The sequence below is a fragment of the Balaenoptera musculus genome, chromosome 16 (assembly GCF_009873245.2).
Source record: "Balaenoptera musculus isolate JJ_BM4_2016_0621 chromosome 16, mBalMus1.pri.v3, whole genome shotgun sequence".
NCBI classification, from domain to species: Eukaryota; Metazoa; Chordata; class Mammalia; order Artiodactyla; family Balaenopteridae; genus Balaenoptera; species Balaenoptera musculus.
In genome coordinates, this window is record NC_045800.1 from 47,778,176 (window position 1) to 47,839,123 (window position 60,948).

Genomic DNA, 60,948 nt, shown 5'->3' on the forward strand with positions numbered 1-60,948 from the left:
ACATAAAATTCAGGAATATGCTTTATTCCTTTAACACAATGGTTGTGGCAATCCAGCCCCATCAGTGCACACAGATCTGCCGTGTTGCGTTTCATGTGACAGATGTACAGCAATATATCCAGTCATTCCTTTTTCCGGTTGTTTCCAATTTTTCAAGATGACCAAGGAATGCAGAAAATCTTCATGGGCATGTTTCCATGTACATGTGCGAGTTTTTATATATTTATGAAATTGAGAAATGGAGTAGCTGGATTCTACAGTATACAGTTAAATTTTAAGACACTGCCAGGTTGCCCCCCAAAGTTACTGTGCCAACTTCCCCTCCCATCACAGGTCTTTGGGAACACTCTATGTCTTTCATCAACCATGGATTTATCTTTTTCTAGAGATAACTCCTGCTAACAGTTTGGTGCCTATTAGCTATTTTCTTCTTGAAATCCTCATCTCACTTGCCTTCTGTACCTCCAGGTTCTCTCCTACCGTTGCAGCCCTCAGAGGGACCACTGCCCATGTCCTGTGGTCTGCCTGGTTCTGACTTCCCTTGCTTCTTCCACAGTCTCACCTTCTGTGGTTCCAGCATTCGCTCCATGCAGGTTCATTTTAACTAGTATTTATCAGTCCTTCAGATATGCCAGGCACAGTTCCAGACTCTGGGACACAGCAGAGAACAGAACAAACAAGAATCCCTGAGCCCCTGAAGCATTCATCCCGGTAGGAGAGAAGGATAACAAGAGAAATAGGTGAAATATATGTTGCGTTGGGTACTAATGAGTGCTAGGAAGAAATAAAAGAGGAGGGAAGGGAGATAAGGAAGAGGGAGGCTGAGGGAAGTGTCGACATTGTCAATGGAGATGCTCAAGGAAGACCTGTCTGTGAAGGTGACTTTTGAGAAAGACCTGAAGGCTGAGAGAGTAAAGAGAAAAGACCAGGGATTTCCCTGGTGGCGCAGTGGTTAAGAATCTGCCTGCCAATGCAGGGGACACGGGGTTGAGCCCTGGTCCGAGAGGGTAAGTAGCAACAGGGGGAAATGAGGTCAGGGAAGTCATCAGGAGCCTGGCAGGTCACTGAAGGAGCAACCAGAATGCTCTCGGAGGCAAGGGCCATGCTCTGACTCAGGTTTAATGGCAACACCTGGCTTTGAGAACATACTGCAGGGGACAAGGTGGTCACAGGGAGCTCAGTGAGGAGGCCAGGGCGGTGATCCAGGCAAGAGATGACTGACGGTGGCTTGGACAAAGAGGCCGAGGGTGGTGGCAGGGAGGTTAAGGCGTGGTTGAATTCTGTCGGGATACTTTGAAGATAGAGCCAACAGAATGTGCTGCTAGACTAGATGGGGAGTGTGAGGGAAAGAGAGGAGAGAAAGATGCCTGCAAGGTTTTTGGTTTGAGTAGGTGAAAGAATGGCGCTGCTATGAACCGAGATGGAAAAAATGCAGGAGGCACTGGTGAGTATTAGGAGGCTGGTTTAGATATTTTGGACATATTGGTCCGAGATGCCTATTAAGCATCCCAATGACACTGAGAGGTCCTGACTGCAGATATATGATTTGCAAATCTTTTCTCCCATTCTATAGATTGTCGTTTCACTTTCTTAGTAGTGTCCTTCGATGCACAAAAGTTTTTAACTGTAATGAATTTCAATTGTTCTGTTTTTTGTTTTGTTGCCTATGCTTTTGGTGTTCAAGACATACTTGCCAAATCTAAGGTCATTCAGATTTGCCCCTATGTTTCCTTCTAAGAGTTTTTTAGTTTCTAAACTTAGACCTCTGATCAATTTTGAGTTAATTTTTATATATGGTATAAGGGTCTAACTTCATTCAAAATATATTCATGTAGATATCCACTTTCCCCAGTAGAAATTGTTAAAGAGAATGTTCTTTACGCATTGAATAGTCCTGACTCTCACGACAAAAGTCAATTGACTATAAAGGTGATGGTTTACTTCTAGACTCTCGATTCTATTCCATTGGTCTATATACTTATCCTTATGACAGTACCACACTATTTTGATTACTGTAACTTTGAGTAAGTTATGAAATCAGTAAGTGTGATACCTCCAACTTTGTTCTTTCTCAAGATGGTTTGGGCTAGTCTCAGTCCCTTGAAATTACCTATGAATTTTAGGATGAGTTTTTCCATTTCTGCAAAAACACCACCATTGAGATTTTGATAGGAATTGCATTGAATCTGTATACTGCTTTGGGAAGTATTGTCATCTTAACAGTATTAAGTCTTTCAATCCATGCACATGGTATATTTTTCCATTTACCTAGGTTTTCTTTGATTTCTTTTAGCAATTTTTGTAGTTTTCAGTGTATAAGATTTGCACCTCCTTGGTTAGATCTGTTCATATGTGTTTTGTTCTTTTAGATGCTATTGTAAATGGAATTGTTAATTTCCTTTTGAGACGGTTCATTGCTAGTTACAGAATTACAATTGATTTTTGTGTGTTGATATTTTTAAATTAATTAATTACTTTTTGGCTGCATTGGGTCTTCGTTGCTGCACGTGGGCTTTAGTTGCAGCGAGCAGGGGCTATTCTTTGTTGTGGTGGCTTCTCTTGTTGTGGAGCACGGGCTCTAGGCACGCATGCTCAGTAGTTGTCGTGCACGGGCTTAGTTGCTCCGTGGCATGTGGGATCTTCCCGGACCAGGGCTCGAACCTGTGTCCCCTGCATTGGCAGGCGGATTCTTAACCACTGCGCCACCAGGGAATTCCTGTGTGTTGATTCTGTATAGTTAAACTGTGCTGATTTTTTTTATTAGTTCAAACAGTGTTTTTGTGAACTCTAGGGTTTTCTAGCCAGACACTGACTGGATCTGGAGCACAGCCCCCTGAACCTCGCCTCCCATCTCCATCCTCTTAGGGAGTACTGTTACTTTTACTTTAACCCACCACCCCTTTAAGGCTGTGCTGGTCCAAGCTACTATCATCTCTCCCCTGGGCCACCACAACAGTCCCTTGTCTCCCTGCTTCCATTCTTGGCCCCCTCTAATCAGTTCTACTCACAGCAGCCACAGTTTCATTCCCCTGCCTAATACTACACAGCCCTGCAGGATCTGGCCCCTGTCCACCTCTCTAGCCTCATCTTCGCATCAGTTCAACAAATACATAGGTCATTTGTTCATGCTTCCAGCCTTTGCAGATATTAGTCCCCCAATCCGGAATGCTCTTTCTTTCTTTACTTGGTTAGCTTCTCCTCATTCTTTAAAGCTCAACTCAGATGTAATTCAGGCAAGTAAACCTTTCCAGATCTCTGTCCTCTCCCCTCCAATTATGGCCAGTGGCAGGTCCCACTATGATTACGCTCCTGTGTCAGACCCTTGGCACAGCTGTCAGTTAGCAGTCAACAATGACACAGTCACTTTAAGGACACGTATCATGTTCACCAGTGTGTCCCCAGTACCTGGAAGAGTGTCCAACACATATTACTTGCTCAGTGAAGGTTTGTTGCGTGAATGGATGATCAAGGGACAGACTCTCTGCCATTTTTCAGCCACGTACCTTGGAAAAGTCACTTAATATTCCTGCTTCTCAGTTTCCCAATGTGTAAAGCAGGGTACGTAATATTTTCTATCCAGATAATTTGCATTTACTACCCAGCACCCAGTGGGCTCACAGTGTATGTTTCTTCCCGCTCTAATACTGAGGCAGCAGAAGCCAGAGGAAGATGCTAAAACATCCTGCAGCTGTGGGGCTTAGGGCCGACTTTCCAGAGGAAGTAGCACTCGGTCTAGGTCTGAGGAATGAAGGAAGTCTAGGCAGAGGGCACGGCCTGCACAGATGCTCAGAGGCTGGGGTGCACCTGGGCGCACTCAGCTGGGTGGCCCTTTGGCGCTTAGCTGCCTACCTAGCAGGCCCTCCAGGCGGTAGGTGCGGTGCTCCACTGACAGGCCGACTGAGCTGTACGGCCCCTAGGGCATGATGACCGACGCGTTCCTGGGCATGGCCGGGCCTCCTGCCAGGGCAATACGGGGCAATACACACTGCTAGGCAACTGCTTTTCAGGCCCTTGGGAATGGGCGCGGTCGTGCGTGGGTGGGAGGGGCCACGGAGGGTGGGCGTGGAGCTCGAAGATCCCCTGCACCCCAAGTCCTCTGCCAAGTGCCTGGCGTAGGGACTGGGGGTGAGGAGTCTCCCTTCTTGAATGCCTGCACCAACTACTGTGTGCCCGCTGCTGGTGTGCAAAAAGGCCACTTGCTCTCGTAACTGGCGCAGCCCGGTAAACACGGAATTTCAACTTGGTATGGCAAGTGTTAATGATAAATAACAACAATAGCCAGCGTTTACAGCTAGTTACAGAAAGTATGTGTCAGGCGACAAGCTAAGCACCTTCCATGTTATCTCGTTTAATCATTTTACCGTTTCTATGATATAGGTTGTAATTTGTATTTACAAAACTGAGTGTCAGAGGTGCCAAGTAACCTTCCCAGGCAAGTCAGGCGTGTGGCATGGATTGGAAACCTTTGTAAGGTATGCATAGATGTCTTTTTATTTATCTTGCCTGGGGTTTGTTGGGACTCTTAAAACGTTGAATTTAAATCCTTCACCTGTTTTCGGAAAATTTTGAGCCATTTATCTCTTCACATATTGCTTCTGTCCCATTTTCTCACTTTTCAGGGACTCCAGTTAAATGTATGTTAGACTTTCTCAATGTATTCTCACTGTATTCCTGCTGTATTCTTCGCAGTCTCTTCTCTCCTGTGTTTTTCTCTCTTTCTTTCTTCCATGCTTCTTTTGGGATTGTATGTATGTGTGTATTCATGGATTGATTGATTGATTGATTGATTCATTCATTCATTTTTACCTGTAATCCATTTTACTCATTTTTCTGCAGTTGTGTCTTAAATACTATCAAAGCCATTAATCTGGTTATTTCAGTTATTTATTTTTCAATTCAAGAATTTTAGTTTGGTCCCTTTTCAAATTTGCTGTGCCACTTTTTATAGAGTTCACTTTCTTGCCAAGTTTTTCAGTTTGGCTTTATCTTCTTGATCATAGTAAAAATACTTGTTTTATAGTCTGTGTTTGGGAATTCCACTCTCTGGAGACCCCATGTGTCTGTTTCTGTTGTTATTTCTGCTAGTTTCTGTCATTTTGTCTTGTCTCCTAGAGTGCTTGGTTTACTTTAATTGTGTACTGGACATTGTACTAGAAAAATTATCTGTAGAAATAATTTGAGGCCAAGAAAGATGTTATTTTCCTCTATAGATGACTTTATTTTTCACTTCTTGCCAGGTCCTGGTGGCACCAGCAACCCAGAATCATCTTAATACAATTTCAGGGCTTGAGATTTTCTGAGCCATCCAGATGGCCTGAAACTGGGCTGCAGTCCATGTGGAGGTTGGTTTATTTATATTTTTTCCTCATTTCTGTGGTGCAGTCTTTTTGGATCCTAGCCCAATGAGGATTGTACCAAGGTTCCCCCCCCTTGGTGGTGTTAGACTCCAATTTTTGTAAGCGTAACTCTGCAAACTCCAAATTGCATCTCATCTTCTAGGTTGCCTATTCAATATCACTAGATAGTTCCAGAGAAAAAGTATCTCCAGTGCTATGCTTACTCTCATCCTCTTCCTGATCTTAATCCAGTTAGCTCTTTTCTGATTTTCAAGAAGATATAAAAAAACATATGTGACAGATTTTTAAAGATGTCTTATGTAGGAAGCATAGTCTGAATTAAACTCTACTGTTATCAGAAACAGAAGTTCACCCATTGAGAATTTCGCCGGAGTTGCATTGAATCTAGAAATCGATTTGGGGAAAACTGAATCTTTCTGACGCCTTCCTATTTATTATATTGAAATACCTCTCCTTTATTTAGATCTTCTTCAATGTCTTTAAGTATAGTTTATTATTATCTGTGCATGGCTCTGCATGTCTTTTGTTAAATTTATTGCAAGTTTCTATTGTAAGTCATGTATTTTGCATTGTGATTTTATTGCTGTATAAAATGAAGTTGACTTTTATATATTGATTTTATATAAGCTACCTTGACTGTTTCTTATGATTTCTATTAACGGTAGATTCTTTTGAGTTTTCTATGTAGACAATCACATTGTCTACAAACAATGATAATTTTATTTACTTGAGTAAGCCTTTTTTCCTTCTTATTGGACAGGCTAGAACCTCTAGTGAAATGATGAATAGAAGTGATAATACTGCCTATCGTCTCCTTACCCTGATTTTATTTTAGTTTTATATTTTAAATATTTATGTATTTATTTTTGGCTGCGTCGGGTCTTAGCTGCGGCACGCAGGCTTCTCTCTAGTTGTGGCGTGCGGGCTCTAGAGTGCATGGGCTTAGTTGCCCTGCGCATGTGGGATCTTAGTTCCCCGACGAGGGATTGAACCCGGGTCCCCTGCATTGGAAGGCGGATTCTTAACCACTGGACCGCCAGGGAAGTCCTGTTACCCTGATTTTAAAGGATAGAAAACATTTCCAATATTACCCTATTTAGGATGATGTATATTGTATGTTTTTGTAGATCTTTGTCAAGCTAAGTTCTTTTCTAATTCCATTTTACTATGAGTTTTTAAAAATTATGAATGACTGTTGAATTTTTTGAATGTATTTTAGTGATTTTAATGATTAGAATGATCCTATTATTTTTATTCTTTAGGTTGTTGATGAGTAAATGACATTTAGATATCTTCTAATAATAAAATACTTTGCATTCTTAGATAAACCTGAATTGATCATGGGTGTATTATTTCTTTTATATTCTGTTAGAATTTGTTTGCTAGTATTTCATTTAGGAGTTTTGGATATATATGCATGAGTTAAATGGGCCTGTAGTTTTTCTTTATCATATGTCCTAGTCTGGTTTGGATATTAAAGTTTCACTGGCTTCAGAGAATAAATAAGGGAGTATAGAAGAAGAGGGAATATCCCTTTATTTATTTTGTATACAACTGAAATGAGCACTTCTTAGAATGTTTGGTAGAACATGTCTATAAAATTTAATGTTCTTGACACCCCCCTTTTTTCCCCTGAGTGGGAAGACTTTAAATTATCATTTTGGTTTAAGATTTATAAGACTATCCAGAAATTTTATTTCTTCTTACATCAGTTTTAATCAATTATATTTTTCTAAGAATTTTTCTGCTTTTAATCTGTTTTTAAATTTATTGCCGTAAAGTGGTTGATGTGTTTTTGTTATCCTTTTATCATCTACTTTATTGTAGTTATGTCAGCTTTTTATTCATAATATAATTTATTTCTGACCTTCTCTTTTTATTTTATTGGTTTTACCAGAGACTTGTCTATTTTGTTAGTCTTTTCAAAGAAGCAACTTTTCCTTTGTTTAGCTTCTCTATTGTTTTTTGCTTTCTCTTTCACTGAGAGCTGTTTTTATCTTTATTACTTTCTTTGAGTTTACTCTTCCTTCTGCTTTCTTTGAGTCTATTGTTTGGTCCTTTTTTCTTACTTTTAAAGTTACACTTAGCTCATCAACCTTGAGTCTTTCCTCTTTTCTGATGTAAGTATAAATTTCCCTCAAAGCATCACTTTTGCTGTATCCTGGAGGTTTTTTTTTTTTTAAATTAATTAATTAATTAATTAATTAATTTATGGCTGTGTTGGGTCTTCGTTTCTGTGCAAGGGCTTTCTCTAGTTGCGGCAAGTGGGGGCCACTCTTCATTGTGGTGTGCGGGCCTCTCATTATCGCAGCCTCTCTTGTTGCAGAGCACAGGCTCCAGATGCGCAGGCTCAGTAGTTGTGGCACATGGGCTTAGTTGCTCCACGGCATGTGGGATCTTCCCAGCCCAGGGCTCGAACCCGTGTCTCCTGCTTTGGCAGGCAGATTCTCAACCACTGCGCCACCAGGGAAGCCCCTATCCCGGAGGTTTTGATATGAAGTATCTTTATTATCATCATGCTCAAAGTATTTTAAAATTTCCATTATTATCTCTTTTTTGACCATGAGTTTTAGAATGGTGTGTTTTCTGGATTTTGTAATATTCTTAACCATTTTCTCTTTGAATAGTGCTTTCCCCCCACTGTATCTAATCTCTCCTTTGTGAACTTCTATATGTATCTCTCCTGTATTTTTATTTTTTTATAATGTTAAACACATCTATTTCATGGTTTCTCTTTGAGTCATCTCTTTTCTCCAGCCTTTGTGATATTATTCACCTGTTTCTTTTATCTGCTGCTTTCCCTCCTGTGAGCCATTTCTTGTGCTGTTTGTATTTTTTGACTGTGAGCTCATCTTTAATGGAGTGTTTTCCCCCTGCGGGTTTGGTGTGTCCAGGGTTGTGGAGAGTGGTTTTGTACTTGATTCTGCTGAGGCCCTTCGGATCTTACTAACCCAGGCAATTTAAATACATTATTGGCTTGGAATTCCTGCTTTACAGATAAGGTGTATACATTCAGATTCTACATCCACATGTGGCATAAGCTTATAATTAAATTTCTCATGGATGTCTTTTTTCCACCATCTGCAGCCCTGAGTGAATGGCATGGTTCCTTAATGCTCCCCTGGGCTGATGGGAAGAGTGTTTCTAGTCCTTTTTAGAAAAGTGTTGGGACACCCCTCTGAGGTTCTGGTTTTGTGAGGGGTGTTTAGCTGTATCTCCCACCTTGGCTGGGCTGAGGTTATGTCCTGTCAACTTGCAGGGGTGGAAAAGCCCACTATCAACCACTGGAGTCTGTGTCTGGTCTGACATACCTTTAGCTCCCACTCACTGCTCTGTTTTGAACAGCCTTTTTTTCTGGAATGTGGGGATTTATTTTCTTTCTTTTGAAGTTGACTATATGTTTAAAATTTCCTTCCTCTTTGTGTGTATGTTTTTATAGGTAGAAGGGGCCCTTCTGTATCAGCTCAGCCTGCCATTTTTCAGCTCCTTAAATATAAGAAATAGAGACCAAGGACAGAATCCTGGGTCCAACGATATAAAAGGAACAGAAATAGGAAGTGAAATCCCACAAGGAGATGGAAGAAGCAGTAAGAAAAGAACAAGGAGAGAGCTGGTCCTTAGGAAACGAGGGAGAACAGGGCTTTGAGAAAGGTGAGGCCAGCTTTTCCCCCAGATGCCATACTGTTCATCCTGCAGACTCAAGAGGCCTCTTTGGAAAGAAAACTCAGAGAAACGTAAAAGCAGGGAGACTGCCTGAATTTATAAAGGGAAACCAAAGTACTGGTTCTCTCTCTACCCTTAAGAAGAACTGCTTAGGAGTAATTTGGAAACTTGTTGCTCTTGTGAACCTAGGAAGGACTCCTCCTTACATTTTTACCTGAATGTACCAATGGCTACCTCTCAGGACCTTCAGAGACAACAAGGAGGGGGTGGCATTATTTTGCATGTTGGGGGTTGGCTTGCCTGTTGGTACTCTTCTCTGTCACCTATATCTTGTTATTTTGGGGCCACGTGTGATAAATGTGATCAATAAGAACAAACCCACATTACTTTCCTCCTGTTCCTTCCTATCCCCTCCATTGCTCCTGGAATATTCTTAGCCATTGTCTTTTTGGATAATGCTTTTCTGCATCCCAGTCACACAAATTCATACACTTTAAGGTTCCATTTGGGCTTCTATTTGAAGGAATCTCAGTTCTGGTTCTGTGGATCCTTGGGGCTGTGGAGGGGATGTTGCAGCTGGGAATATACCTGTGCAGGGTGCAGGGCTGTGCAGGGTGTAGGAACCTGTGTGCACATGTACTTGTGAGCCTGCAGTAAGGATGTTAAGTTTTTACATCACTTCTAAGTTTTCGAACAGTGACCATCTTCTGTCATCTTGCTACAACCCTGGAAATGGGTAGTGCTGATATCAACATCCCCCTTTTACAGGTGAGGGAACTGAGGGCTAGAGAGGTGAAAGTGACATCCCCAAAGTCACTCTGTCTCTAACAGCAAGCTAGAGATAGAGCTGACCTCCAGTTTAGGCACCCCACCTCTGAGCCTGATGCTTTTCCCTCCACTTCATTCTGCTTATGCATGTTCATGCAGGCTTAAGTGGAAACACCCATCTCTACACCCAGGTTTCTGCCAACCTGATCACAAACATCCCGTGAAGCCTCTCTGCCCCTCACCCCCACCCCGTGGTGGCATGCCACACACTAGGAGAGACTAAGTTCCTTCCTCTCTTTTCTCTCCCAACCCCTGTCTTTTAGACATCTGCCACTGCTGCTGTCAGACCTCAGAGGCGAATGAATTGTTGACCCAGCTCACAGAATTTACTACAGAATTTTTATAGCATTTCTGGGTAGAAACAATAGCCAACACCATCTTTCTTGGCATTACTTTTTATTGAATACAGACTTACAGTCTTTAAATAACTTGAATATAGTGCTTGCAATATACAGTTCTTTAGTCATACATATATTTCTTTAGAGCACAAAACTGTAACCTAAAATTGAAAGGCTATAAATACACATGTACATATTGCCATAAATCTAGAACTATTTTATAAAAATAGAACTCAAATATCAACTTTATATATTTTGGAAACTTAGCAATATTGTAAGGTGGCCACATACATTTTTATTATGCATCACTGTCCCCCAAATGTCTGTCTCCAAGTTTCATTTTCCATCCCTTTGGGGACACTTGGAACAGTCTCCTTTACCAGGGTCCCCGCAGAGATGCCCATGGCCATGGCTCAGCATTCCCTTTACATAAAGGCTCAGTGCACCCACCTGTTCTTGGAGGGGGAAGACCAGCTTCCAGCCCCTTCCTCAGAGGGAGGAGGTGTTCCCTCCAGCCAAACGTCTGCCATCCACACATGGTTGATACCTGAATATACAGTCAGGTTCATTTCCCTACGCTCAGAGAATGGCAGATATGAGTTCGGTTCTGTCAAATCAGTGTAGAAAGTTTGAAACAAACATCACCTGAACAATGCCTGCTGGGGTAACATCATCCTGACAGCGGGCACCGGTGCCCACTTGCTTGTGGAAAGTTCTTTACACACGTGATATACAATCCTGACAACCTCACAAGGCCGGGACACTCTTGTCCCCATTTGATGATGGAGGCAATTGAGTCTCTGGGCTTTTAAGTTTCTTGGCCAAGGTCAGTGGGGCTGCCTGATCCCCAAACCAGAGTTCTCTGCCTGCCCAGAAATCCATGGAGAGAAACCAGAAGAGAACTCGGATCTTCACTGTGGTCATTTGATGAGAACAGATAAGTGGCTTTGGGTCAACTTAACAGCAGGTGGACAGCAGTTCCCCAAACATTCCCAGAACTCTTGGGCTGCACCTTTGCAGGGGGAGCAGGAAGGTGGACGTGTGAGGGAAGGAGCATGGACCTATAGACCAATAATTTGGAAGGGCAGTGCCGGAATCTCCCAGATCATCCAATAGAAATCCTCAATCTAAAACCAGGGGTTGAAGGAATTCACTACATTGGGCTGTTTGTGTTACAAAGAGCCCAGTGAAGGTTAAAAGGCCCATCCCATCTCAGCCCTGCCCGCTTCCATACAGGGCAAAGTGCAGAGAGTTGGCGCAGTGGTCTGAAGAAGGGACACGCGCAGGGTCCCTGGGCCAGTGCGGAGGGCTCAGAGTGATACAGAGCAGGATGGGCAGGGGCAGGGAGGCTCTTCCAGAAAACCCCGCAGGGAGCATGGCAGAACTCAGCGTGACGGGAGCCCAGCTCTGCGCCTCCCCTGGACAGAGGCAGACTGCCTCAGCTATTTGCAGTTTTGATCTTTCTGGTTGCTTTCCCATAAAAATATGCCCCAGCAGAAAGTGCCTCTCACATCTCCTCCACGATCACAGCCTCCCCAGACAATCTCACCTCGGCTCTGTGGACTGTCTGCCCCTGTGTCAGGGCTGGCTCTTCATGTGGCCATTCCCTCCTCCCAACCCCGCTCTCTGCCAGCTGTGCCCTCAGCCCCCAGGCCAGTGGAGAGCCCTGCTCTGGGCTCCTCCGCACGAGTTTTAGGCAGAATCCCTAGATAACATCCTCCACATAAAGGAGCCCAGCTGTCCAAGGGTGTCCTGCTTAGGCCGCTGAGATCATATTCTGAAATTAACGTCACAGTGGTTTTCTTAAAAGCCTCTCTTCAGAATGAACAAAACAAAACAAATAAACAACAGCAGCAGAAAACCCCCGAAGCATCCCTCTCTCCTCTAAAAGACAGATCACCTATCAGGGCATGTTTCTTGTGAAGGCGGGTGGGAACGCAACCAGAAAAAATGCAAGTGGCAGGACCCCTGGGGAAGTGGTCCCCGCCACGTCCCCGGGGGAAGCAGGGAGCAGCTGCTACTCCAGGGCAATGGTAGACCATTTTTTTTCCCTTTTAGACTAGCCCGACCAGATTTTCTGAACTCAATGGAAGGCTGCTTCCGGGAGGCAAAAGGAGAAATGTGTCTGCAGGCCCAGATCATTATATTTTAAATTAACTTGTGCTCTGTGTGTGTGTGTGTGTGTGTGTGTGTGTGTGTGTGTGTGTGTGTGTATGTCGGGGGCTGGGTTAGTGCTTACAGAACTGTGTGTCTCGGGGCAGGTCACTCTGAATGCCATGATCAGACTGCTTTGAATCTGAAAACAGAGCCCCCTACTCCTCCCAAAAAGACACAAGGTAATGACCTGGAGTTAGCCTCTTCCTTTGTGGTTCATTTGGGTACATTGCACATAATAAGGTGACTCTTTCGTTGGGCAGAAACATCACCTGGACACGCTAGGTCCTGCTGGGAAGCAAACCAATATTAAGCTTCCATGGCCATGGAGGGAAGGCAGTGGTGCCTTCCCCATCTCGCCCAGGCCACCTCCGGGCCAGGCTGGTTTTATTTCCCAGTGCACAGGCCTGAGGGCACCTTGATCAATAATGACAATTCCCATGCATCATGAGGGACGCTTTCCTCCTAACACTCCAGCTTTGTGTGATGCCTCAGTGTGGTCTGTGTGTTGGGTCCAGAGTTACAGGGGAGCTACAGAAAGCTGGGGTAAGGGTTGGGACAGGGGTTCAGCAGGGTCTGGCAGCTGCAGAATGCTGGGTTTGGGGAGGTGAAACCTAGTGGCAGCAGTCAAGGTTGGTGCCCCTGGCTGGGCCTTGTTACTTTTTCCTTTTTCACCAGTGGCTTGCCCGTGGCACACGATGGCCGACTGCAGAGGCCTCTCATTTCAATGAGGCTTTCTTCCACAGCTTTTGCAAACTTGGTTGAAGAGGTCTCTTTGCAGCCATGGAAGCTGGAGATGCAGAAAAGGATGCTCTCTGGCTGGGGGTTGTAGCAGGCGCCATAGCCATTGGGTACCACAGGACCATAGCAGCAAAACATCTCCATGGCGGTGGGCACCTGGAGGAGAGGACAGGTCAGAAGCTGCTTGTTCTGAAAGTCTGCTACAAAGCATGGCGTTCCAACGACCCAGGGGCCTCGATGGGATATTTGCTTCTCTTTGACTATTTTCCACCTGGGTGTTTGACTGAATTAACCACATCAACTGATTGCTTCATCATGGATGGCCACAGCCAGAGCCGTCAAAACAAACCCATCTAACTGCATGAAATCAGAAGAGGAAGGGCCATAAGGCCCTCCCTGGTGTGAAATCTGCTCTACTTGTGAAGTCAGAAGCTCCCAGAGTGACCCGGTGCTGGGTCTCAGCCGAGTCTCTCCTTCACCTGGGGGCTGTTTGAATCACCGAGGCAATCAGAGCAATTTACTAAATGGTACCCTGGTGGCACCCAACAGTTAGATGGCTTCCCAGAGGGAGTAATTTATGAACTGCAGGAAATCTGGCTCGTCTTCTCTGTCGATTTTTCCCACATCCTTAATTACTGTCAGTATTGCCTGGCTGGTCTGATTTTCTCCCCACAGCCTGGCCACGCACAATTACCCAGCACTGGGCGTTTCAAAGATTGCCATCAACTGGAGTTTTAGTTATGTACCTGATATGTTTTGAATTCAGAGGGCAGAGATTTTTGTAATTTGGATCACAAACCAAGAAAGTGTTTCTGAAGGCATTCAAGCCAGAAATGTTCATTCCAGTTGGAAAAAAGAGTCACCACACCCTAAATTAATTTTATTAGCTGGCTTTAGAGGGAAAATAGAGCACATTCTTGAGCAGGTGCAGGGTGGGGTTTGCTTTAAACCCACAGGCTCTGTGTGCTCGGGCCTTCAGAAATGACACTGGCCATTTTAATGGGGCAGAACAAACCATTAGTCTTGCTAATAGAGTCACCTCATTGTCAGATAAATTTGCCGTGTAACAGCCGAAGGCCATAAAGCCGTTCCGAAGCACTTTTTGCCCATGGATGGTTTCCTGAAGAATTTATGTTGTTGTGTTCTGCCCTCGTTTATTCACGTCTGCAAGCTCACTGCCATAATGCCAAAATGAAATTACTGAGTGGGCTTTTATCCTCAAACACAACTTTATCAGCCCTTTTTATTGCCCACGTCCAGCTTTTCGCAGATGAGGTGGAGTTTTAGTAAATTGACATTCGCGGGGGGCGGGGGTGGGGGGAATAGGTAATTTCTCCCCTAAATGGCTGCCTTTCTCTAATGGATTGCATTCTGTTTCTGTGTCAGTGGTCCTCCAACAGAACAAGCCTGTAGCACTGGTTAGGAGATGCTGGGCCGGCAGTGGCCCCTTAGAATGATGGCTGTGACCTGATTGGAGGACCCTGTCCGTGCCAGGCGCTGGGCTTTCCACTGATATTGTCGCATCTGCTTGAGCCAGGACTTTGCTGTGGGCCTGTCGGGCTTCAGAGCCTGTGGTCACCATGGTGGAACACCACGTCTCAGGCAACATTGGAAGGAGTAAGCCTAATGGTTAGGGCACCGGAATGGGTGTTCTCCCATCCTGCCCACCTCTGCTAAGGCGGCATTCGTGATTATGCCCATTTAGAAGGTGGGGAGACCTGCACTCTGAGCGTTCAGGTCCTTCTGCTGAAGGCCACGCAGCTCACTGGAAGCAGAGCCAGGGCTTGCCTGACTCTAAAGCAGCGGGCTGTAGACACCAAGCTCTTTAGAGAGCCCACTGCTTCCACTAAGTGGCTTCTTGGGTGACGGCCATGCTAGGGCTGTACCTGGCTGGTGGAGAGGACAAACCGGTTGCTCATCAGGTATGTTTCATCCGTGAACATCTCGGGCAGTTCCTTGCACACTTCCCGAGCCAGCTCCCGCAGCCCCAGCAGGTGGTTGTCAATGGCCATCCCTGTTATGGCCTGGGTAGTTGGGGACAAAGAACAGGACATGAGACATGGGCTCCCCCTCCTCCCCTCCTCTCTAGTCCGAAATGCTAATGGGGATTAACTGCTCTCGCCTACCCAGTACTTGCTGCAGACCATGTGTGTGGGTGACCGCCCAGGACCGACCACTGTACTACACGGCCTTTGCTCCTTGGGCCCCTGCGCATTTCTACGTACACAGGATGAGCCAGAGCAGGTTGGGTTCTAACACAAGGATGCCTGAGTTAAAAGTCAGTGAGTCTGAGTCCTCCCAACAGCATGGTCCCTGCTGGCGTTCACTGTGTGTAACTACTCCGTGCTCTAAGTGGAAAGAGTGGGGCCGGCTGGGCCATCCCCAGTACCTTCTCAGGTAGGGCAGGAATCTGGGCAGGAGCACGGGTGCTGGGCCCCATCCAAGCATGGGGAGGGGTGCCCCGGGCTGTCACTGACTCTCACCACAGACTCTCACCACAACCAACACTTCATACTCCAGCAGGAGCCCAAGGAATGAGGGGTAGAGAGCACTGAGGTCTGTTCCTGAGTCTTGGCTGCTGTTTCGTAGGCTCAGAATCAATTCAACTAAACTGGATTCGTAATCTAAGAATAATTTTGAGACAGGAACTAGACAGCTTAGCAGAGGCTCAGCTCACATTTTCAAGGGTTTTTGGATGAAGAAAGGGTTTTTCTTTTTGTCACAGGTATTTGAACTCTTATCAAAGGATAAGAGAGGGACTTTCCTGGCGGTCCAGTGGTTAAGACTTTGCCTTCCAATGCAGGGGGTGCGGTTTCAATCCCTGGTCGGGGAGCTAAGATCGCACATGCCTCGTGGCCAAAAAACCAAAACATAAAACAGAAGCAATATTGTAACTAATTCAATAAAGACTAAAAATGGTCCATATCAAAAAAATCTTTTAAAAAAAGGGGGGTAAGAGAATAGCAGTGGAAGCAGTGGTAAGAGAATTTCTATGTAGGAGGAGCCCAGGGGTGGTGGTGGTGTGGCTGGAAGTGAGGCAGTGAGGCCAGGGCACTCATTCTTCATATTCCCCACTGGAAGCTGCATGTGTAGCATGCACATGGGTTTTGCTTGGATTACATGCTTATTTGGGGCAATTTGGGGGGCTGATGGAGACATGGGGGCCACATCTGGCCTCTCGTATTAACCTCTGGATCAACATCAGGGTAATTGTGAGTAACTCTTGGGGGTTTCATGGTTACATAAGATGGCCACTTAGCTGTTAACGCCCCACATAGGAGGAAACCTCCCATCACAATGAACTTTGTTCAGGTTTACAAGTCACGTTTTGGAATTTGACAGCTGTTTTCTTTCAGTTGAGAATGAATGCATACAGATGACTCAGAGGCCCCAGTCTCTCCAAATGCACCTAATTATGGGCTGAAAAGACATGTTATACAACCACCGCTCACTTTAGACGTGCCCCATTAGGACAGAGGGGAAGAACTGTGAGACAGACCAGCTATGAAGTAGATGCACTTTAAATTTCTCTGGTTGCCTCTGTTTAATGACTGATTTGTGTAGATCTATCAAAGCAGCTACTCTGTGCAGCAGCCAATCCACCCCTGTTTTCACCATCTCTGAAGTCACTGTAGCAACTGGGGTTGATTTAACAGGTTGTTTGGATCACAGCCACGAGTAGTAACGAGTAAAATGACTCAGCATTCAGTCTTTCGTTCATTCAAGGGATCTTAATTGAGTACCTACTATGTGCCTGAGCAGCTGCTAGAGAACAAAGCAGTCACAGACTCAGCCTCACGGAGGCTTAGGTGTGATGGGAGACAGATGTTAACCAACCATACAAATAAGCTTGTGATCAAAAACCGAGTAAATGCTAGGAAGGAAAAGCATAAGGTGCTGTGAGAGTATGTGATAGCGAGTCTGGACCACATTTGCTCCTTTCCCTGGAATTTCCTTTCTCCACTACCACTACCAAATATACTTGCCAGATATCTGGAGGTTTCCTGGCTTCCTCCCTCTGTCCCTTACCCTGCACGGCCAACCAGGTACCAGATTTACCCACAAAGCATCTTTATAGCTCTCCTCTTTCCATCCCTTGTCTCTTTTACTTAGTCGTTTTCACCAACTTAAAATAGTTAAAATAACAGAAGCCTATGGCAATGCTTTGGAGGATATTTTTCTAAATTTTTCATAAAAATTTAAATCATTATCAAAGTTGTATATTTATAGTTAAAAAAAAAACCCCAAGTAAGCCAAAGGCTTATGTCGCTTTGCCAGCACTGAGTCCCACTCCACGGAAGCAATCACTTGGAACCCTTTTAGCGACTGACTTTCTTAGTTCTAAACAACATGCTGAGACTGCCGTTACTGCATTTTTCAGTTTTCTTATTATAGAAGATGAAACTTTGGCTCTTTTATATCCCCACTCCCCAAATACACTTCTACTCTCCTATGCTCCCAAATAGAGTTACATTTGGACTCCTTGTTGCTTGATCAATATTCAGTGTTTACATGGTTATAATTATGCAGGTATTCACAGTTGAGTCCTGTAGTGTATTAGGATTAGATTTCCTTTCTTATTCAGTTTTTTGTTTTCCCTAGAAATGACAATTTGTAAGTAATTAAATTATGATTTTTCCCACTTGCTTACCTTTCTATGTATCTGTAACTAATTGATTCCTAAACCCTTAGCTGGAAGTGTAAAACTTCCCTTAATACATTAAAATGTATCAGATAATTTATCAATTTAATTTCTCCTTTCACTTCTTGCTTCTCTGTGGACTGATTGTTCTCTGGGTCTGCTGAACAGCTGTCAACTTGGGATCTCCCTTTACTCTCATCCTCTTTCTCTACCTCTTTCTTGTGTTGAATCTTCTGATGTTTGAGCTTATGACTTCCCTTTTTGTGCTTTATTCTCTTACATTAGTGGTCTATATCCTCCAATAGTTTTACAAGAAAGAGAGCTTAATAAGTAAAAATTTTAAGACCTTATCTGTATAAAATGTCTTTATTCTAGCTTCAAATTTGATAGTTTAGCTGGGTATACAATATGCATTAAAAATCATTTTCCCTCAGAATTTGAAGGCATTGTTTCACTATCTTCCACCTTCCAGTGATGTTAAGCCCAATTACGTTTTTATTCCTGATCTTTGTATTTGATTTTTTTTCCTCTCAGACTCTTTTTTTTTTCATACCAAGGAAATTGGACAACACTAAGATCAAAGGAGGAACTGAGGGGCTAACTGCTTCTCATATAGATCATCAGCGAATCCTCTTCTTTTCAGCTCCACATGCACTCCTACTTCTGGTGGAGCCTCCAACACCTGAGCCGTTCTGAGGTTCTGCAGTGCACTTTACTGGGCTCCTGGGTCTCCCTCACTGTTCGCTTGGGTTTCAGCTTTCTCTGGTCTGCTAAGTCAGATGCCATCTGTTCTACTTTCCAGCTCTGAAACTTTGTTGTCATCTCCTTTCCCATTCTCTTTGCTCTAGTGTATTTATGGCTTAAAAAAACACCCCTTTGCTGATGTTTTTGAGGGTTTTAGAGGGAGTGACAGTAAACCCTTGTGTTCAGTTCACCATGTTTGATCAGAAGTTTGTGTCTTCCTCTTCAACACCCCCTGCCCCTGCTCTACGTCAGTCCTTTTACCAGCTCCTGCTAAACATTATATAGGTCCCTAATTCTGTCTCTTGGCAGACCAGCCCACGCTCCAACCAGTCCTTCTACCTTGTCACCAGGGTAAGCTTTGTGACAGGTAAATCCAGCGTCATGAGCTTTCCTGCTTTTCTGTCCTTTGCAAGCTGCACACATGGAACTACTTGCTTTTCCTCCAATATGTCTTATTCTCTCAAGACTCTTTGCCTTTGCACATGCTGTTCCCTTCTGGGGCCATCCTTCCCTTCTATACCCACCTGACAAGCACTTCTTCATGCTTCAAGTCTCATATTAAGCACCACTTCCTCTGAAAAGTCTTCCTGGCTTTCCCAAGCAGAAGAAGGAGCTTGCTCCTCCATGTTCTCTGCTACTTCCTGAAGCATGTAAGGCCTCTTCTCCCAACTACACGGTACACTCCCCAAGCACAGGGCTTCATTTTTTATTTCCTAGTACCCAGGGCCTTGCCTGGCATAAAGCGGGAAAACAAAGGATACCCACTGAATACATGACAGCGAGCTTGATTTTCCCCAAACAGAACAAACACTTAGCTATTCCGATGAATCAGGGACCTAGCAACTGAATTACAGAAAAGCCTATATTGGCTAGTTCTAAAACCCAGATACGTGTTGTGCTTGCTTTCAAGTATATAGAGTGAAATCAGTCAACTCCTTTTCATAGATTATATGATCCTTCAAAGACTGTATCAGAATGATTTGCAATTAATACATTGATCACCAGCCCAAGTAGTAGCTTTTTCTCTGTTTGTATGCAAATGATGGCTTTGCAGTGCTAGAAAATATATTATTTCCCTAAACTAGGGAAACATTTCCCTTACAATTTCGATTTCACCATTAACTTTCAGCAAATATTTTTTTTTTATTCACAGGCAGTATAAATAAATACATGGAGAATAAGAAGACAAAACTAGTCCTGAGTGGGAATAAATACCGCCTCATCTGAGATTGTGCCAAGTGTGCAGACCACCACACATCTGACTCTCTTGTATAAATTGTAAAGTGCTATACATGTTGGTGCTATTATTATTGTTGTTGTTGTTGTTTCAAAGCCCATTCACTGTATTCTTGTAAAATCCGTGTAAAAACCAGGAGTGGTGTGTTACCCAGGTTCTAAAAATAAGAAAGAGGAGGCCCTGAGAGGGGAGGTGCCCTCACCAAGTCGCTGCACAGGTGGTGGCCCGGCTGTCACCCAGAGCCCATGCTGAGGCCCCAGGTCTGGGCACAGCCACAGTCCTGAGCTGAGGCGAGGTCACTCACCATGACTGTGTACTCGGTCTGGGCTCGGATGGCATCCTTCAGGAGCAGTAGCTTCTCTGAATCCTGTAAATGGACCAGAGACACAGCGCATGGGGCTTTAAGAGGCTGCTCAGCGGCAGACAAGCTAAAGGAGCTGGTTGTCTCGGGGCCGAGAGGACAGGCGGTCCACAGCCGCCTCACTGGTCCCCCTGAGACTCCTCGGGCCAACAGGACTTACCGGCACGGTGGCCGTGCGGTCAGTGATGGTTTTCACAAAACGCAGCGCCTCCAGAGTGGCTGATCGAATGTTGTCCACCCGTCCCTCGCGGAACCGACGGATGGACGCGCTCTCGTAGGTGGGCACGAGTCTCCTGTGGAGCCTGCACGGGATGCAGGAGGAATGGCAGACGGTGCTGCCTTCTCAGGGAGTCATAAATGCTGAAATAGCCTCAGCTCCCCTTACTTTTACAATCCTGCGTTCGCTCTGCACAGTATTTCATTTTAACGCTAATAGAATTCTGGAGGAGATTCCCCAAAGATGAATGTCGGGGAGCCTCGGATACGAAATGCTGAGCACACTTTCCTGCGTGGGTGATACTGTGTGGATATAAAATAAGGAAGACGTGACTGGTAGTTTTTTAAAAGTCCCAGTCTGGTGGGAAACCTAGAGTTTTCTGTGAGATCCAATGAGTGTTTGATTAATAGCACAGCATGGACTAATTCATCATTCGCACTCTTGAGGGAATCCTGTTTTATTTAAAAACAATTCAAGCATGACCTAAGGATCGAGGCAGGGAGGGGGCCTTAGTGGCCGTGGGTGTCAGCCGCTGCAGAGGCTCACCGTCCAGGGGCAGCAGGGCTTCCAAACAGACCCATGGGCACAAGGGCTGTGCCTCTCTTCCCTCACGTCTGTGACCAGAAGAGCAGTGGCTGCTGTCCCCACCAGCCAGAGCAAGTCTTTTCCCCTTGCACACCAGGCTGGCACATGCCCTTCTCACCAGTCAGGAAAGTTGTTGGTGTTGGGGTCAGGGAGGGGAAAGACGTAGAACTCAGAGACGGGCAGTGACACCCCGAAGTCACACAGCAAGTTGGGGCCCTGTATCTTGGCCTCCTCGGGGCATGTCTCTCCCACCCTGGGTGAGCTCCAGGAGGAGGGAAGGCCGAGTCTGATTTGGCACAGTGCTTGGCACCATATGGCTTGCCAAGCAAATGGCATTTTCTGTACACTTATGTCTCATTTCTCCAAGACTCTGGCAGGGAGCTCATATCCTGTATCTCTCTAGCCCCTGGGGGCAAATGCCATGCCGAGCACAAAAGTAGATGCCATCACTGGCTGGTCGCTGATCAACCCCAATTTAGGTAGCTTCCAGATTTCTGCTGAATCTAGGAGCAGATTAAAAAATATCTTTTTTGTTATAGCTGAAACTCTGAAGAATGCATTCCATGGGCAGCAGGTCATATTTTGCCTATTCAATGAGCCCGGGAGCCTCTGGCCACATCTATTCCTGGCCATGTCCAGTGACAGCAAAGATCCCTGGAGGGTGGAGTTGGGAGGCTCTATGCAGTGTCCACCAGCCCCTCTGGGCTTTGGATCTGAAGCTCTGAAGTGCTTGCCAGGGGGGTACCAGTGCAGCAGTGTCCCCAATTATGGCACCAGCAGGACACTGACCTCGTGGCCCATTTTAGCCAGATGCCATCTGAGTATCAGAACGGCATTGATTGCAGTTCCAGAGGCCAGGTCCTGCCGGCGAGGTCTCCATGTCCTGGCGATGAGCCCATCCTCGTGTGGGGTGACGTCAGCCTGACAGATGACAGAGTGGCTGCACTCCCTTCCTCATGAGTCACAGCCCCCTGCGTGGGACACTGGGCTCTGGGATGCTGCCTGCTCATTAGTGATACCTCCTTGCCCTGGCTTTCTCCAAGGTCGCTTTATGCCTCCCCTGGTTGCAAACCGAAAGCAGGTTCTGGTGGGGGCATAGTGCTATTTACTGCCCGTGCCAGTTTCTGAGCTGTTGCTTCTGGAACGCTGAAACCAACAGGGACCAGCCCTGTCTTGAGGAAGATCTATTTTGCATTTTACTTTTCGCCTCCTATAAAAGACCAGTTAGGCTCCCAACCCTGCCTTCAACCCTTACTTCCCTACGCTGCATCCCTTCCCCAACACACAGCGACCATTATAGAGATCTGTCTAAACCACACACCTCACTGTGCCACCCTGGGCTAAAACTCCTGCAGTGTCTTCTCATGTCTGTGACAGTCCCTGATGCCTACTCTGTCCCAGGAGTGCGAGATCCCCAGAACATCATGCCTGGGGGAGACAGTCTAGAAAACAAAGTCAGCAGATCAATGAACAAGGGAGTCCACGTGAATAACGACTGCCATGAAGGAAAAAGAGCACAATGTGCTGTGACAGAGGACTGGGTGGCAAGGGGCCCCGAGGTGGCCTCTGAGGGCTGACACCTGGGCTGAGACCTGAGCGGTGGGAAGGAGCTGATATGTGAAGAGCAGTGGCGACAGGTGGGTGGGCAGAGGCAGAGCCAGAGCAAAGATCTGGAGGCAGAAGAGAGCTTGGGGGCAGGGCCCCAGGGAAGGCTGGTCCACAGGGAGCCTTTCAGGGAGCTGGACTTTGTTCTAAGCGTGAAGGGAAACATGGTAGGTGATAAAGACTGATTTGCATATTTCAAAGTTCATGCTTCATGAAGACAGGATTATAGGGGACAAGAGTGGAAGCAGAGACCCCCCCCCTCCCAACCAGGGCATGCTACAGTTGACCAAGCACTAGATGATGGGGGCTTGGAAGGGGCCGACGGCAGTGGAGGTGAAGGGAAGAGGATGGAGGGTAGACATTTGGAGGAGAATTGACACGGGGATGAGAGGAATGAGAGACAGAGACAAATCAAGCCCCAAATCTTTGACTTGACCCCCTTGCCGGGGCGGGCAGGGTGGGGATGCTAGTTCCGTTTCCTTATCAAGGCCAGGAAACGTGGAGAGGAACAGGTCACAATAATACAGGGACCCAGGTGGGCTGGGTGAGATCAGGAGGAGAAGCAGCCTCCTCACCTGACGTCCTCATCCCCTGCCTGGCCCTTGTGAGCTCTGCGTTCCTTCCCTGTGAGCTCTGTGCCCCTGGGCCATCGCTCGCCAGCTTCTTGACTGCAATATCCTTCTTTTCATTTCTGAGGTTGGACTCACGCTTTGAAACCCAGTTAGGTGACACCTCCTTCCACGCAGCTTGCCCTGATCATACCGCCATCCTCTAGGCCCACAGAAAGTCATCTCTCCCTCCAAGATGCTTCTAGGCTCTAGAGTAGCCTGTCAGTCAGCCCACATTGGCAGGCTGTGCTTACCTATAGAAGGCCAGCTGGAGAGCCACCTGAATAAAGGCATCGGGGCTGCACTTCTGCTGCTTAATGAATGTTTTCCCATAGTCGTCAAATTTATAAACGATGAAGTCGAGATTCTTTACTATTCTGTGGAAGAAAAAGAAAAGATGCATTCATCACATGCAAAATAGAATGCACTCACCACAGGGTCTAACGAAGTTTCTCCATCCTGGTCTACGTCCCAGCACGCTAGATATCCAGTGCACTGTCAGAGACAGGCCTTGACGTTTGGAAGTGGCAGAAGGCACGCCAAGCAGGGTGACTCTGAGCTAAAGCTGAGGCTTGGCTGGGTAGGGCAGTGGCCCTGCTCTGGGGGTAGGGGAGGTGGGCCTGGCTGCAGGGAAGGACACGGAAGCACGAGGGACATTTGCATGGGCAGGGAGAACACTGCCCACAAACAAAGTCCTAAAAATTCATTGCCCACAGAAGAAGGCCTGAAAGAGGCCATGCATCTGATCTGTTTGGGAAGGTGCGTCCAGCATCCCTATGGACTCTTTTGGCATCCCGGCCATCCTGCCAGACCTGCAAATCCCCTATGTCCAGGGAAAAGCCCGTTTCTCTGATGGCTGCAAGCAGCATCTCCTCGCTGAGACTCGTCCCTGTTGTGCTGTGGAAGAAAGGCCTGGAGCCTGGCCGCTGGTCACGGTCACCACAGCAAGAGCTGCTCATCTGGGCTTTGCTGGTGACTGAAAACCCATTTTACCCAGAAAGTGCTGCTGAGCCTCCCCGGACATGCGTAGGTCTTCGCTGCTCACGAATCGTTGTCAGAGCAGCAGGAAGAGTCCCTGAGTCCACACTGAGACCTTGCAGCGCTGGTCTCCCCCCACGCCCACCCTCACATATTGACCAGTCTCCTCCTTCACAGTGAGTCTGGGGTCCGGGCTGACTGCTGCCTGAAGCGACGTCCAGCAAGGTCCTCACCACCCGTCCACCAGCCGCGGGTGTGTGTGTGCGCACGCAGAGCCCTGGGTGGGCAGCCCTGACCCCCCTCCCACACTCCCTCAGGATTTGCTGTTCCCTGCCTGCCTTGCCTTGAATTATTTCTCCAGCCATGTGAGCTCAGCTCTCGGTGGGCCATGCCAGGCTCCGGGGACCCATCAGGACTCGGAGAGGGCCCAGTGCTCACGGGAACTCACTGCTCAGTCGGGCCTGTTGACCCACCGTCCCCCAACAGGCTGAGCTTACTGTCACCACAGACACCTGGGAACCTCTTGTCCAAGCCCTGGCCATCAGATCTTACCTGCCTTCCATGGCAGCTCAAGACCCCCCTCAGCTCCTCCTGCTTCCCCACCCACATGCCTCTCTTGGCTTTTCTGGTCCTCCAGAAAGGGAAGCTGGGGGTCTCGGGACTGCGTGACACCTGCTTGAATCCCTGAAAGTAAACAGGCTCCTTCCTCAGCCCAGGGCTCACCAGCCCACCAGTTCACTCTCCTAGCAGCCTGTGTGTCCCAAGAACAGCCCTGTAGGGTTGAGATACGAGCACCGCTTTACAGATAAACACCTGAGGCCTCTCCTCCTCCCCGTAGAAAGCCATTCAACCTCCCCAGCAGCTCGCTGTGGACTCATCCTCCCCAGCCCTCGGCCTCTGAGCCCGGCCACGTTCTGTCCTGCTCACCTGTGCTATTCCCACAGTCTCCTCGCTGGCTCCCCGAAACCCCATGCACAAAATCCTCCAGGGGGGGGCTTCCCTGGTGGCACAGTGGTTGAGAGTCTTCCTGCCAATGCAGGGGACACGGGTTCGAGCCCTAGGTCTGGGAAGATCCCACATGCCGCGGAGCAACTGGGCCCGTGAGCCACAACTACTGAGCATGCGCGTCTGGAGCCTGTGCTCCGCAACAAGAGAGGCCACGATAGTGAGAGGCCCGCGCACCGCGATGAAGAGTGGCCCCCGCTTGCCGCAACTACAGAAAGCCCTCGCACAGAAACGAAGACCCAGCACAGCCAAAAAAAAAAAAAAAAAAAAAAAAAATCCTCCAGGGGCTCCTCACTGCTGCAGGACGGCTTCCAGCCCCCATAACATAAGGACATGAAGCTCTTCACAATGTGACCCTGACTTCCCTTTATTGCCCCAACTCTGGCCATTCTCTCACTTGCTGGCCTCCAAACCAGCCTGATCTCTTATGAACCTATCTCTCCCCCAGCTGCTGGTACCACGAACTCCTAGTCATCCTTCAAGGCCCAACTCCGTAAAGCCCTCGCTCAACATCCTGGCAGAACCCAGCTCCCGTGTCCTCTGTGTGTTCAGGTTCGAATGCCTCTCTCTGGTTTTGGGGCTTATTGCATCTGATATTTTTGTGTTGGGGGTCTACTTCCTCCACTAAAGTATGGAGGGCAGGCCCCGTGGCACATTGCTCTCTGTGTCCCCAGAGCCCTACCAGAGGCCTGGTACACACCAGAGCTCTACACATGTTTGATGAATGAATGAATGAAAGAATGAATCAATGTGCTCATGCTCACTTATTGAATGAGGGAATGAACGACCAAAGTCCAGATCTAGTTGCCATCCCGTGGCTCCCAGCACACCTTGCCACTGTCAGTGAGGGCTCGCATCCATCCCTGGCCCTCCTGCCTAGGTCCCCTTAGGGCCAGCATGGCCCTTGGGAAAAAAAGCCCCTTGTCAAGTTGCAGTGTAAATTCAAGCAAATTGAAATAGCTTGGATTCAAATGACCTATTCAAACCAGTTGTTTATGACTCCCCTGAAAGCAGAGGATGATTTCCCCGCCTTGACTCTGCTCAGTCAGGTGAAACCTGCAGAAAAAAATAGCTCCACGTTTGCATTTTATGGAAATGATGGATTCTTCAGCAAGGTTATTTCCCCAAGAGTTATAACTCCCCTTTAGTTTGCTTACATTTCCATGAGGGGGTGGGCGGAGGCAGGTGAGAGGAGGCAGAGGGGCTGGGGTCTTTGGAAGCTTCCAGGGTGCCTTGGCAGCTGGTGGGGCGGGGGCGTTGTAGGATGACCCCTGGAGCATCACCCCCAAAGACCTGGGATTCTCCTTACTGTTGAAGTTTTTCTGCTGAGGAGGCTAAGAGGCCTTGAATTTCCGGGGAACATTTCCACCTCAGTCTCCTGGGTGCTGGGAGCTCGCTGACCGAGTCGGCTCGGACCATCTTCTTGCTGGTCTTCACCCTGCAGGACAAAGGGGTGACCTCCTGTGGCCCGCAAGCTGGGGGGCTGCGGGCAGCTTGTTTCTTTGTGCTGCAGTCATCTTAGCTGGTGGAGTTTGATTTGCCCCCCAAACCATGAAAGAGCTGAACAGACTGAAGCTCAGAGAGGCCACCTAAATTAGTGAGTGGCAGAGCTAGGATTCCATCCGGTTCCACCTGACTCCAAAGCCCAGTATTTCTTTCCACGTTTTCCATTTGACCATGCTACACCACTAACTCTTAAAAAACACTCGGGGACAAATGGAACAAGCAAATTGTGTTGTTCTGTTTACGAGGGCAGGTTTGGGTTTTCAGTGATCCTGAAGAGTTCCTAAATCATGGAAGAACTTATAGATTCAGGGAGAAGATCCTAGAAGGAGAGAATGAACAAAATTGTGAATGGAGGAAGGAACCTGGTGTGTTTAAGGGACACAGAAGTACTCAGTCTGTCCAGGATGGGAGTTGGAGAGAGAGACCCAGGCCAAGGGAAAGGAAAGAGGTGCAGCTCAGAGACCTCCCCTCTGTGCTGGGTCAACAGCAGGCTTAGCCCTGACTCTGGACAAGCAAGACATCGACCTGGACTTCCCCGGACCAAAGCAGATGTTCCTTTAAAGCTGAGAATTCTTGGCCAAGCCTTGCCCTAACTGCCCCTAACCTGTTGCTCAGTCTGCCCCTTCTGTCCATGACCGATAAAGCATATGATGCCTTGTTCAGGTTGGTTTTCAAATTCATCTTTTGCTAAGACACTTTCCAGACTAGCGTGGCCCCCCAGCGGCCGCCCACATTTAGCTTGGCGGCTGCTTGGCAGTCTGGCTTTGCCTCCTCTGGCTGCTCGGGAGGGGCTCTGCTCCCAGACTCACATGTGCTTGAGCAGATGCTCCGTGCACTGCACCAGGACGATGCCGTCGAATGGGGAGTGTTCGCACACCACGCCACACGTGCCGTCTCGTCCCACCACAAACTGCAATAGGAAAGAGAAGTGAGTGGACCTCTGGGACAGTCAATATTTCAAACCAGCCCCTGGGCCCCAGGTCAGGAACCCTGCATTCTCCCTCTGCCCCCATCTCTCAGGGGGAAACTCTCCTCTAGGGACACCAAAGCACATCACTTCCTGAAAAGAACGCTGCATGCAATTGCCATGGCCTGACAGTATGGGAGCCTCAAGACAGCTCTAAACTGTGTGACCTCCTTCCCAGAAATGCCCCAGGCAGTGAAGGTGGAGCCCAAAGCTCCCCGGCTCAAGTAGCCCAGCGATTCCTAAGAGCTCACTCCGAGGCGGTGCACACCCTCCTCAGGTCCTGGGCAAGCTCCTTCGGCTCCTGTTAGCCCTGTTTCCCCTTCACGGTACACATCAGGGCCACCATCCTGGTCTGCTTTGTGTGATTATGTGTCTGATGGACCCTGTGTGTTTGGCCACCACTGATATTATTCCCAGGATCGCCCCATAGTAGGTGCTTAATAATTTTGTTACATGAGTAATGAAAGATAATGATCCATTTTGGATGGTGTGCAGATTCCTAGGGAGAAATAAAATATCCCTTGATGGGAGTGAAAGAAAGGTGTACGAAAGATGCCCCATTAACTGCTGCCTGGGCTTCAAGTCAGGGACCCTGATTCCAGTTCTGCGGTTGCTGCCTGCCAGCTGGGAGAGCTTTGACAAGACACTTCAACTCTCTGGCTTCAGTTTGCTCTCATTTAAAATGGATCCAATAAGGCCCAGTTCACCGGATCAATGTGAGGCTTAGAGAGAAGGCATATGAAAGGCCCACGGGAACTGTGAAGATTACTTATGATTTTTATGACTATACAAAGGCTGGATTTAGTTGACTTGGAAAAGGGACATACTCAGTATGTACAAAAGGACTAGGAGAAAATAGTGAGAAGAATGAAATCTGATTCTTAAAGCATAACCCGAATAAAGTGGGGCTGCCTTAAGGTCCACCTCAGCACAGCATCACACTCAAGAGGTACTAGCCTGTCATCCATAAGCAAACAAACCAACAAGCAAACAAATAAACAAGCTGCTGAAATCTTTATGAGACCTTCCAGGGAACTGTGGCACAGCACACCTCTGAGCTGTCTCCCTGTCTCCTCCAATCTCATAGCTGCCCGAATTTTTTCTCCCATTCTTCAAGCAAACACACTTCCCACAGAGTTTCTCTCAAGATTCATCCCTTGCAGGCTCTTTTCTCTCTCCCTTTGTGTCCCCTGCCTTTCTGTCCTGAGACTCGCTCTTGAACTTTTCAGTTCACGTTCATGGAGCCTGTCTGGCTTTTCCAGCTCCCCTGATAATCTGTCCTGCCTGCAAAAGAGCCCAGAGGTGGGCACGGTCATCCACGTGAGGCAGGAGGGGAGGGCTGTGCCCACTCACACATTAGTGCTTTTGTGTCCCTGTCGCTAAAAGAAAGGGAGGAAAATGTTACCTTTTAAAAACCACTACCAAGGCTTACTATGTTTCAGGTCCTGTACATCCATTGTATCATTTCAATCCCACAGCTGCTCCATGAAAGATTACAAGCCATTAGCACCACTGGTGGAGGCTAAATAGCCAGCACAGCAGGGAGAGAACTCAGCAGAAATAGAATCAATATGCAAACCAATAAAAAGGATAACCTGCAGAATGTAGGGGACAGAGAGGGAGAAAAACGAGAGGCGGCCTAGAAATGCTTACCAGTGTGAGTGATGCTAAATCAAAACGTAAAGATGGTTGCGTGCTACTTAATATGGTCACTGTGAAAGTGCGGGGGCTTTACAAATAAGATTAGATTCAGGATCGGCGAGCTGGGGTAAAAGAATGGGGGACGGGAATGAATGGCCCAATCTTCGTCCTCATCTGTGTGAGTATTTTTCTCCAGGCCAAAGTGAAGGCCTTGTTTCTGGGCTGATGTCATGTGAATGAAAAATATATGAACAGGGACTTCCCTGGTGGCGCAGTGGTTAAGAATCCGCCTGCCGATGTAGGGCCCACGGGTTCGAGCCCTGGTCCGGGAAGATCCCACATGCCGCAGAGCAACTAAGCCCGTGCGTCACAACTACTGAGCATGCGCTCTAGAGCCCACGAGCCACAACTACTGATCCCACGTGCCACAGCTACTGAAGCCTGTGCGCCTAGAGCCCGTGCTCCGCAACAAGTGAAGCCACCGCAATGAGAAGCCCGCGCACTGCAACGAAGAGTAGCCCCTGCTCGCTGCAACTAGAGAAAAGCCCACACACAGCAACGAAGACCCAACACGGCCAAAAATAAAAATAAATTCAAAAAGTATATATATGAATGGTTTTGTTTCATTTTATGACTTTTCTTCTGTGGAGATGCTGGGCTACCCTACTCCTCAAGGATGAAGGGAGGTGTATTGAAATGGCCAGGCCAGGGTGACGGAAATTCAGAAAAGCTGACATCTTCAGGCATCAGACGTGATTCTTTTTTTTTTAAATTGGAGTATAGTTGCTTTACAATATTGTGTTAGTTCCTGCTGTACAGAGAAGTGAATCAGCTACGTGTATACCTATAGCCCCTCTTTTTTTGGATTTCCTTCCCATTTAGGTCACCACAGAGCACGGAGTAGTTTCCTGTGCTGTACAGTAGGTTCTCATTAGTTATCTGTTTTATACATAGTAGTGTATATATGTCAGTCCCAATCTCCCAATTCATCCCACCCTCCCTTTCCCTCCCTTGGTGTCCATATGTTTGTTCTCTACGTCTGTGTCTCTATTTCTGCTTTGCAGATAGGTCCATCTGTACCATTTTTCTAGATTCCACATATATGCATTAATACACGATATTTGTTTTTTTCTTTCTGACTTACTTCACTTTGTACGACAGTCTCTAGGTCTATCCACATCTGTACAAATGACCCAATTTCGTTTCTTTTATGGCTGAGTAATATTCCATTGTATATATCAGCGGTCCCCAACCTTTTGGGGACTGGTTTCGTGGAAGACAATTTTTCCATGGACTGGGGGAGAGGGGGATGGTTCAGGTCGTAATGGGAGCGATGGGGAGCGGCAGATGAAGCTTTGCTCGCTCCCCCGCCGCTCGCCTCCTGCTGTGCAGCCCGATTCTTTTTTTTTTTTTAATTAATTAATTAATTTATTTTTGGCTGTGTTGGGTCTTCGTTTCTGCACGAGGGCTTTCTCTAGTTGTGGCAAGTGGGGGCCACTCTTTATCGCGGTGCGCGGGCCTCTCACTATCGCGGCCTCTCTTGTTGCGGAGCACAGGCTCCAGACACGCAGGCTCAGTAGTTGTGGCTCACGGGCCCAGTTGCTCCGCGGCATGTGGGATCTTCCCAGACCAGGGCTCGAACCCGTGTCCCCTGCATTGGCAGGCAGATTCTCAACCGCTGCGCCACCAGGGAAGCCCAGCCCGATTCTTAACAGACCGCAGCCCGACACCGGTCCATGGCCTGACACCCTAGTATATATGTATCACATCTTCTTTATCCATTCATCTATTGATGGGCATTTAGGTTGCTTCCATGTCCTGGCTATTGTAAATAGTGCTGCAATGAACATTGGGGTGCATGCGTCTTTTTGAATTGTGGTCTTCTCAGGGTATATGCCCAGTAGTGGGATTGCTAGATCATAAGGCAGCTCTATTTTTAGTTTTTTAAGGAGCCTCCATACTGTTCTTCATAGTGACTGTATCAATTTGCATTCCCACCAACAGTGCAAGAGGGTTCCCTTTTCTCCACACCCTCTCTAGCATTTATTGTTTGTAGATTTTTTTGTTGATGGCCGTTCTGACTGGTGTGAGGTGATACCTTGTTGTAGTATTGATTTGCATTTCTCTAATAATTGGTGGTGTTGAGCATCTTTTCATGTGCCTTCTTGCTGAATGTGTTGAGGATTTGTTTGATGGGAGCCCCTGGTATGCCCCCACCTTACAGTGTGTGATGGGAGATGGGGAATGAGCCCCAGGTCTGACCCAGAGGCCCCCTAGGCTGGGCTGCAGGAAGGTTAGGGGGTTGGAGCTGGGTTTGGCCACTTGCTCCCGAGAAGAGCTCTGGCCAGTCCAGGGCCTGACACCAATGGCACACCTCCTCCGCTCCCTCGGCCCCAGATGCAGCCTCCTGGGCAGCAGAGGTCAGCAAGAGAGCCTGCTGGATGTAAGCGTGAGGCGGCTCCGGCCACTGGCCCTGCCAGGGGGAGGCTTACCTGCAGGGACTTGTCGTACCAGCGGTTGGCCCCATTCTTGCTGCAGCCTCCGCCGTGGAGGAGCTGGAGGGCCCTGTTGGTGTCGCTGAGCTCCATGCCTCCCGGGGCATCCAGGCACACCAGGCAGATGCAGCGCTCGATCATATCCAGAGAGTCCCTGTTGGTGGAGTCTGCAGGGCAGGCAAGCACGGCCTTACTTAGCACCTGCCCTGCCCCGGGCCTGGGGTCCCCTCTGCAGAGCCCCACATGCCACAGGCGGACACACGTATGGACACCCAGATCTTGAGCCAGGCCTGAGTCCCCCACCACCCCAGGGGGTGGGCCGGGAAGTCAGCCTGACTGTCCTGAGCTTCTGTGCTAACCCCAGGGACCAGCTCACCCTCAGGGTCCCTGCAAGAGTCCTGCCCTTCAGCTGTAGCCAGTTCTGCCCCCAGATGTGTGGTCACTGGTCCTTCCTGCCAGGATGAAAAGGGGTGGTGTGGGACCTTCCCCGTAAACGTTAGACCCTCAGGCCAGCCTGTGCCAGAGAAGGAGCTCCAATTCCCCCATCCAACGGCATCCTCCACTCACACCTGCGGGCCACATCTGGCACGTAAGCAAGTTCATTTGTCCTGAACTATGATTTTCAAACATCAGTTGCCAAAAAATTTTAATTAGTCAATTTCACATGAAAATCGGAAGTAAGGGAGTGAGGGTGTTGCTCTCCCAGCCCCCTTCCACCACCATCACCCCAGCTGTTGTTTCCACGCAGAGGGTAAGTGGAAGGGCCAGGTTGCCCCTTAACCTATATCCAGATGAGATCATTGGGGCAGTCTCAGGCACATAGAACTCATCTAAAAGTCACTGAGTTGTGCAGGAGACACGTCACCAAGGGAGTCTGACTTCTCCATGGGGGACACTGGGTATGGAGTTCCTCCCGGAATAGAGCTGGGCCGGCCAGATGGGCTGCCCCAGGCAGCTTCCTCCAATAGGCACAGGAAGATTCACAAAGCCTGCCCAGTGGGACCTGACTGTGTGCTGCTGTGTATCCCTTCTCCCAATCAGGAGTCTTTACTGTGGTGACAGTATTCTTTCTCCACCATCCCACACAGGGTGTGTGGGCATCAGGACCTGATGGCGAGGGCTGCACATCACCCAGACCTCCTGACCTCTGAGCTGGATGAGGTGCAGGGTTACACCCTTCCCCCAGCCCCAGTGTGTTCTATGCATGAGAAGATGGAGTGCCTGTTATTTGGAAGCAAAGGGGCATTATGTGGCATATTCCAATATCCATACCCCCTTTAGTCATCGAACACCTGGTTTTTAACTTGGCACAGGGACGAGCAGAACTACAGCTACATTTCCTGGCTTCTCTTACAGCTGGGGGAAATCATGTGTTCAATTCTGCCAACAAAATCTAGAAACACTATATGACAGCTTCCAAGAAACCTCCTTAAATACAACTAGCACATGCTCTTTGCCCTTCTTTCCACCTTCCTCCATCCTGCTGCCTGGAACACAGGTGTGATGGCCAGAGCTCTAGCCTCCGTTTTGGGCCAGAAGGCTGTGGGCCACAACCTCGGGGTGAGATGGAAGAATCCTAGCCACCTATCAGCTCTGGAGGGCTCAGTTCTGGTATACGTGAGAGAGAGAGGAAGAGAGAGAGAAATCTCTATTTTTTTTAAGCCACTATTATTTTGGGTTTTCAGTCACATGTGGCCAAATCTAATACTAACTTATACAGTCTGGTTACACTGGATTCACATCTTCACACTGCAGGAATTACCTGGAGCTGAGAAGCTGCACCCTTGGTTTGCCCCAGTCCTCTCTCCTTTATTTAACCCTCTTGTCCCTGCAGGTATTTAAGTACAAGATCCCTGTCCAGAATGCTATCCTCTGTGTCAGAGAGAAACACTCTGGGGGCTGAAGATCCCTCCAAGAAGGCAGTCGAGCCCCCTCCCAGCTCCCTCCTGTCTCAGCATTGACGCAGACCCTTGGGCGGCCCTGGTCCTGGGTGCTGGCCCTGCTCTTTCCTGCAGTCAGCTCTGCGCCCCTCGATTCTGAGCCTGGACACGCAGCCCTCTGCTTCTGCAGCCACAAGCTCCTCTCCCCTCCTGCCCCTCCCACTGGAACCCCAGGGACTGCTGAATCAGAACTTCTCTTTTCAGAGCCCTCACCCCCACCGTAGTCCCCAGCTCTGGAGCCTTCTTTCCTTCCAGAGCCTGAAGCCAAGAAATATACCCATCGTGTGTCATAGTCGTCTGGATTCTGCCTTCCTGAAGTCCAAGGAATGTGTGGGAGCAGGTACGGCTTCCACACCCTCAGGCTCAGGTCTCCCCGTGCTGTTCACCAGCCAGGTCCTGCCCATGGGTTGAGCTAGGCACAGCAGCACCTTCCCCAGTCAGTGGGAGGCTGATTACACAGCTGACGCTGCCAGTGAGGACCACAGCCGGACTCTGCCCATCCTTTCCTCTGTCCAGTTAGGGGCCTGGAACGGCCATTGAGAAAGTGCTGTCTGCTCCTCCCTCCTCTTGGCCTCACCCCGGGCTCTCTGGGCTGTTTCCCTTCCTGGCATAGGCAGCCTCGAGTGAGGCAATCCCTGACACCCTCCCCTGGGTCTCTTCAACACCTACTGGGCACACAGATGCTAAGGCCACCTGTGCAGTCCCCGCCTGTGCAGTGCCAGGGTGATTTCTCCAGGTTCATGAGAGGGGTCCACACACGTCCTCGAGTGACAGGAGTCTGCAGTCCCCACTATCCCCTTCCTCCCTCCTCTTGCAAACCCTGGGGGAAGGAGATGTCTCTCAGAGGAGACCTTCTACTCTGGGAATGAGGCTAACCAGCAAGCCAGCCCATCCTCGGCCCTTCCTTGCCCGCTTCCTGTCTAGAATATGGATTTGGGGGGCACTGGGAGCTCCGGATCCCTCCTGACTCCTATGGGTCCAGGATGACTCATCACCTTCCACGTGGCCTCTTGGACTTTCCTGCCTCATCTGATCCACTTCAAGGTTTTGGGCCATGCCCTGGGGACCGAACGGCAAATGAGACACCATTGTGGTGGGGGTGGGCTGGGGGGGTGAAGAACTCCCCTCCCCCCTTCCTTAAGTGTGATACAGTCACCACGTCACCCTCTTCGACCAGAAACAACTTCTACGGCCCACAAGGAAGGATCCAAACTTCTCAACATGGCTCCTGAGCTCCACTGCTCGCATCTGCTGCCCCTCCGGGTCGCCTTCCCTGAATCCCTGCATGGACCTCACAGGAGCCTCCTGTCACTCCCGGTCACCTGCGCACATTCATCCCCTCACCGTCACGCAGGCTGCCCCCTGGATGGGGGCCCTTCTCCTTCTCTGCCTATCAAAGCTCTACTCGTCAAATCCTCCCAAGCTCCCTAACCCTCTCATGGTACTGACCCTGAGCCCGGTGTGGGTGGGAGCAGCCCAGAGAGCCCCTGCCCTCCAGGACGCCTCACACCGGGAAGAAGCCGGCTCGGCTGCCTGCTCAGGGCCGGTGAGGACCCTCTGCTCTCTCCACCAGGCCGGCCTCACACGGAACCTGAGCCCAGTGCTGGACCAGCCACCTCAATAACCGCCACCTCCTACCGCACTGTGCATGACCCTACGGTGCGTGACCCTGTCGCGCCCCAAACCCCTGTCACCGACAGTCCAGCTCCAGGAGCCCTGATCTGGCCCCCTCTTCCCACGCCTTTGAGCTCACAGAGAGCAGGGCCTGGGTCCCCAGCCCAGGTGGGCACAGGAAAGTGTCCATGGCTGGCAATGGACTTGAGTGTGCATGGATAGGTGAGGCTGAGATCTGTGGGCACAGCTCAGAGAGGGAGCTCAGAGGAGCTCAGCCAGCCCCTTGAAAGTCAGAAAATTACTACGTTTGGGGCATGGAGCTTCATGGGATGGAAGGGACGGGGGAGAGATGGAGACAGGAAAGGGATTCCTCACTCTCTGCAAAGCTTCCCACCCTGCCCCCCTCTGCTCCTGTAGGAGTCCCTGCCGATGGCCATGGTGCCTGGCCCTGCACTGTGTGCTATTCTGGGGGTCCTTTGGGATCAGGGTGGCTGGGGACTTCAAAGCATGGGAGGCCTTGGCTAGGCCTGGGTCTGATTCAAATAGGTGGAGAGGAAGGGAGATAACAGTGCTGGAAAAGGCTCTGAGGCTAGGCAGTAGACACCCAGGTTTGTGGGTGGAGCTTGTCAGTGATGCCTAGCCGCTTGGGGTGGGCCTGGGCCTGGGGACCATGGGCAGCCCCGATGTTACACACGTTGGCCCATGTCTCAGTGAGCTCTGAGAGCCCAGGCTTGGTATTTGCCTATGAAACAGCCCCAAGGCCAGTGTGGAGTGGGCAGGCTGCAGCTCCCCAGGAAGCCCACGGCAGGCCTGTCCATCTCGGAGGCTGGGGAGCAGGTCTGATGCAGCCTCTGTGCAGAAGAGTGGGAGTCTGGCGCACGCCTTCCCAGCCGGGTGACTGGAGGCTGGCCGCGAAAAAGGACAGCTCCCTGGGCATCAGTGCCGCAGCCACCTCCAGGCAGGAGAGAGGGACCCCTGAGGAGGGGCTGAACTATCACCACTGCGTGCAGGTTGAGCAGGGCCCCGGAGCGCAGCACCAGCCAAGAGGAACTGGGTCCTAGCTCATTAGACAGAGTGAAATGGGAGCAGGACAGCAGAGCTGGGACGCCAGGTCGCCTTGCAAATGAACTCCCTGCATACAAGCAGCTGATCGGTCAAATGCTGACAAGTTTATCGTGTAAGGCAGAAAATGAACTACACCCAAACTCATCCACTATGACTCTGGCCCAAACGTAATGGAAACACGGGGCAGTGGGCTGGAGGCACACGGCAGGAGCCATTTGTCTTGTGACATCCTCATCGAGCACACGGAGGCTCGCTTAATGTGGTAAATCAATCTTCCTCAAGGAGCCCCTGCTTAATAGGTAGAAGTCGGAGTTGAGTAATAGGAGGAGCTGCCACCCATGCCTGGGGAGTTGACAGCTTCGGCGATGCAGAAATTCCAGAGGCCATGAGGCCTTGAAGGGCCCTGGAGCTTCTGTTAGAGGTTGAAAGCATCCAGACTGTGACTAAGGTGAGCAAAGATAAAATGAACACAGCACCTCTGCCTCTAGAGGGCTGCAGACCCCTCAGGTGCTGCTCCCCAACACACCCACCTGTGCACACGCACATACACAGACAGACGCACAGCCCTCTGGGATCTATTCCCTGGGAATAGATAGTCTGGGAGATGGAGGCACTGGGTTCCTTCTCAGACACTTAGAGCTTCTAAATATCTGTCAATCACATCTGAGCATCTTTCCTCCCCAGATAAAGGAATCATAGCTCCTTTTGGGAGGGAAGTCTGCCATCACACCTGTCAAATTCTTCTCTACTCTATGGCTTATGGGGTGATCTTTATACTCCCAGCCCCTAGAAGCTATGAGGAGGCCGACAAAAGTATGTCCAAGCTATATTCTATCTACAAGAAACTCACATCAAATATAATGATATAGGTTGGGTGAAAGGAAATGGAAAAGGACACATCCAGCAAATATTAATGAAAAGAAAGCAGGAGTGGCTATATTAATATCAGATTAAGTAAACTTCAGAGCAAAGAAAATTACAAGAGATGTTGAGGGATATTACATAAAAAAAAGGGTCAGTCTACCAAGAAGACATAGCAATCCTAAATGTGTATCTACCAAACATACCTCAAAATATGTGAAGCAAAAACTAACAGAACTGAAGGAAAAATTGACAAATCCACAAGTGTATTGGAGACTTCAACACCCCTCTCTTGACACTTGACAGAACAGCTACAGAAAGTCAGCAAGGATATAAAAGAACTTAACAACACCATCAATCAACAGGATCTATTGATAGAACACTTCACCCAACAACAGCAGAGTGCACATTCTCTTCAAGTGCCCATGGAATATATATGCCACAGTAGACCATATCCTAGGCCATAAAACACCCTCAACTAATTGAAAATAATTAAAATCATACAAAATGTGTTCTCTGACCACTGGAATCAAGATTTTTAAAAACAGTAGAAAAATAAACGTTCCAAACATTTGGAAACTAAACAACACTCTTCCAAATAATCCACGGGTCAAAGAGGAAATCTTAAAGGAAATTTTTTTAAAAAACATAGAAATAAATGAAAATAAAAATACACCATATCAAAATTTGTGAGACACAGCTAAAGCTTTGTTGAGAGGGAAATGTATAGCACAAATGCTGACATCAGAAAAGAGGAAAAGTCTCAAATGAATAATATAAGTTCTCACCTCAAAAACTTAGGGAAAAAAAGCAAAATAAACCGAAAACAAGGAGGAGGAAAGACATAACAAAGAGCAGAAATCAATGATATTGAAAACAGGGGAAAAAAAAGAAAGAAAATCAATGAAAAGAAAGCTGTTTCTTTTCAAAAGTCAATCAAATCTCTAGCAAGACTAACGAAGAAAAACAAAAGAGATAAAAGACACAATATCAGGGATTAAACAGGCACATCACTATGGATCTTGCAGATATCAAAAAGATAACTTTTCAGAAATACTATGAACAACTCTACAGACATAAATTTGACAACTTAGATGAAATGGACCAATCCCTTAAAAAGTATAAACTACCACAATGCACCAAATATGAAACAGATAATTTGGAGACCCTGTAATTATTAAGGAAATTGAATTTGTAAGTTTAAACTTTCCCCTCCCCACCAAAATCTCCAAGCCCAGATGGTTCTAGAGAATTCTACCAAGCAGTTAGGGAAGAATTAACTCCAATCTACACAATTTCTTCCAGATAATATAAGAGGTGGGAACACTTCCCAATGTTACCCTGACACCAAAACCAGATAAAACAGTATACCACCACCGCCACCACCCCTAAACACACGAAAAAAACAACCAACTACAAGACAAATAACCCTCATGAATATAGAGACAAAGATAGTTAACGATATATCAGCAAATAGAATTAAGCAACATATAAAAAGAACTATACACTGTGACTAAGTGGGGCTTATTCCAGGGATGCAAACCTGGTTCAATATTTGAAAATCAATTGATGTAATCCACTGTATTAACAGACTACAGAAAAATCACATGATTATATCAGTGGATGAAGTGTAAGTGACAAAATTCAACATCTTGTCATGATAAAATCTCAGAAAACTAGGAATAGAAGGGAATTTCCTCAACTTCATAAACAGCATCTACAAAAAAATCCTATAGCTAACATCATACTTAAGGGTGAAAAGACTGCATGCTTTGCCCCTAAGATGAGGAACAAGAAAGAATACCCATTCTTACCACTGCTATTCAACATAGTACTGGAAGTTCTGGTCAGCACAAAAAGGCAAGAAAAGGGAATAAAAAAGAAACATACAAGAAAGAAAAAACAACTGCCTATTTTCATATGACATGATTTATCTGTGTAGAAAATTATAAGGAATCTACAAAAAAAAACCCACGTAGAACTAATAAGTGAGTTAGAAGTTCATAAGGTACAAGATAAACATACAAAAATCAATTGTATTTCTGCATACCAGTGACAAGGCAGGAACACCAAAATTAAAAATACAATGTGATTTAAATCATGCAAAACAAATGAAGTACTCCAGTGTAAATCTAACAAAACCATACAGGACTTGTATACTGAAACTACAAAACACTAACGCAAAAAATCAAAGATCTAAGTAAATGGAGAGACATACCGTGTTCACGCATTGGAACACTCAACAGGGTGAAGATGCCAATTCTCCCCAAATTGATATACAAGCTTAACACAGCTCCCATCAAAATCCCAGCAAGACTTTTTGTAGATATAGACAAGATTATTCTAAAATCTATGTGAAAAGGCAAAGGAACTAGAATAGCTAAAACAATTTTAAAAAACAATAAAGTTGGAGGAGTCAGTGTATCCAATTTAAAGACTTATCACATAGTTACATAGCCAAGAATGTGTGGTATTGGCAGAGAGATGAACACATAGATCAATGGAAGCGAATAGAAAACCCCAAAATAGACTAACACAAATATGTCCAATTGATTTTGACCAAGGTGCAAAAGTAATTCAGTGGAGGAAGAATGGCCTTTTCAACAAATATTACTGGAGTAATTGGACACTCATAGGCACCCCTCCTCTAAAAAGCTTGGATAAAAATCTCGTATATTAATGCATATGTGTGGAATCTAGAAAAATGGTACAGATGAACTGGTTTGCAAGGCAGAAATAGAGACACAGATGAAGCGAACAAACGTGTGGACACCAAGGGGGGAAAGCGGGGCGGGGGGGATAAACTGGGAGATTGGGATTGACATATATACACTAATATGTATAAAATAGATAACTAATAAGAACCTGCTGTACAGCACAGGGAGCTCTACTTCGCTGTATAGGAGAAACTAACACAGAATTGTAAAACAACTATACCCAAATAAAAAAATATTTTTTTAATCTCATATCTTATAAAAAAATTAATACAAAATGGATTGTCAACTTAAATGTACAATATTATAAAACTTTTAGAAAAAAATAGGAGAAATTCATCTTTGGGATCTCGGGCTAGGCAAAGAATTCTTAGAGTTGATGCCAAATGTATGATCCATAAAAGGAAAAATTGATAAATTGGATTTCATCAAAACTAAAAACATTTCCTTAGTGAAACACCCTGTTAAGAAGATGAAAAGATAAGCTACATATTGGGAGAAAATATAAAGCCACATATCCAATAAAAGGCTAGTAAAGAATATAGAAACAATTCTCAGAACTCACAGTAAAAAGAAAACCCCAAAACCCAAAACCTGAACCCCAAACAATCCAATTAGAAAATGAGCAGAAGACATGAAATGATATTTCCCAAAAGATGAGCTATAGAGGGAAATTAGCCATGAAAAGATATTCAACATCATAAGTCATAAGAGAAATGTAAATTACAACTATAGTAAGATCACTACACACCTATCAGAAGGGTAAAAAAAAAAAAAAAATAGTGACAATCCCAAATGCTGGTAAGGATGCAGAGAAACTGGATCACTTATACGTTGCTGATGGGAATGTAAAATGGTACAGTCACTCTGAAAAACATTTTAGCAGTTTCTTGAAAAATTAAGCATGCAAATATCATATGATGTAGCAATTTCATTCCTGAACATTTTTTTCTGAAATGAAAACTTATGATCACACAAAAACCTATACATATATGTTCATAGTAGCTTTATTTGTAATAGCCAAAAAGTAGAAACAACTCAAATATCCTTCAATGGTTATATCACTCATTGTGATATATCCATACTGTGGAATGCAGTATGAACTATTCACACATGAAATAACTTGGATGAATCTCCAGAGAATTATACTGAGTGAAAAAGCCAATCTCAGAAGGTTACATACTGCATGACTCCACTTATATGACATTCTTGAAACAACATCATAGAAATGAAGGATAGATTAGTGGTTGCTAGGGGTTAAGGAGGGATGGGGCTGGAAGGGAGGTGGGTGTGGCTATAAAGGGAACAGAGGGATCCTTGTGGGGATGGAAATGTTCTGTATCTTGACTGTATCAATGTCAATGTCCTGGTTGTGATATTGTAAGATTTGCAAGATGTTACCATTCGGGGGGAAAATGGTACAGGCGAGTTTATTTCTTACAAATGCATGTGCAATTATTTCCAAATAAGTGTAATTTAATTTTTTTTAAAAAGTCAGGAGCCAAGAATTTCTTTCCTCTGGGTTCTAGCCACCTTTCCCACAAAGGCAGATTTAAAGAGCTATCATACTTCCAGAATATAGGGGAGGGGTGGTGAGTGGAGAAGGTCAGGAGATACAAAAAAACCCCAAAACCCCTTAGCTGCCTTGTAACCAAATATCATAGTGCTGCTCATGAAATGGACAGTGAGGGCCAGAGAGATGGCACCCAGTGAGAAATGAAAGAGCACAGGTGCCTGGAGTGTGTGCACACAGAGCATGTGGTATGTGGGGAGCCTGGGGGAGGCAAAAGAGCACCCCAGAGTCAATAAGGGTTAGGGCTCCACACAAGGACTATAGGCCATTCAGTCTGAGGCCATGGGCCACTGTCACTGACTGCAAGGGCAGTGCCCATCAACAGGTGTCCATTTTCAGTTCACCGGATTTTTCCAGAGAGGTTGTGGGCTTGGGCAAAACATCCCCAGAGTGTTTTCCCCAATCTAATAAGAGTTATCCCTTAGCGATCACCCTCTGTGTGCCGGGCACCAGGCCACCAGCTTTGCATCCCCTTGGTCCTATCCACGGGTGGGGCTGCTATTTCCACATCCTGGCCTAGGAAGCCAGGCTCCAGGGGACAGCAGTGAGGCACAGGTCAAGCCCAGGCCTCTTGCCTTGGACCACATGCCTCTGCCTGCCTGGATGGTCTCATCCATAAAAGCCTTCATGCTTCCACTGTGGGAGGGAGGGGTTGGCCCCAAGAAACAGCATTCGGCCTCAAGAGACCAGGAGGTATTTCTGGGCCAGTTAAATCAGACATGCTGTTATTGCTAACGTGCAATTGTTTTTCAAATCAGCAGACTTGCCTATATCTGGATGACAATATTTAAAGAGCAAAATGCCCCATCCCGAGGGGTTCTTGTAAACCATGACCGAGGAGGCCTTCTGCAGACACAGCTACCTTCTGTCAGTTCCCTCCTTGAAAGCAGTGGCTCAGCTCTAATTGGCTGCTGGGGATAAATATTTACGGGACTGTGTAAACGGAGGCATATGCCTCCGAAGTCTGCTCGCAGGTTCTCCACGGCAGCACCCATGCAAGCCAGCGGGCTGCGGTGGGTGAGTGGGGTGGAGGTGTCTCCGAGCTGGCTATCCTTTTCCTACAAATTGACAAGCGCTGTAGTCTTCCAGACTCAGGGCGGGATGTCTAATTAAATTTCCAGACCAGGATAACGGTGTTGGCTCCTCCTGGGTTCGGGAAGGCCATAGCTTCGCGTTGGGCGGGGAGGGAGGTCCTGAGAGGATGTGCACGGCCCTCCTGAGGCCTGAATCCCACCCCTGCCCACCCGGCCCTGCAGATCTCAGGCTGGGGAGACAGATGTTCCCTATTCAGTCCTGGCTCCACCGCCCACCACCTGTAAGGGTGGGGACTCCCTCGAACTGTGGGAGACACAGCCTCCTCTGCTCTGTGGGGATGAACTTCTCACCTCACAGGCTATTATGAAGACTGATGGCAACAAGGGACAGAAAGCGCCCAGGACAGGGCCCAGCACCAAGGGGAACCTCCATGCACAGTAGCCGCTGATATATGAATAAGTGGGTCCCAACCTGGGCTACACCTGTGGGTGCTTTAAGAATACAAATCCCTTGGCCTCTCTCCAGTCCCACTGGAAAATCACCAGCACCCAGGAATCTGGGTTTTTTGGGTTTTTTTTAGGAGCTCTCTAGATGATCCTGATATTGTCAGCTAGACCCAGTCCCACCGACCTCAACCCACGTGGGTTTACCTCTAGTCCCACTTGACACAGGAAACCCTCCTGGGCTATGACTTGCAGAGGGGTGAGGCCTCCAAACTCCCGCAGGACTCCTGATGGAGACCCTCCTTTGGTTTTATCCTGTCCACTCTTGCCCTAACGATTCTGCTTATTCTGGTCTCCCCAGCAAGATGGCAGGCCTCAGGGGCAGTAATGGTCCCAGCAGGTCTTGTAGCCCTTGGCCTCCCCGGAGGGCACTCCATGTGGGCTGTGCCCCACTGGCAGTTACTGGACCTCCATGAGCTCCACCCTCTTGATGTCATGGCACCGTTATGCTCACCAACCTTGGCTGAACCCAGCAACCCACCTTCTCCTTGCCTGAACCTCAGGACCTGAACGCTATGGGTTGGGGGGGGGGAATGCAAAACAATGCTAATTAATTTCTTCTGAAATGTATGACCCCAAGCCCTCAAATACGAGCTCGACACAGTCCAGGAATCTTAGCAAGTTTCCGGAGTAGGCTGTCTTTCCCACTTTGCAAGAGGCTATTTCATGTATTCTCTTCTGCCTCCAGCGTCCCACCCTCGCCTCTCTCGGTGCATAGCCGTGGTTCTGCGCATCTGAGGCCAGAAGCCTCTAGTCAGGAACCTCCTCTTATTCCTGCCACCACAGCCACATCCCCATGGACCTCGGGCCCAGATTCTGTTTTCCCTGTACCAGTCAAAGGCCTCTGATTCTCTGGGTTCCATTTCCTTTTGCTTTTGCAAGAATTCCACCCCTACATTTGTCTCCTCTCTCCTCATTAACAATTTCACTTCCTGGATTACTTCCATGCACTTGCCTCTCCTACTAAAAACACTGCCCTTGAGCCCCATCCTCTTCCCACCACTCCCATTTTTCTGCTCCTTCTAGTACCAAAGTGTCTGAAAAGAACCATCCACCCTTCGAGATTCTACTCAGTGACCGTCTCATCAACAATCCCCTCCTGCTATTGGATGGCTTCCATCAGCATACAACCATTCACCCTTCCTAGTACTCTAGTCTGACTTTGGTAAAGGTCACGGATGACTTAGGGTTGCTAAGCCCAAGGTCTCCTCTCTGTCCTGTTCTTCCGCAAGCTCTCAGCAGCATCCCACGTGGTCAGCGGCTCTCTCCTTCCGTCTTGGATTTTCGTGACTCATCTCTTAGTTTCCTCTTGACTTCACAGGCTGCTCTTTTGCAATCCCCTTTGCATCTTTCTCTACCTGACCTCCAAGGCCCCATTCTTCCATTTCCAGATGATCTCATCCAAGTCCGTGACTTTAAATATCACTTCTGTGCTGATGGCTCTCAAATTTATATCTCTGTACCGACCTCTCCCTTGAGCACCAGACACATAGGTCTAACTTGACTCAAGGCGTCTCAACCCTAACATACTTGGAAAGGACTTCTCCATTCTGTTGCCACTTCCCTCACCTGGTTCTCATCTCAGTGAATGGTACCACCATCTACTCAGTTGCTCACATCAAAAACCTAGGACTCTTGCTCATTCCTCTTTTCCTTATTGTCACTTCTAGTTTGAAACTTATCTAGACCCCATCCATGTCTTTCCATCTTCACTCTCCACTCTAGCCCAAGCTGCCTTAATCTTTCATTTTTACACCAAAATTGTATCCTAAGTGGTTTCCCTGTTTTCCTTCCGTGGGAAGGGGCACTCCAGAGAGGAGAGTTCTGTGAAAGATTGGCTTCCCGCTGTGCAGATGACACAGTCAGTGCTAACTGGATTAATTAGATTTCCAAAGGGAAGGCATGTATGCGCCCCCTCCTTTCTGCCGTGCTTCCTTTAGAAACAGCACTTCCATTCAGAAAGCCAGATCAAGTGTCATTAACAAATTAATTCCGATTAGCGCACCCAAGCACTCAGACCCCAAGGCAGTCCCGGTCAGTTCTGCAGAGAGATGGCTTGGGCCTGGCCTGCTAATAAAGTGGGAACCGTACTGGAAGCAGAGGCGATTCTTTTGATGCCTGTCTCTTTCCCTGGAGGGGAGAAGAGTGGGATTTGATTACACCATGGTCTGCTGAGGGAATCAACTCACTTTCAAATCATAAGTTATTAATTCCCCCACTTGGCAGTGAGGTCGGTGAGAACAGGGTCAACTCTCACACCTCCCTGTGACCCATGCAGCCTCTGATTTAAGACCAAGCACTTGTAGGTGCGCAAGAATCGAATGAAAGAATAATTCATTGGTAAGTGGGAAATGTCTGGGACCCAGTATCCTTAGTAGTCCTTCATTCTTTTATTTAACAAATATAATTGGGGACCAACTGTGTTGGGGACAGCAGATTCAGAAGTTAAACCAGGTAAGGGCCCTGTTCTCCTGGACCTTATAGACTTGGAGGGTGGGGCAGGACAGATAATCAGCATGAATCAAACAAATAAAAAGCTGACTTCAGAGGGTGAGAAATGCAATCAAGATGAGAAAACAGGACAAGGGGACAGAGTGTGCTGGGGAGAGCTGGGGGATGCTCAAGGAGGGTCTAGGGTGGGGCACCTGAGCTGAGTTTGGGATGGTGCAAGGAGCCAGCCAGCCCTGGGGGAAGAACTTTCTAGGGAGAGGGAAGTGCCTGTGGCCATACATCCAAGCCCCACCACCTTCTCATTCTCTCAGTACATTTAGCATGGCCACCTTTTCCGGCCAGACTGCTCTCCTCATGGTACTGCAGTTGGTCTGCTTGCCTGGACACTGTCCCTCCTTCCTGCCCCTCTCACTCATGTCACAGGGCTTTGCTCAATTCCCACCTCTTCCAACAAAGCCTTTCAAAAGCCTCCCAATTAGAAGGGCTCCCTCCCCTCTCCGAAGTCCTGGAGCATTTATTTGGCACCTGCTGGCTCTACTGCCTTACATGGGTAGACACTGCATTACTATGTACTTAAATCTGCTCCCTCATCTGCCATCCCTTCCCCGATTCCTATCGAAGGGGCTGCTCAGGGCCAGGGGTTCATCCTCTCTGTCCCTTACACTCCCTAGGCCTATCCCAGGTCCTCAGCTTACAGACACTCAGGGGGTCTGAATGGTCACCTGGCTGCATCAAAACCTGAGGGGCAGACAGAGGCTCACAGAAGTGTCACCCCTCATCTGGGAATCTCCAATGTAAGCAAGAAAGGAAAGCTCTCCATCCAGTTTCTGAGAATAGGGCTCGCTTTGGGTTTGAAAAGTAGTTTCCAGAAGGATGATTTGAAAATTTTAAGGCTCTTCCTGGATTTCTTATGGGAACGCTCAGAAACTTTCATAAGAGCAGCAGCCTGAAGGATAAGGTCAGCTTGAAGATGAAGAGTTCCGGGACCATGAAATCACAGGAAGGAGGTAGCCAACCACCCTCCCAGAGGTGGGTTCCATCCCAAATCCCCACCTGACAGCTCTCCCAGTGACTCAGACTCTTGAAATGAGTACCATCCCTGCCCACCAGTAAAACACAACTGCTTCATTGCAGCTGGCCTTCATCCAGCTCATAACCTTCCCTCCCTCAATATTCCTGGACATCCTCAGATTCCAGGGCTAGTCAGCCTCACCCAGAAAGCTAGCACATTGTCAGATGAATTACAAGGGTACAAAAGGTGCCTTCGGTTTCAAGGCACCGCGGCTGACAGTAGGACATGCCATCGGTCCTGGGTTGGAGGGAGGCCTGAGCTCCCCATGCTATGGCAAATGGGGATGAGGCACGGCGCCCGACCCTGGAGGGAGGGGAGCCGATGGGCGTGAGGATGAGATGAGCGTGGAGACGCGCTGGGCACTGCTGCTAACCTTTCACGAGGACCGTCCTGGCCTCAGCCCACTCGCTCCTCCCGTCTGACGTCAGCAGGCCGATTGGAGGTAAGCGTTCATCCTCGTTGGAAGCCATTCTGACTATCTTTCTCAACTGAGTGAACAGATCCCCCTCACTGAGACGGCGGAAATTAATCACAACATCCAAGACAAAGAACTGTGGGGGAAACAGGTCAAAGACATCACTCAGGGCGGCCAGCCCAAGGCGTCAGGCCCTCCCTGAGCCTCCACACGGGAGCAGGGCGGGGATGCTCGGGCCCATGGTTCCCAAGGTATGTGATGGTTCTGAAGAGTCATAATGTAGGGACCAGCCCAACACTGCCGACTGTGCTGGCCTCCAAACTGCCCCAGATCAAAGAAGGTCAGATTAAACTTACTAAAGAAAGCTTGTTTCTGTAGTTCCTAGATTACATAAAACCATTATGTTTGTGGGGAATTGAGTAGAAATGGATACAACTGCTGTTGGAGGGCTGTGTCAATCAAAACTGAAAATGTGCACGCCCTATGATTCAGCAGTTGCTCTTATAAATACATACTCTAGCCTAAGGCTTAGAGAAATGTATACTCTTGTGCCCGGAAAGACATATAAAGGAATGTGCATATCAGCCTGTTTGCAATAGCAAAGCGGTACAGAGAGCCCACATGTTCTCCAGTAGGGGAATGGTTAAGTAAATTGTGGTGTACTCGTCCAGTGCATGTCTATCCAGCAGTTAAAAGGAATTAACTAGCTCTAGGTACAGCTACAGGGATAGATCTCAAACACACTGGTGAGTGGAGAAAAAAAGCAAGTCAGCAAATAATATGCAGAGGAAGATTAAAATGGAAAAACAACACACAAAATGCTCTACGCGTACGTGTACACATATACATGTGCACCTGCGTGTGCTCTGTGTGTAAGGCTTGTGAGCTGTCGTTCAGCAGTTTTGAAGCTAGAGCCTCGGGCATTGTAAAGGGTTTTATTCCGAGCCCCAGGTCAAGAACGCTTGTCAGCTGGTTGATGTGAGCGCCTGGTCCCACACGTTGAACAGCATACAGGTGGCCTGGCTCAGGGTGGGAGCCTGAGAGCGCTTCTGGAAGGGATGGACCCTAGGGTGCATGGGGGCTGGGAAATTCTGGGTTTGACTTTTGAAGGAAGATGGAGAAAGGTCCTTGTTTTGTGGCCGGCCAGGTGTCAGGTGGGCTTCGAAGCTGGGACCGGCCATCCTCCAATGGCAGACTTAGGGCTCCCGGCTTAGACTGAAAATGTCAGATGAGCCCAAGAAGAAAACACTGTAGAACAAATATCAGGGGAGTCCCCAGGGTGGGTGTCAAACTTGGGTTTTGACAGAAAACAAAACAGCTTTTAGTCAGACGGAATATTTATGTGGAGCCTCAATATATAGAATATACTGTCTGGTGTCAGAAGTCCTCACGCCCGGCCCGTCCCCTGGGCCCCCACGGACTCTTTTTTGTTCCCTGGAACCCAGTTTGAGGACCTTGTGGGCTTGTGACACTGGCAGACCTAGGAGGACTTCTCACCCTTGGACAAGCCACTTAACCTGAGTCTCGTTTCCTCATCTGTCAAATGGAGATTCCAAGGTCCCCTTGGCAGGGTCATCGTAGGATCAGATGGGATGAACGGAAGTGCCAAGCCCACAGTCTGGACATGGAGGTCCTGACAGTCAGTCTGTAAGCTGTCCGTCTGTCTGTATGTGGTCTCCAGGAAGGCCACGGCCTGGGTGACTGCATGTGGAAGGGCTAAGGACAGGCTGGGTCTCATTAACGACTCTCAGTCCATCCAGGCGGTTCTTTGAACCTGACCTGGGTGGTCAGGACTGAAATGGGAACCCACTGAAGGCATTCTCAATTGATGACTCTCCTCGCTCTTAAAATCCAACCAGCGGAGAGAAATGGGACTGACCAGGAATCAAGAGACCCCACTTTGGGGCCACCCTGCCCCAGCTCACCGCGTGACTCCGGGAGGGGGTTGAACACCCTCGGAGAAGCGGGAATGCATGAGCACACGTGCGCCCCTCCCCAAGCCTGAGGGGCTGCAGCAGCCAGGGGCCGCCTACCTGGTCGCAGCAGGCCACGATGACGTGCTCAGGCTCCGGCATGACGCTGCTCTTCTGGGCCACCAGCGTGTCCTGGGTGTGGCCGGGGAGCCGGTAGGAGGAGAAGAGCCCGTAGTACTGCTTCATACAGAGCGGCTGCCCTGACAGCTGGCCCTTGGCACAGTCAGTGGGGATGGAGTGGCTGGAGGGGCGGGAGGGAAGGGAGGCAGGGAATCAGAGTTGATTCTACTGTAACCTGATTAGGCAAAGTGGAGCAGACACACCAGAACTGCACGACAATGGCTGTCAAAGAGCTCGATTTGCCACTTTCTAAAGTAGTGGAGCGCCCCGTGGAGCCCCTCGGGGTGTGCTCCGGCCTCCGTTAGTCTCCCTCACCCCGGCCTCATGCACTACGTGTGCGCAGGCGCGGATCTGGCCATTTCAGCCCTCCGGGCCTTTGCTTCTGCTGCTCTGCTTGGCACGCTTTCACCCTCACTCCTGCTCTCAACTAATGTATTTAGAAAACTCCCTCTACTCTTTTTAGAGGCCACTCCTTCATCACCTCTTCTAGAAACCTCCTCTGAGTTCAGGGTGGAAAGTTCTCTTTCTCCTGTGGTCTCAGCATGTCTCGTGTACTTTCTTCCTTCCTTTTTTCTCCTCCTCCACTTCCTCCTCCTCCTCCTTCTCTCTCACTTTCTCTCTTTCCCTGTCTTTCCTCCTTCTGTCTCCTCCTCCTCTCCCCACCTTCCGCCTTCCCCTCCTCTTCCTCCTTTTTCTTCTCTCTCTTTCTCTTTCTCCCCTCCCTCCTTCCCTTCCTTCCTTCTTTCCTTTCTTCCTTCCCTCCTTCCTCCCTCCTTCCTTCCATCCTTTCAGCCAACAAATGTGACTGAGCAGTCTCCGGGGCCAGGCACCAGGATCTGGGCATATAGCTGCAAACAAGACCTGAGTTTCCGGTTCTAATGGGGCGCAGGTCTGGGGTACGTAGTGGGGCAAAGACAGCAAGCAGGTAGTGAGACAGGGTGATGAGACAGTGACTGGTGGGGCAGAAGGAGCGACCAGGGACCTCAGGGAGGCCAGGGAGCCTCACTGTGGACCAGACCTGTGAGCTGAGCCCTGAGGGTAAGAAGCAGGCAGGAGGTGTGCTGGATGGGGTGTCCCAGGGCCCTGCTGCTCCAAGTGTGGGTGTCGGACTGAACTGTAATGACCAGCTCACGACAGGGTGAGTGTGGGCCTCCAGAAGGAGCTTTCAGAAACTTGTAACAGGTTGACAGAGGACGTTTGTGTGTGTTGAATCTAACGATAAAACAAATGGTGTCGTATTTTGTACCTTTGGGCCATTTTTCTGCTAATTCATTTCTGCGGTGTTTTACAAACACTTTACTAAATTAAAAGAATATATTGGTCCTTCACCATAGATCATTTGAGGAACACTCATCCAAGGTGAAAGGAAGCCAGTGCATTGAAACTGAGTAAAGAGATGGCCAGAGAGGTGGGGAGACTTGTGAGTCTCCTTGGCAGTGGAAAGGTGGTACCATTTCATTCTTGGGGCAGTGAAAGCCCCAGAAGGCAAGAGCTTTCAGGGGCAGGATTTGATCTGTTTTGCTTTTGTAATGGCCCTGGTTCTGTGTGGAGAATGGGTGGAATTGGGTCAAAGGAAGAAACAGGAAGGAGGCTGTGGGCTGCTGGGAAGGTGATGGGCCTGGGGAGGGTGGTGGGAGGAGGGGAAGGGAGGCATGGGAATGGGTTCTGGAGGGAGAGTGATGCGCCTACACTTGGACTAGGGAAGCAGGCGAGGGAGAAAGACACCTCAGGTGACTTCTAGGGTCCTGGATTCGCCACCGAGGGTGTGTGGTGTGTTTACTGAGACGGCAGGACAAGGTGAGGGTCCAGCTGGGGTGTGGGGAGGGACCCCAAAGGCCTACTGGGGATGACTCAGCTTGCAATGACCAGGAGGCGCCCTGGTGGGGATGTCAGGGGGTCAGATAATGGAGTGTGGGGCTCATGGGGACCGACACAGCTGTATTTTGTGCTGTTGATGTGTCTGTCTTGCCAAACGGTGTGAGAACCTTTTGAAGACAGGGATGCGGCCTTATTTCCCTTCGCCTTCCCAACATCAATTTGCAAAGTGAGCAAATGAATAAATGAGTAAATGAAGCGTCTAAAACAGGCGCTTGGGCAATGGCATAAATTTCCAGCCTTGTGACGTTTACGGTGATCACACGTGGGAACCTTCACGTGGATGTGTATGGGTATGCATGTCTGTGTGAGTGTGCCCACATGCATGCACACAAGCGCGTGCACACACACGTGGGGGTCTGGTGTCTAGGCTGTCAGCGATGGAAGCGTACGAGGTCGTGGGTGGTGCCCTTCTTCCTCTGCTGTCCAGCCGGACAAGGTAAGGGATGAAGCTCTCTGAAATCAGAGAGTCGGAGTGTCAGCAGCACTGAGTTCTGGGGGACGGCAGAGCTCTCCCAGCGAGGAAGACAGACACCAAAAAAACACCACGAGTAACAGTAGCCGGAAGGTCTGGTGACCCAGCGAGGGCATGGTACGGTGAGGAGTGAGCAGACAGAAGTCCAGGAGTGTTTGGTTCAGAAATGCATGGAGAGCCTGCTGTGTGCCTAACTTAGTGCTGAAAGCTTTGAAGGCGTCATCTTATAGGACAGTCACAGAAGCCCCAAGAGGCGGCTACTATTATTATTTCCATTTGACAGACAGGGGTCTATAGCTAGGAGTGATTACTCACTCAAGATCGACACGTCCTGTGGTGTGGGTGTCAGAATTCAGACTCAGGTCTGCTGACCCCAGGGCCCAAGCCCTGAGCTACGCTGCACTTTGGGTCTGGGAGCCTGCCCCCTCCTCTCCAGAGGAAACAACCCTACCCTGGAGGGGCTGCAGGTCTAAGCCTCCCCCGCAAGTCTGGGTAAGACTGGGTTGGATCAAGTTAAAAAGTAAGTGAAATTTGTCCCTGTGCCTTCCTCACCCTGCCACCTCCTGGCTGTGTGACCACAGACAAGGCCCTTAACCTCTCTGAGCCTCAGCTTCCTCGTCTGTGCAATGGACACTGCTTTGGACCCTTCTTTCTTTCCAGCATCTGATGCCCTTATATTACCTGCCTCTGGGGACTCTGAGGCCCTCTCACGGGGTCCCCCACGCCCTCTCACTCTCTCTGCTGCTCCTGGGCACCTGGTGCTTGGCTGGAAAAGGGACTTTCCTCCTAAAATCAGTGATGATCCACTGTGCTTATGCAGCTCTCTCCATCTGTCAGGACACCTTTGGGTCCACTGAGTCAGCTCACCCATTTCTCAAGCTTGATGGGGTTGAGGAAACAGGCTCAGAGTGGGGAGCCCATTCCTTTCAGGTAGTGAGTAACAAGGCTGAACTCACCATCACCGCGCTCCAACAACTTTTCCTTCCCCACCTTTTGATATGCTCTCTATATTCCTGACACACTGAATCATGGCATGTGTGTATATAAGACGTATGCAGGGAGGGGGGCATTTTAAAGAGATCATGGAGGGATCGTGCTTACCCCGGGCAAAGTAACCATCAATGGCTGGGCCAGCTGGGTTAAAAGTCATTCTGATGCTCAGGAAGTTCAGGGGGGTTGTTTGCTCTGTGATGGGAGCCCAGAACACAGAGCTGGAAAAAGGCAAGTTCCCTGCCCTCTGGGAGCTCCTTGGCTAGTGTGGTAGGGAGACAGATGGGTCAACAGACTGTGCCAGAACAGGGTACTACCCTTCTCAGGCTGGGCTCCGTCCTACCTGTCCAGCAGGGCCTTGTAGCTGAGCACACCGGAGATGAGGTTGGCTGCAAACCTGCAGAGAGAGATGAGGCCTTAGTTTCTCCTCTCCAGGGCCCAGGCTCCCTCCCTCCCTCCATCCTTCAAATCCCTTCCTCCCTCCCTCCCTTCTTCCTTCATTCCTTCTTACTTCTTCTCTCTCCACCTCCCTCTCCCCCTCCCTCCCACCTCCTCTCTGTCTCTCCCAGACTCATGGACCACCCACCAGATGTCTGGCCTTGATGGTACACTAATCAGGTGGGGTTACTGCTGCCCTGCCCCTACCCCCATGCTGTCAGTACTTCACAAACTTTGGATTAAAAATGGTCCTGAGGAGAGAACAGGGGGGGAGGAGAGGAAACTGGAAGGTGAATGAAGAGGAAGAGGAGGAGGAGGGAGAGGAAGCCAAGAGAGGCCACAGAGCAGGCAAGAGGAGGTTGGACAGTCAGGGATGGGGTTCTTCCAGGTGAAGGCCTGTGCTGGGGCTGGACTGGGCCAAAACCCCGGGGTTCTGGGAAATCCAGTCTCCTGGGAAAAGTCAGTCATTTGGTCCCCTTAATGCTAAGGAAAAGGAAAGTGGGTGCTGGCGTGGGGAAAAAAGGCACCAGACAACCTTACCACGGGACCCTGTCATCTTAATAGCCCATGGATGATGAGCCTGGCTTAACTGCATCAGGAGGAAAACGCCCCCTTCAATGCAATTTTGAGAACTGTTTCCAGAAGTTGTTCATCCATCCACACACTTCCTTCTGCCCAGGGAAGGCCTGGCTGCAGGGGAAGGGGGAAGACTGCCCCCAGCCAGCAGGTTGGTCGGGCTGGTCTTGGTGAAGAAGGAGGCGGGCGGGGGTCTTCCAGCATAGTTGAGCCCTGCTCAGAGGCCGAGGTGGGCCCTGCCTCTTGTTTTTTTTTTTCCCTCCCTCTGAACTGTCCCCATGCTGTGCCACATTTGGGTCTTGAGGCCAGAGACCTGGGTTTGGCTCTGAGAGACTCCGGCAGGGAGACCCTTCCTCCCGACCTGACCCTTGTGTAAACGGCCCCTCTCTTGTCATCAGTGGGCCCAGAGGCCGTTCCAGGGGCTCAGTGAGCTCTGAAATTGCAGCAGATGGCAGAGACTCTGGCGGTGGCTGGCGGGAAGAAACCACTTCCACTCCCTCAGGGCCTCTGTCCAGAGCTGGGGGCTGCAGGGCAGCAGAGGCCCTCCGAGATAGCCTGGGGCCGTGGGTCCCAGTAAGAAGCCCCAGCCTCAAGCGCTGGCAGGATCAGAGGCTACAGGCTTCCTCCCAGGGCCTCAACCAGGCCCAGACTGCCATGGGGACACCTGGGGGCCCGTGACCTCCCCACCCCACCCCAAATAGATACATTCTGAGGAAGACCCTGTGTTTGTTACCCACGAGCCGCTTGCCTAACCTCCTTCTGACACCATGGCCTGGATGCCACTGTCTCAGGGCCATTCGGCCTCAGAAAGCTCAGCCGAGGCACGAGTTTCAACCTCTCCTTCCTGGTGCTGGTGCCAGGCCCCCTCCTCCAGGCAGACTCCCAAGCTGTGAGCCCAGGAGCACGGTGGCCTCACCTTAGCTGGTCATTGGTATCTTGGAAGTGCTGCCGGGCAAAGATCACAGCTGGGCTGGAGTTGACAGGCAGGGCCAGTCGGTTATTGAGATACATGTCATTCAGCCAGTACTCAGACACCTGCCAGGGAGGGTGGGGAAGGGTGCCATTACCCGCAATGGCCACACACATCTCGCCTGTGGAGCGCACCAGTCCCATCCTGGCAGCCCCAAGGGAAAATGGGGACCCTTCACTAGATCATGGACTTTTTTCATTCATTCATTCATTCCGCAAACATAGGCTGAGCCCCGCTTATGGGCTAGGGCCTGTGTGCTCCCCGTCTACCACGCCTGTCCTTCAGCTTTGTCCCATTCTATCTCCTTTCTTCCATCCCAGTGTTCATCCTGGTGGTTTACTGCTTCATCCATGTCCCCTGCCCATTCTTATGAGTGTCTCATTCCTGCCTTTCACCTCTCTCTGCTTCCCTGACCTCACGCTATCCTCTGCTGCTCCCATCCCTGTTACTCATCTGCCTCCCCATTTCTGTCCCCCATCTGCCCCCATCTCTGTCCCTGTCTGTCCCCCATCCTTATCCCCATCTGTCCTCCATCACTGTACCCTGTCTCTCCCCATCATCCCATCTCTATCCCCATCTGCCCCCTCTCTGTCCCCATCCCTATCTCCCACCCCAATCTTGTCTGTCCTTCACCCTTGCTCCTTACTATCCCTCTGTTGTCTCCCCCATGCCTGTCCCTCCATCTGCCCCATCTTTGTCACCTACCTGCCCCTCATCCAAATCCCTCTGTCTCCATGACTGCTTTCTGCCCCCTGCCCCATGGGTTCCTTGTTTGCCCCCTCCCAGCAGCTCTTACCCAGCTGGCTGTCTTCTCCTGCCGTTCCAGGAGCTTCTGCTGCAGGGTCTCACCGAGGCCACCAGGAGCCCCAAACCGCTGCACGATGGCCTGGCTCCTCCTGAATTGCTCCTCAGGCACCAGGTGCTGCATGCACCGCAGGTAGGTGGCCAGGGTCTGCTGCAGCGGGGGCACGGGGAGTTTGGGCAGCCCCTGGAAGAGAAGGTTCACAGGCTTTGGTTCCTCTTCTCATGTGTGGCCCATGCCTGTCCCCAAATTGATCCCCTGTGTCTATTTCCATCTGCCCCATCTTTGTTCCCTATCCTGGGACTCACCTGTTGCCAGGGCTCAGCTCAGCAGAACTGTGAACTTAGGAAGCTCCTGTTAGCTTTCTCCCACACCCCAGCCTGGCCTCTAGGAGGGGACAAAGTGCAGAGGAAAAGACCTTGATGCTGACACCAGACAGACATGGGTTCATGCCCCGACCCTGCTGCTGACCATCTGTGTGATCTTGAGCAAATCACCCCTACCTCTGTGCCTCAGTTTCCTACCCTGTAAAACAGAAGTAATAACCTCTATCTCTCATAAGGTCAAAGAGATCACGAATATGAAAGTGCTTATAAACCATGAAGAATGAGTGTAAGATGAAATGGTCCTGTTATTGATATTGACTGCTGGCCACTCTTAATTTAGGACTTGTTCCCAGCTGGGGCTCCACAATCCAACTGATCTCCAGACCCAAAGGGTGTGACTCTAATGGAGACATTTGGACAGTTGAAAGGTGGTGTGAGGTATAGTTCACTGCTTGCCCTAATGACCAGAATTCTGCATGATATTTCCTGGGAAGGTGACTCATGCACTGGGCTCCTTATTAAATCCCTCCCAGTTATGAAACACAGGGAGGGGCATTTAGCTGCATGTGGGTATGGGGCGCAGGTAGGGGGGAATGCATCGGAAGTTTTTCCACTCTTAATCTCTCCAAGCCTCAGCTTCCTCCTTCATAGGCCATAAATAACAATTCCTATGTGAGAGAGGCACAGAGAGAATTAAATAAGAGAAACAACTGGCCCCAAATAGGCACATCATAAAATGTTATGATATTACTATCCTTATCCCTCCAGATGGATTCCTAAGAGAAAACCCATAATACCTGGGGGCCCCCAAAGTGTCTCAAGAATCTAAGTAGAACTCCCCACCCATGTCCTCCTGATCTGGGCTTCTCAGTTTACGAGCTCTGTCACCCTGGGATCTTGTGTGCGTTCAACAGTGTTATGGCTTAGCCTGGGAAGGAATTTTTGTCCCATTTTCAGATGAGGAAACTGAGGACCAGCAGGTGAAGAGACTAGTCCAAAGTCATCCAGCCATTCAATGGCAGAGCCAGGACCTGAAATCAGTCTCCGCTCCCCACCACCGACAGCCCTTCTGCTCCTTCCTCCTTGGTCGTTCTCTCCCTTGCTCCCTTTTCCATCCATCCTTTTCCTTCTTCCTCACTCAGCTGGTCACAATCGGAAACCAGGACTTTTCATACTACTGCTTAAACTTTACAAAGCTGGAAGATGGTGGGCTGCTTTCTTTTCAGGGGTTTCTCCTCTGTGGGGTGGTGGGGTCAGTGAATTTCCACCCCGGCCAGGCTGTGGAGTGAAGGGGGTCCATTGAATGCTTACCTGTGCTCTGCTCCCACTGCTGCAGGGACTGAAGCGAGCCCCCATCCCCACCCCCGGGAGCTCTGGACAGGCGGACCCCAAGTGTGAGTGAGCCGGAGAGCATGCGCTGATGAGGGAAGGGGCTCTGCTTGTCTGAGCCTGTCTCTAGAGTTCACTGCCCTAGGGGGAGGGAGGAGGGTGTCAGTGCCAACTATGGACTGCTCCTGCCCTGGGGAACCCTTGAGGACGGGTCCGGGCAGCATTCCAGGTTGCTCAGCCCACTCCCAGAGAGCCAGGTCCAGCCTCCCCACCAAGCTGCTCTAGTTCCCTCTTCCTTCTCTTGGGGTCTTGGGGTTCTGTGTGGTGGGTGAGTGGGGAAACATCTACAGAAAGCGCAGTCCAGCTGGTGGCTTGGCCAAGAGTGCCAGCAGATCTGGCTGGAGCCCCTGCTAGAAACAGGCTACCCTTCTTCGGAGCTCTGACAGTGACTCAGCCTGGGTCATGGGGAATCAGTGATGGGTAAGGAGGAGTGAAGCAGGAAATCTCTGCTCAGATGTCTCAGCCCCCTGGGGCTCTTCCCAGACTCTCGTGGGCTTCTGGCCTTGCCTGGGTACAGAGGCAGGGACTTGTACAAATGAGGGTCTTTGGGCCCTGGGGTCTTAGATCAATAAACATTTCTGGGCAATTTACGTGAGCCGGGGCTCGCATTTCTGGGCTGGACTCAGGGACAATGGAGATACAGAGCCTGCTCTCAAGGCAGCCACAGTCCAAAGTGAGGGACGTGCCACGGACCAGAGGCAACAACAGAGGTGTTTGTCAGGTTGTTTTTCTGGACAATGTGGTGAGCAACTTCACGAGGAGAAGCCAGAAAATCCTGATCAGATTTTCAAATGAAGCCCTGGGGTTAGGGTTGGGGTAAGGAGGTGTCAAGAAGACAGGAGGCGCCGTGTGCAACAGCCTGAAGATCAGATGTGTCGCTGTATCACTCTGGAATGTGGGTTGAGTATGGTGGGGAGGGAGGATGCCTGCCCAGGGAAGGGTGGCATTGTCTCAGACCAGTGGGGAAGACGGCGCCTAAGCCTCCAGGGCTGACAGCAGCTGGCACTGGGATGTGACAAGGCTTAGAGTAGGGAATTCAGCCTTATCCTAAGGCAGTTCCACTGGGTTCACAGCCACTGGAGGTGGAACTTGGAGAGAGGGGAGGCCCTGAGAGAAAAGAGAGTGCCTGGCTCAGGTCAAGGGCTCTCCCTGGCCTTGGAGGTTAGGAAGCGTGGCTGTCAGCATCCCCTCAGTATTCCCTGATGCCTCTCCCACCTCTCCAGGCCTCCCCGGGCTCCTCAGCAAACTTGGGGCAGGGCTGCAGCCTGGGCCTCCTGCCCAGGAGAGCACAGAGCTAGGGGCCAGGCAAGAGTTGGGGGTCAGTCCCACTCCGGACTGTTCTGGAAGCAAGAGTTTGTGACTGGGGAGAGAGGGATCCAAACATCACTTACAGGCTCCTCGTCACTGCTGGGACTTTTTGCTGCCGTCTTAGGGGGCGTTTTTTCGAGGATGGGCATCTTGGTGACTCCTGATTGGGGAAGCAGAGGTGTGGACCTGGGGACCAAGAAGCAGAGAGGCATCAATACAACAGCCACCTAGACCGGACCCTTCACTTCCCACAGCCTGGCACCCTGCCCCTGCCCTGTGAGGAGGCCAGAGCTGGGCAGCAGTGTTCACAGCCCTCCCTGTGGGCCTGGTCCCAAACTCCTGACCTCCAGACCAGTGCACACACTGACCACCGTGTCCTCTCTGACTCCAAATAGGAGAGGGTGGGGCCTGAAATGAGTCGCCAGTTGGCACCTGCTCCACAAAACTGCTGTCATCCAGCCTCAACTGGCCACCCCAGAGCAGCGTGGGAGAGAGCAGGGCTGGGCTTGCTCATTCCAGATCCATGAGGAGTCACTGGCAGAGCACTTGCGTTGTTCCTGCCTGGGACCCGATAGATATGTGCTTTGCAGATTAAAATCTCTCTTTCCCACTAGACTGTGAGCTTCTCCAGGGCAAGACTACACCTGCCGTGTTCAGTGCTTCACCTCTGGGCCTTAGCCCTGTGCCTGGCATGGAGTAAAATCAGTGTTGGGTAGCTGAGTACAAGGAATGCATGCGCACATGAATGAATACAAGGTCCTCTAAGGCTCTGGGCTCCAGGAGACACTCTAGGCTTATCGGAGACTGGCCCGTGGCCAAGGCAGGGAGGACCCTGCTGGATGGGCTGTGACTTAGGCAGTCTCTGGTCGGCTGGCTCCCAGTGTAGGTGGCATGAGAATGCTGAGGGAGATGGTACAGGGAAGTTAGGCAGCCCAGGCCCCTAGGGGCCCCCTGAATAGGCCTGTAAGGAGGTGGATTAATTCTGAAGGTACAGTAGAAGTGAGCCAGGCCAAGAGGGGCAAAAGCCAGTTTTTAAGGCTAGTGGGGCCCAACCTTTACCCTCAGGGCCCAACCTCCATCCCTAAACATAATCCTGCATAAGCATAAGCACCCACCCATGGTGTCCACTCATCCATCCCCTATTCTCTCCCAAGAGCCTAAAGCTAAGACTTAGCCCATTTTACCCCCAGGCAGACACAGTTGGAGAGGAGGGTTGGGTGCAAGGCACAGTTGACCCTAAGACACAGCATCCAGAAAGATAGATAATCCCGGCCCAGGGGTGGAGGAGCCTGGGGTTGCCTGGTAGCACTGGGCAGAGAATGTAGAGTCCTTGCGGACACTGTGCCACAGCACTCGGGACTAGGTGGTCCCCAGACCGGTGAGCGCCCTGTAGCATAGGGGCTGCCGCTACCCACTGCAAAGCAGAAGCAACGGCATCCAGATGAGAGTCGATCCCAGCGCCACGGGAGTTTTGAGGGGGCGAGTAGGGCAAGGGCAAGGTGGTAAGGGCCCTATAGACAATGCAGCCAATGCCTCCTCTTGCTCTGGCCCCCAGCCAGACCATAGCAGGAAGATACTAGTCAAGACTCAGAGACCCCATGTCTTGCAGAGGCACAGGAGATTGAAGTAGGATGGTTTCATGGGTGCCAAATGGGAGGGCCTTGTTCCTGCCGGCCAGCTGCTCTTCCTCACTGGCCCGTGGGCTGGCGCCTAAAGGGTGTATTTGTGTCGGTATCTTTCTACGTCAGTTTGGTGCCCTCCACTCCACACTCCCACCAGCCTGGCTTCTGAAGCCTGCCTGGAGGGGTCTCTGCTTTGCCCTGGAAGCCGAAGCCCAGCTCAGCCCGGGCACCACAGGCTGCCCGCGTGCTCCAGGGGCTCCCTGCCACCCGGCTTATATCTGCCACTTGCGCCCATGCCTGCACCCCATCTCCCGCCTCCGTGAGAGAGTCGGAGAGAGGCAGGTGCATGCCAGCACTTCAGGGGGTTGGAGTGAGACCTGCAGACCCTCCAACTGGGCACGGGAAGTGCAGACCTTGGCACTTAGCAGATGGGGGTTCAGAAGTGTGGACACACACGTGAAGCCGCGAAGCTGACAGTCAAGGCTGTCCAAGCCCTTTCCCCCAACTTCGCACCATCCAGCTCCCCGTCCCCCTGCCCCCACCCTGGGTGGAGAAACACCAGAGCCACAGAATCCCTCACTCTCCTGGCCGTCCCCCGACGGCCGCTGCCCTTCGGGACTCGGAGGACTCCGCGGGCTCTGGGGCCTCCCGGCCCCGGCGCGGTCCCTGGACGGTGCCTCCCTCCGCACCCGGCTCCCCGCGCTGTGCTCCGCCAGACCAGCCCTACTCACCTGCTCTCCTCGTCTCTGCTGCCTCGGCCGCCGCTGCACCGCACCCAGCAGAACTAGGGGCTAGAATGTGAGCCGGAAGGGATTCGGGGGCGCGTCAGCAGTGCGGGGGTGGGGGCCACCGCCTCAGTCGGTGGCAGAGCCTCCGACGTCGCCGGGTCCCCAGGCCTCGCGACTGGCTGCGAGCGAGCCGGCCGCGCCAGTCGCCTCCCCTCTTTCCTCCTGTTCCTCCTCCCTCCCCTTTCTCCCTTTTCCTCCCTCCCCACAGCCCCACCCCTACCTCTCACCCACTCCATCCTTTGTCTCCCCCACCCCTGCCCCGCCCCACCACTCCGCCGCCTTCCGGGATCCTACCTCCCGGCCCCCATCCCGTGCTCTGACGGCTTCCCGGACGATCTCTCGAAAAGGCAGCGGAATCCAGGCCCGAGATGGGGGGTGCAA

At 49.5% G+C, this 60,948-nt stretch overlaps 2 protein-coding genes across 2 annotated transcripts in view; both read right to left on the bottom strand.

Annotated features, from left to right (window-relative positions):
• C16H10orf53 (chromosome 16 C10orf53 homolog) overlaps positions 1 to 3,946 on the bottom strand; it is a 9,266-nt gene extending 5,320 nt beyond the window's left edge. Inside the window, 1 exon segment of the mRNA XM_036827855.1 lies at positions 3,850 to 3,946. Within this exon segment, the coding sequence (XP_036683750.1) occupies positions 3,850 to 3,946 (97 nt within the window).
• Positions 3,947 to 12,899: 8,953 nt separating this feature from the next.
• On the bottom strand, positions 12,900 to 60,597 carry CHAT (choline O-acetyltransferase). The gene is made up of 15 exons (XM_036829100.1): positions 60,511 to 60,597; positions 58,241 to 58,343; positions 55,129 to 55,320; positions 54,279 to 54,397; positions 52,692 to 52,745; positions 48,949 to 49,129; positions 46,874 to 47,051; positions 31,670 to 31,839; positions 27,379 to 27,479; positions 26,373 to 26,501; positions 23,335 to 23,457; positions 20,226 to 20,367; positions 20,009 to 20,071; positions 14,968 to 15,105; positions 12,900 to 13,237 (listed from the first exon to the last, which is right to left on the bottom strand). Exons 2-15 carry the CDS (start codon positions 58,304 to 58,306, stop codon positions 12,968 to 12,970), a joined length of 1,926 nt encoding a protein of 641 aa, XP_036684995.1. The 5' UTR covers positions 58,307 to 58,343; positions 60,511 to 60,597; the 3' UTR covers positions 12,900 to 12,967.
• Between the last annotated feature and the right edge of the window lie 351 nt (positions 60,598 to 60,948).

Bases quoted from the DNA above. Each gene is read 5' to 3' on its own strand.
- CHAT (XM_036829100.1), bottom strand. From the start codon at position 58,306: ATGCCCATCCTCGAAAAAACGCCCCCTAAGACGGCAGCAAAAAGTCCC. The intron at 31,840-46,873 runs GTTAGCAGCAGT...CCTGCCCTGCAG, and splicing joins CAGGACGGTCCTCGTGAAAG to ACTCCACCAACAGGGACTCT. The intron at 15,106-20,008 runs GTGAGTGACCTC...CCAACTACCCAG, and splicing joins AGACCGAGTACACAGTCATG to GCCATAACAGGGATGGCCAT.